Source organism: Mya arenaria, chromosome 13 (genome assembly GCF_026914265.1).
Source record: "Mya arenaria isolate MELC-2E11 chromosome 13, ASM2691426v1".
Classification (NCBI taxonomy): Eukaryota; Metazoa; Mollusca; class Bivalvia; order Myida; family Myidae; genus Mya; species Mya arenaria.
In genome coordinates, this window is record NC_069134.1 from 36,971,875 (window position 1) to 37,043,963 (window position 72,089).

Here is a 72,089-nt window from a genome sequence, read left to right on the forward strand (position 1 = left end):
ATTTTGAGACAATTTTGTGTCTTAACTGACAATCTGTAAGAGTGCAGCTTTAAGTGTTGATCTAAAGCTTCATATACACATTGTTATATTGTCAATAACTGTTTAAAAGGTCTCATGTACTAAATAAGATAATAATTTTCATACAATATCTAAAATTGATCAAAATAAATAAAGTACCATTATACCTATTTCTTAAAAGTGCCTTTTCTCATCTGACAATACCATTCAAAGCCATCATTTCAACTATGAATTTATTTTTAACTTTCAACTTTTCTATAGCATATGCAACAAAATATACCAAAAATACAAGCCATGAACAATATGATTGTTCAACTTGCATTATCTTTGGCCTTTTGAAACGACCATTTTCCAGTTTTGTCTATTTGTAAGTTATGCCCTGAGGAATAAAGTATGACTGTATGAATCATAAAAAGCAATAAAAACACTAAAAATATGCCCCAACCCCTGTAATTTCTAATACAGTAGTAAAATCAAGAAATTAAACATTTAGAGCTGCACTCCCACAGATATACCGTTTTCACAACTTTTTTTTTTTTGAATGAGCAATTTTTGCGTAATTATCTGCAAACCAATGATAAAAGATTGCTGACAAAAGATCAGATCACAGATTTCATATTTCCGTTCAAAAATTAATGTTACTAACGGTTTAAGAAAAGTGCATAAAACATCAATGTTTTAACTTAAATAGAAAAATCTGCCATTTAATTTTTCGCAAAAATTGGATGGTTCCAATCCAAGACATAAAATGAGAAAAGTTGTCAAAACGTCCAAAATGTGAGAGTGCAGCTTTAACGTTTGAAAGTAACTCTGTTTGCCTCGTGCCCCTGAACAGGGTTTAATTATATTATATGCCCAGTGGGTTTGTCCCTGTATATTTGATTGTATGATTGCAGTAATGGATAATGGTCTAATTATCTTCTGACAATTTTTCACCAATTTTAAAGAAACAGAAAACACATATTAAGCTCATATAACGCTGTACAATTTAATCTCATTCATTAGGATGAGAAAAATTCCCTAAAAATATTAATTGTGGAAACATATCTCATTTAAATACATACAGGAAATGGCGACATCATTTACCCTTTAGTATGAAAAATGCAGTTTCCTGATATTTGAATAGCGGTTCTTTATTTAAGCATCTCAATTCATTCAACATACACATAGTATGTATCAATTTTCAAAGGAAACCAAATCATCGTAACGATGGTTTTCAAAGCAAATATTCACACTCTTGACAAACTTCTTTTCCTAGTTTCAACTTTTGAGACTTTTTGATGAGCCTGCACCTCCCCCTCTTATGCTGTGGCTTCAAGCAATAAAGCTACCAGCTCAAGTTGCACAACTGGTGAACAAGACTGCTGATAGTCGACAAACTGCACACCTGATGCCATGATAAATCATGTCCATCGACTTCCAGAATGAAGAAATGACGCAGCACAGAATTGATTTCAATTGGACCTCTCTGTACTTTCATCCCCTTGTTGTAGTCAAAGACTATATCTAAGTGTGCAGTGCGGGATCTTGAGAAGCTTTCTGCTCCTCTGATGAAGTAAGTTTGGCAGAGTGTGAAACTCCTGTCTACTCATATGCCTGGACACATGTGATCTATGTCTTCTTGTGTGTGCCCAACCATCACCTGAAATTGTTTTAGAGGAAGTTAGTGCTTGATTACAAGTCAATGTGACAAAACAAGGTCTTTCATTTATGCCACCAAGAACTAGTATTCCAAGTTTCATAACTCGTATGTTAACTCAAAGCAATTGAGCAGAAACTGTTTGGTAATTAATTTTAAGTCACTGCTTCCACTTATACTATCAGTAATATTGAACGTGAACCGACTGACCCAAATGCTATTCTAAATAATTTTTATGTGCAGAAACCTTAATCCTATTGACACAAAAGTAATCCAATAGTATGTCTTCACAAACCATTCTACAACAATATTTTGTCAATTTAACTCAAAGATTGATTATTTTTTTTTGTCAGACAAACACAGAGATGGCCCTATATCGCTCACCTGATTTGAGAAAGGATTCTAACTTAGTTATTGTTTGGACACTAACTGGACACTTTTGGTCTGACTTTATAATGCTGCTGGTGAAAATATTAAAAGTCCCTAAATAATGGGCTTACAAAAACATGAAATAAAATGTATTTGTTTAAAAATTACAAAGGGCCATAACTCTTACAATATTTAAGTTTGTATTGAGCAGAATAAAAGGCTTTGCCTAAAATACAAACTTAAAACTATATTTACAAGTAAAACAAAACAAGAGCACCGCGAAACGGAGCATTATACGCCCGAAGAAGATTCGGCTCGAGGTCCTTTTAATGTAGTGATGATTTGTATAAAGTTATTTGAAAATCGCTTTATTAGTTACCAAGTTATGGCCCGGACACGGAATTGCTAACGGACGAGTAACAAAGATGTGGCCCGGACACAGAATTGCTAACGCCCCCCCATGGTGATTCTAGTCTTTCAGGTATGGACCTGGAAATTGCGCGCGACACATCCTTTTAATGTAGTGATGATTTGTATAAAGTTATTTGAAAATTGCTTTATTAGTTACCAAGTTATGGCCCGGACACGGAATTGCTAACGGACGGACAGACGGACGGACAGACAGACAGACGGACAGACGATGGAGGCCATAACATAATACGACCCTTCGGGCGTATAAAAATCTACTAATATGTTTTTTGTATCTGGTTTTTGAGAGAGAATGATCGGAAGAAAACATCACACATTTACAATCATATTAAAAAATAATTTAGTTTTTTTTTTAAATTATATTCTATTTCAAAAACACTGCAAAAGACAAGACACTTACGTTTCAATTTCTTGATTTCAATTTCTTGATTTAATACATTGATGATTATCAATTCTTATGAAGCGAGATGGATCTTACACTCTGACCAGTGCAACGTGCATGTTCTTAGTTGCTCAGTTATTACCTTTCTTAAAATTCTCCTCTTGATCTGAGCCACGCCAAAATGATGGGAGATGCTTTTGTTGTATTTTCCATCGGAATGTATAGCACCTCTGTGTTTCTGTTTGTCTCCTGAAATAGTAAAAGTTTATTAATAATAATCACAATAATAATAATCAGTGACTTTTACTGAAATTATTTTCACCGATTGTGCCTTGCACATTGGGGAACAAAGTTGACTTCTGAGGAGAAGATTTTTCCATATAGACATATAACAAAAAGTAACTCCGCACCCTGGAGCAATGATTTTTATGAATCAATATCCGGTGAAGAAAATTCATACAGGGTATTGAAACATTTTTTTGCTTCAAATGAAGACTTTTAAAAAAGATAACTTAACTAGCTCTTCATCATATTAAATAAAAATTAGCAGTCTATGCCGCACACGGAGCCCCGCATTTGATCTTTTACCATAGTTTGATTGAGAGTTAAGTTTCACATCGACAAGTCTTTACAGGTCTATTAAAGCTGCACTCTCACAGATTGAACGTTTTGAAAAAGGTTATAATTTTTATCTTGGAATGAACCAATGTATGCAAAATGCATGGAAACCTGTGATATAAGACGGCTGACAAAAAATGTCTTTGAATTCCCGTCAAACATGTCCGAACCAAATTCAAACTTTGGATAATCACTGTGATTCACGATGAAATTCAGCACTTCTTGCCCAGTATATATACGTTTACTTTAAGCGGAAGGCAAATTAAAACAAACACATTTGTCCGAAAATTAATCAAGCTTTAAATGGTAGTAGAATTGTCATTTGTTCATGTAATTTTCAAAAATCAGGAAAGGAAATAAATGTTCTCATGTTGCCAATTTAGTCTCGATCATCTAGACGCTTGTATCCAGATCTATATCGTTCATTGACTCTAATTAGAGCGGCTTCATGATTGAGACTAGCCGGTTCTTTGATAATTGTTACGATCGAACAGTGGTTGAAAATGTAAAGTGAGACCAGTTTTTTACCTGTTATTGAACAAACTGTTATGTTGGCAGGACTGTCCTCCTCAGCAATGCAAAGAACAGCAATGACTGGCTGGCACTCTGTAAAATGGCGATTAAAACATTATGTCCAATTAAAACTGTCCCATTCTAAACAATCCATCAGCAATATATATAAATGAGCTGCGCCATGTGGAAATGTGTCTTGGGAAGTTGACATCATTCCATGTAATGATGTCATAAAGATGAGCAGAAGACATTACTTACTATGCAGTAAAAGTTCTTACTTTAACAGTAAAGATATCTTTTTTTGAGGAAATTAATCAAAGTGAGCTCTTTTATGTCATGTTTCTACAGTACCGTAGGTCTTGTACACATCTATGTTACATATATAAATAATAAACAGGAATAAAATGAGGAGTTGTGTACACACTAATTCCTCCTTATGTACTGTGTAACTCAAGAAAAACAATTCATAATTCTAGTAAAAACAATCCATAATTCTAGTAAATCTCTAGAATTCCCTTACTTTTCTCGCTGTACAAAAATGAATGAGGAGTTGCAAACAAGCAGGGCCATAAAACTTTTGCCATTTAAACTGTACCACAACAGCAATTTAAAGACAGTGATACTCATTGATGGAATAGGCACTTAGACAGCTACATTTTCTGAGAAATGGAGATCAGACTAAATTCTCCAGAGATAATTTATAGCTTTATTTGAAATAAAGAACATGTTACAGTGTTTATGTTAAACTTGTTACTTATCCCTGATAACACAATCATTACCTTCAAAATGGTGATAAAATAAAAACAAATATACCTTATTAAACACTGTTTACTATCACATCTGTACCCCCCCCCCTCCCCCCTTCTTACATACCTAAGCGGCTCTTACCAAAGTAAAGAATGAAAGGTCCACAAGGCCAATTAAAACCATGAACCATGAGAATCCTGTTTACTAATTTGATTTTAAATCACCCAAAAGGCTTTCTACACATAATGGTTCCTTAATTTAAATCTAGCCTCCAAAGTTGTGATTTCATTGAAAGACTTGAGATACCTTATTTAAAAAAATGACGAAAGGAAAGCTTAAACACAGAAGTCTGGACGGGTATACGAGCCTGGAAATAAATACACAAAAGCTCACCATGCTGCTAAGGATTCTTATATAATTCCCGGCCCAAGTTCAGCTGGAGATGTTGATTCCACACGGCTGGATAACCGGCCCAGTGCACCCAAGCTTGGCAGTATCTGCAAGAGGAGGGTGTATATCTGGGAAAACGCATTTATAATCAATTTGCGAAAGTTCTTATCCGCCATAAGTAGTGAACATGTATGTGGCTTATAGATTATCTGAAATGAAGTTTAATAAAGGAGACAAGGTTCGGTCTGGGATCTAAACCTGGATTTTAATGCTGAAATTGTAAGTTTTGTTCAAATGAAGTATAAACTTAAAGTGAGTACAAAGATATCTTGAAGCCCAGATTTATCACTTACCTGAAGTTTGTAGGGCTACAATTTGCTGTAAACTGCAGGAACTGTCCCCATGAGCCTTTTGTCTGTTAGGGGAATGGTGGCTTAGGTAATTGGTGGTACCACTCTGCATTTCTTATCCACACACAACACAGTGTATCTGAAAATGACAGAGAATGGCCATGCACTTATGAAAGCTATGCTAGAAATACGCCGTTATGAGTGTATCAGATGACATTTCCACACAGAAATTGTGAGGCCACCAATACAGCAGTACTGACATCAATGACGAAAACATATATATCTGTCATGGAGCTGTGCTGGTTCTGTGGCGTCAAAACCACTGCAACTTGGCAATTCACTAGAAACATCTTTTCAGAAAAAAGAAACAACCAATACTGGGTAGCCTTTGTCACCCAGTGAACACCCAGAGCATCTTGTTACTTTGAGCATCTATTTACTTAGAAGTACAATGTAGCGTCATTAAGATCTCAAATTAACAAAAAAGTGTATCCGAAAGCTTTAAATACTGAACGAAGTGTAACTTTGAGGCGGGCTGCGAGCAAATACTTTCAAGGGCAGAAATCTCCCAGAAGTTTGAAAAAGATTATGCAAAGCTCTAGCTTGATGATTTTGGCCCAATTTCAAATTGTTACTCAGTAACACGACGGCGTAAATTTAATCAAACATCAATATAGTTACACAGGAAAATAAGAAATAGCTTTAAACTCTCTCACATTCATGGCAGAGTGTCTGGTGACGGTTAAACATTCAGCCTGGTGGCTGGGGTAACATATCTAAATCCCTAAATGGATGATCTGATCCCAGCCAACAGATCAGCGAAACACGAATTGTATTGCGTGTCCAGGGGGGGGGGGGGGGGTCCCAAGGATATCTTGACGCAACTTACCATAGCCGCCTTGCGTTTTTGTTCACAAAGCCGGCACACACAGTTCATTCTCAGTTTGCATGTTGTGTACTGAAAAGTTCCAGCTTTCCATGACACTCGCAATAAACCTATCCATGAATTAAAACAAATTAACAAATAACTACCAGGTAATTATGGAAATATAAATGTCATTTTTTACTTAAATTATTGATAAATACAACTTATATTGCAGTCAAACTGGATAAAATATCAGGAAAATGTGTCCTGTTCCAAAAAGTGTGTTTTGAAGTTGCAGACAATAGACCAAAGACCAAGAATTTAAGTGTTCAGACAGGGGCAGGCAAATCTTAAAAAAAATATCAAAATTTTAAAACTTAAATAAAACTAAAATTATACAAACCTTATATAAATCATGTGTTAACTTGAAAATACGTACAAGAATACAATGTACACATAATCAAATGCTACCTCAGAGAATCATTTTTTTCAAGAACTACTTAAAGGGGTACTGCAACCCGCAAGCCTTTCGTTGTGGGCCGACACCTTTAAACCTCTTTCCCGCACATTAATTAAACACGTCTTATGTTTTGTCAGTGCCGGTTTTGATGACCAGTATAAATCCAAAAGCAGTTTTTCTGCCAAAATTTACCCAAATGATTTGGATGAATGCTTAACAAGAAAGTGCAGTGTACACAATCAAATAAAGTATTTAGTGTTCCAGCAATAATGAGCAATCTGAAATCTGACCCCTTACATTCCTTAAATATTCACAAAGTGTTAAGTTCATGTGTTTGTTATCTTTTTATGATTCAAATGGTAAAAAAATGGTGCAAATGTGAGAAGCCCTGAAGAGGAAAACTGATATTTTAATAGAAATAGTGATGAAATCACTGACATTATGTTTACTTAGCAACTAAAGCAACAGACCAACCAGACCTACCAGTATGCTAATCTATAAATTTAAATCTGTGGCGCAGTTGTTTACATTGTGTGATTTAAATGCATATATTTTTGTTGGTGATTAGTTTAAATCCAACTGAAGCAATCTCTTATCAATATAAACCTTAGTTCATCCAACAAATTAAATATTTGAATGTTAGAGGATTTGTTTTCAGAAGATCAGCAATAATGTTTTTTCTTTAATTGTCTCAATGAAAATGTAATGTTCAAGTTTATAGGCGCTGTTTTATCTGAGAATTTCCCTGGGTGTGAACCGCTTACTGTGTCCAAGTTATCCAAGCTGGATCTAAGACATTACTACAATATGGGCAATTTGCTCTGCCATTTTTATAGATAATACCCGGTAGTGTATTCCAAAGGTATTCTTTTGGTACATTGAACTCACAACAATATTTGAACTCCTGACGTCCAGCACCGCTGTCAGATTATCTAATCCAACCACTATGCCATTGCATGCTCTTTACTGAACGAAAGATAAATGAATACTCACAATTTTGAACAGTATTTTTTTGGTCACAGATAGCAACCTTTTAATCCCACTTAATCCTGTCTTCCCTATTTGGCAAACGGAGAATTTTTAGAAAATTTGTTATCTGATGATCCTGTAAATTTTGTGTGGATTGACTAAATACTGTTCGAATTTAGCAAATCAAAACTAACATTTTGGGTTTATTCAGTGTAGACCCTAAAATATCAATTTTGATTTATAAGTATGTAGGTTTGTTTAAAAGCTCAGTACAGTTTACTTTACTTGTTAAGTTATCCAATTTCTGTAAAAAAATATTACTAAACTTGACTATAAAATACTGTAGGGGGGCGTGTCGTAAAGTTAAGAAAAAATCCAAATAATGCAACAGTCAATTGCAGCATGGGCCCCCAAGGTCCTGCTAATAGCGGGGACTTTGACTTTCGGTCCAGCCAATCCCAGGTAAAATTCCCGCTCTGCACAGACAAACAGCTGGTAAAAGCCCTGTCAAATGAATTATGATCATTTCGTAACCGCTCATTGTTGGTCATTTCGTAACCATTGTGTTAGTCAATTCGTAACCGTTAAGAAATCGAATGGTCATATCTTAACCGTTGACTCCTATAATTATGAGGAATTAATTTAATACCATTTGAATTTACAAAATAAGTTTACTGTAAGTATAAAACATAAAAATAACAACATAAACAAAGTTAAATCTAGTAGTTGTATTCCTTCTTTATTCCTAATAGTGTAGTGCGATTTGCCAATAAACTCTGAAACTATGACAAATAGAAACATTCACACTAGCTATTTTTATATGTTGCGAAGGAAATATTATAAGCAGGCTGAATATTAAATGTAATAATTTTTTAATTCATAGATGTTCTACCATTGAGAGGAATTGTGACCTTAAGCCAATACTTTTAAATATATAGACCATATTACTTTAGAATTTCTTTTTTATTAAATTGCATAGAAGTATTGTAAAATGTAGTGAGTTTGCCGAATGAGATTATGCGCTTTTTATATGCTTATTGTAAAGAATGTGCCGATATGTTTAATTTTGTATCTTGTTATTGGAAATTAATACCATAAGGCCAAATAAAAAATAGGTGTGTTTCAGGTAACACTGCTAAAAAAAATAGGGTAGGTAGGTCGGAATATTTTTTTTATTTTTTTATTTTTATTTTTTTTTTTTTTTGATATATTGATTTCAGTAACTGTTGACTCAGAAAGTAACAAAAATAAAAGTCATCAATTTTCAGGTTTATCAGTAGTTTTTAAACATGTTACATGCTTCAAAGGAAACATTCTTTATTTGTCTGGTTAAATACTTTTGACAATGATGGTTGGATTTCAACTAAGTTATGGTACACCACTCTGCTATTATTTGAGACTTTCCAGGAACGGTTTTACTTTTCTTTATGCACCCGTTTGCTTTCAATCACCCTCTGTAGAATACTAACCTCCTTGAAACATAATTACATGAAGAGTGGGACGGCAAATTTACCATATAAGCCATTAGCCAAGGAAACCTCAATGCTGTCAAGAGGACCTGGGGGTTCAGGTTTGAAGAACAAGTAACATGCAGGTTTTATTGCCAAAATTGCACACTTAAGTCTGACATATCAATCCGAAAGTCAGTATCTGACACATTTGTATCTGACAAGAAAATATAGTTCAAGAATTGAAACATACCTGCCACACAAGCACAAACGTAATTCACCTTAAGAGTTCGGACATTCTATAAATTCGGACATCCATTATTATTTTCAAAAATAATTTATTTTAGGTACCTAATTTTCGGACACCCAAAGGACATCGACTGAACTTTTACAGTTACTAAGTCTCACAGACAAAAATTATTGATCTTTATCGTTACAATGCCTGGCTAGATTACCTAACCGTATACATCACTGTGATAAGTTAGTTGGTTACTACCCATCCTAAACGATTTATTGCCTGGTGAAAAGGATGTGTGATATATTCAATGGAGGATTAAAGAAACAACAAGGGCAATGCAGAGATTAAGAAAACACAGACATGACATGTTTGTAAAACGATCCGCCAATTAACTTTGAAACTTGTATCACACTTTTAATATAGACTTTATGAAGCAATAATCGTACAGTAATACTCATTGAAACATCAATCATGCCAAGAAATACCAGCCAATTTTTCCACTTTTCATTTCTACACAAGAGCCAATTTCAGCTACACATTAACCCCTAATTGACCGAGAATCTGACCATGTGTTTAATCATGTTTTCATATCTAGGGAGTTGCTGGTTTGGGTCAAGATTTGGAAGAATGTATTTAATTTTGCCCAGAAAGACGTGAAGAAGTATCAAGTGTTCACTACAATTAATTAAAATTACAGAGTACTTAATTTAGTAAAACTATTATTTTCTTATTCTTAAACAAAAATATGATGTTTTAATGAGTAACATTATCGTTTTAGACATACATGTGTATGACAGATGTTAATGAAATGGTATGCTTAACCAACCGTTTTATTTGGAATGAAAATGTAACCTATATTACATTATATATGAATCTGGCCGTCTCGTAGGTCGAATTATATTTAAGGGTATGCTTTACTAAGCGTATGGATATTGATTTTAAAATGTCAGATTTATTGGGTTCACATTTTTTAACAAAAACACACACTCTTATTGTTCATTTTTAAAGCTTTGTTGTTTTTATTTCACTGTAAAAAATATTGAGTTCGTAAGTATACGTATACACCATGGAAAATGGGAAATATAAACGAAACTTGAAAAATATATCACATTGGCGAAACTGAATCTCCGAATGTTAAATTTACTTCAATTTTGTTCATATTATCATGAACACATGAGGCGGTTAAAATGCATTTTCGTATAACTGATTGGGATTTGTTTTTGCAATATTTCAATCTAAAAAAATTGCTTAGTTTTGTGTTCATCTGGCATTGTCTTCATACCGTGACCTGTGAAAGAACATGTTTTGACCGACATAAACTCACAACAATGGTCGCTGTCCTTGAGTGACTCCTTTTCTGTAAAATATTGACCCACCCCCACCCCAAATAATAACATGACTCAGAACGTTACTGTAAATAGGTATTTAACCCCACCGAACAGAACCGACTATGTTGGTCATTTAATATGTGTGCTCTTAAGTCTTAGTAATACAGGTGGTAATGCTGCAGCTATTGTTGTTGATACTGCCACTACTGCTTCTGCTATTGCCAATGTCAACACCACCGCCACAACACCACCGTCAGCACCACCACAACCACCACCACCACCACCACCGATGATGATGATGATGATGATGATGATGATAATGATGATGATAATGATGATGATGATACCCCTAAACTACTGCCGCTCCTGCTGAATTGTTGTTGTTGTTGTTGCCACTTCTACAACAACAGCTACTACTATTCCTTCTACTAACTATCATATAACTTCTACTGATGCTGCTAATCTTGCGTTAATCAATTATATGTTGCTGTGAATGAAGGAACTAAGCTTTTTGTATCAATGCGAAGACCCTTATTTATCTATTTATAATGAGCGCAAAGTACAATGAACCCTTAAAGGGACTGTACACCAGATTCGCACCAAAAAAGTTTTCTTCTGTAACGAATCTCAGGACAATTATCTAATGGACTGTGTTACGCTTTATCATAATTGTAAAAAAAAGTACCAAAATGTAAAAAAAAAACTGTGTCGGAGACCGGGTTCTTCAGTTAGTAAGTTTCAATGCATTGTACTCATCGATGCCAAGTTTATGTCAGTTTTCGAAAATTTTCTCCTTTTTTCCGCTATTTTATCATACGGAGTATAGCCCCTTTAAGCAGATTTTCGACATCCACAGATAAACAACTCCCCGGTATCATTTTATTAAATATACATGAGTCATAACATTTTGAGCCGGAAGTTGATAAGTTTGACTGAAAGTGAAAGTTTGTGATTCTATTTGTTTCAAAAAAACTTCCTCACGCCGGCCAAATCCTAAGAGCCTCTTATAGAACAATACCGTACTCAAGTTGTTAAATTAAACGACTTGATTACGGTATTGTTCTATAAGAGGCTATTAGGATTTGGCCAGCGTGAGGATAATATTTAGCTGTCGGGGAACTAAGAAATATAGTTAGTACATTTGTACTTGATGTTTTCAATCTTTAAACATAATTAAACATAATAACAAGAGTGTGGTTTAGATAGTTAAATATTGTTATCAAGGAGATTGTTCATAAACAATATCAAAGATGTAATGCTTAGCTTAGTTAATTAATAATTATACTTTTTATAGTTAAGAAAATCATGTCAATACTTAATAATAAACTATTATTGAATTTTTATTTTTATTTTTGACAAGTGTCGTAATCAACAAAATGAGATGAAGCGTTAAATCTAAGAACCATGCACTATAGAAAGATTTTTCCGAAAAATGACCAAAATTATTGCTCCCCTGAATTTCATGCTGGTCGTAATGGCCATTAAATGAAATGAATTAGCTGTACAGCAGATAACTGATAAAAAATTCATGGAGAACCAAGTCAGTCCTTTAACCCTTAGCACAAAACCACTGAATGGAACATAATGCATATGCTGCTAAAATCCAGGTATATGCTGGCATACAGGGGTTTCCTTCTTAATTGAAAATTGGATAGGATTTCTTGGCATGAAAACAATAAAGTCAACACATTCAATGATACAGGTAACTATTAAATGTGATGAATTAAAGTTATAAATGCAATACTCAAGTTACAATAAAAAAACACCAGACACATTAATCCTGCATAACAATATCCATGCTCTCCATGAGATCCTCGTGGGTATAACTGAGTTATGTGACGTCACACAATGGGACTGTTTGATCTGAAGCCGATAAAAGGTGTTTATTCATTTCAATGCATGTATAAAATGGTGTTGAATGGGATTTTAACCATCTTGATGAAGGAGCTACAGTGACTTATAGGCGTAATAACCATTGATAACTACGGATAAATTAATAAGTGGTAAAATGCAGACATGAAGAAAAAAGGCAGGTTTACCATACATGTAAATAAAATGTAAAAATGGTTATTTTCTATGAATTCGTAGAGCGAAAAATTAATTATTTTAAGGTGTCCGAACTCTAAGGTGAAGTACGGTAAATACATTAAAAAAATCCAACTCTAATATTGTCAACTTTACGTACATACATTTCGTAACAAATGCTTTTCGTACCCAAATCACATTTTTTTCAGGGAAAAATAGGTTAGGGTCGGCGGGAAAAAATAGGGTCGGTCGGGTAACCTGAAAGAGACCTATTTTTTTATTTGGCCTAACAAATAATTTAAGGTTGTTTTTTGTCGGTTTCGGATATAAAGTATGCAGAATATGAATCAATTGTTTGTTTGTTCAAAATTTTGTTCGTTTTAAACAATTCAAACAAATATAGTCAATGAAATAGGTCAAGAATGATTATTTATGTAAACGTAATTTTACTCAAAAATACATCGCGATCAGTCTTTAATTATTGTTTATAAGTAAGCAAAATGTAAGAAAATAATTAACATATTTTGGTAGTATAACAAATCATTTCTACTTTAGCATGATATATATATATCTAATAACTATTGAGTAACATAAATTATTGGCTTGTTACTAGTGAGAATTCGAGTAATGTCTCCCAATTGGTGTCTTGGTTGCTGTGCCATATACATCCAGGTTCGAACAATACACTTAACGAGGTGCTAAGTGTACTATTTATCACCTTGTTAAATGGTGGTTATTATATGAGCAATTGATTACTTGACGGTTACGAATTGACTAACAGAATGGTTACGAAATAACCAAGATCAGCAGTTACGAAATGGTAAGGTTACGAAATGACCAGATCCTCGTCAAATGCCCCTGGGGACATCCTAGGTTAGGCCCAATCCCTGTTATCAGCGCAAAAACAATAACACCGCATTCACTCAGCACTGCCGGTCCACCTGGAAGGTAAAAACATGGCCCATTTCCCCTGCTATCCCCGGTATAAACAAGACCTGGGTGCCATTGTTACAATTGACTGGTGCATAACTGTGGCAGAATAAGGGAAATATTTTATTGTTGCATTTATTATCAAATATGAGAATTTAAGACACATGCAAAAAGCCACAATACGAATTGGTGATAGTGTTCGTTCTGTTCTGCTATTCAAAGGTGATGAGAATGACTAATGACATGACATTGACAAACAAAATGTAAGGCATTTGTATCCTTTCGTCTTTTATTTATTAAAATCTGAGATGTTATGGGAGCAAATCACTTTTTAGATTGGAACATACCAAATAATAATAAGCGACGATGTACAGTAGTGGTAAACCAAGTTTGCTAGAAATCAATCGAGTTTCTCCAAAATACAAGCAAAAATTACACCGGATGTTGATACTAGTGATTTAGGGCACCCGTGATTTAGTTTCGGATGAACAAAATCCGGATAAATCATTTGCTTTTCATCCAAAGGGTGGACGATTTATACAACTGTACAAAAGTCATAAAAATAAACGAAAAAACGTTGAATATGTATTTTAAACACTTACCAAGTTACCATTCTCTTTCTGTAAGAGATGAACGCCATACTGCATAATTGCCAAACTCCGCGCAGTGTTACTTCCCTTGCAGTACAGTAATCACTGCCTTCACAAATATCACGTGATGATAGAAACGGCACGTGATTGCAATTTACAAAATGGACGGAACACCTTTAAAAGAAATTCCAGCAACATGTTTCATTTGTTAAGAAAATAAACGATTTTATTCCATAAAAGGAAAAAATGCAAAACGTTCGATACATGTCTGAATAGCTAACAACACATCCATGTTGATATTGTAATTTGTAAATCCTACTTTCAATTTGAAAAAAGACCGAACATTTCCGAATGTTTTTTTTAATTGTTATTTTTTTATAAAACATATTATGCCTATCAACTGGCGTAAAGTAATTATTTAAGAAAGGATATAAGAATAAATATATATGATTAAAAAAAATGCCATTAAAAGTTTTCATCCAATTTTGGATGAAAATCTTGTGGTGGCACAAACTCCGCGCAGTGTTACTTCCCTTGCAGTACATTACTTTACTGCAAGGGAAGTAACACTGCGCGGAGTTTGCATAATTGCACGGAGATGGTACCACGGAGATACCCGAACATTTCCGTTATATTCCGGAAAGTTAAATTTCTGTACTGAAAATTTGGATGCTGATGGTACACGAAATATCGAATTTCCTCATTTCTGTTTTTTATGGAATGAAACTTCGGGATAATATACAATAAGCTTTAAATAAAGTAAAACAAATAAAAAATGCTTAGTATATAGCTATTTTTGACCAAAATTATGATTTTTTCCCTGGTCGCCTTAATAGCTATTTTTATGGATACACAAATATACTAACACAAAAGTTTAAGAATATTTTTTTTTAATATTAAAAGAGAATAATATTTAAAACAATGAAATGATCTCGTAAATAAACATTCAAGCTTATCAACTTACTGTCAATGGACATTTTTATTGACATGTCATTTGATACATCAAATCTGGACTGAAAATATTAAGGAGACCAATTTTTGTCGCCTTAATCCAGCGGTCCCCATAATGCCTAGATTAATATATATATGGTCACCTTAATATCTGTAGTATATATATATAATATATATATATATATATATATTATATATATATATATAATATATATATATACACTTATACACACAATATACACTTTTATTTTTTAATGGAAAAACAGGCAGAACTCTCGAGTTACTCGGACAATTGATTCACTCCATGATGGAACTTGCCTGGAACTTGCACACAAATGCTGTGACTGAGTTGCATCATAATTGAATAATAATTATAACTTAAGTAGCTGCGTACATGATATGTACACCTACTATTTTTAATGTAAAAGGGGCATAACTCTGGATAAACTGGGGCGAATAGCCCCAAGATCAAACTTCACCGAAACCTGAAACCCACAAACAAGCACTGTGACCGAGTGGCTCATAACTGGATAATAATTATATAGGTTTTGAAAATATGCAGTTGAACTTAGTTGATATATGACTTGTAAATAGCTCATTGAAATTGAAACAGTCAAAAAGGTTTATCACCGCATGTTAAATACATACATGCAAATAATAGAAAGCTGGTTGGGTTTTGTTGCAGATTATAATCAAATTTCAAAAATTAATAATTTAGATACATAAACCCATAAGAAGATGGCTAAAATTAAATTCATTTATTAGTTAAAGGTTAATACAGAAATCAAGTCGCACAATACTACAAAATTGTTGTGAAAGTAATTACAGCCAAGAATCCCTTGTAAGGAATATACGGTTATTTTCATTATAAGTCTAAATTAAGACAGGTTACATACATTGTCAATAACAATACAATAACATTCAGTAGGCAAACGTCCAAAGAAGATAAACTGAGATCTAAAGACATGTTTGTCATTTTTAAGAGATTTTTCATTTGTACTATTCCTATGGAATATTCACGCGGAAATTTCCATTTAAAATATTCTTCATAGTAACTTTGCAATGGTTTGCATAAACGTAAAATGTAGTCCTATTTTATGCATGTCAGGTTTAACACATTTAAAATTATTCTAATATATGATTTGAATAAGAACATTCATCCAAAATCCTGTAACTTAGTTCATTATTGTACTGATCGTTTTATAATTAAGTAATTGTCTCTGCAAGTAATTATGCTATTCTATATTTCACTATAAAAAGGGCATGACTATCAGCTACTGAGGCGATTCACCCAATAACAGAACCTGACAGAGACAGCAAGCCCATAACCAATGAGAGTTACTGGTGTGATTCTCCCCAAGACAGTATGCCCATAACCAATGAGAGTTACTGGAGCGATTTACGCCGAGACATAATGCCCACAAACACAGTCACCAAGTTCCATCATGATCGGACAATACAAGTTAGTAATTTCCTGTCGGATGCTTAAAATACCAATTTCCTATTGATATAGAGGAATAACTCCGGATCTATTGACATGTTTAACTCCACGATGGAACTTGACGGAGACTTGCCCACAAATGCTGTAACCGAGTTTCATCATTATTGGATAGTAAAAAAACTTAACTTACTGCCTTCATAATATATAAACATATTATTGTTTAATGTTAAAGGGGCATAACTCTGAAATTACTGACATGATTCACTTCACAATTGAACTTGACTGAGACTTGCCCACCGTTGAAATGCTGACTGAGTTTCATTAACATATGATAATGAAAACCTACTAAATTTCTCTTTACTGAAAGTCAAACACCTTATTTTAACTTCAAAACCATAAAAAGTATACATCTGTTTAAATAATTATTTTTATATAAGTTAATGATCATTTTGTAAAATCAAAGATCTATATAAAGAACATAAAAAAACAAAAGTAGTAAACACCAAAATATAATTGAATGAGTGTTTAATAGTAATACAATATTTACACAAATTCGTTATCCTAGTGTTTTGCAAAATAAAACTGCAAAATAAGCTTAATATTTATTAGATACATGACTGTCATAAAGCATCAATGGCTTTTCATACTAATTACAAAACTTCTGAGACTGATACAACATTATTTTAGTATTTCCATTCTTGATTTATATAATTAGCAATGTTCATTCAGTTTGATAGAACTCGGTTACAACGAATAAATAAGCGTATGTTGAACATTAAATATGATTGCTATTACTATTCACTTGCTCAAAAAGCATTGAATACATGGTAATTTCCGCCAAAGAGAGCAAAATCACGACTGATAAAGAAAAGGTGTCACTTTGCATTAAAGACCTTCAGTGAGTCATTTCTTCTCATTCCGACAACTATGGCACGTGTGTGAGGACAGAAGGACACGGAGTTGGGTTTGGTCAGTCCGTTCTTCTTTCCCAGTATTTCCGCCATCTTGCCGTCCCTCTCCGTTAGCAGCATCACGTTGTGGCTGGTATATCCACACACGAGCAGCTGGCCGGGCCCTACCTTCACCACGGCCCTGGGTCTGATGAGCCGAATATCTTGGTACTTCCGCAGGACCTTCCCGTCAAGGGTCAGCTGGAGGACGGTGTGGGCATCGTTGTCAGACACGTGAAGGGTCGGCGGTGTTGAAGCTGACACAGTCAGGTAATATGGTTCTTTGAAAAGTTGTCTTCTATCATCTGTTTGGAATGTACTTATGATATGCCCATCCAATGTCATCACTTCAACACGCGGGGTTTGTGTATACGAAACGTATAATCTATTGTTGTAAAACGCAATACCATAACACCAAGATGATACTTTAATTTCCTTTCCACACGATAACTGTCCTCCCTTTATAGACAGCAGCTGAATAATATTCTGTAAAGTGACGGCGGCCTGGTCATCATGGAGCACACATACGTCCCATGGCTTGCCTGGTAGCTGGAGGCGGGACGTGACGGTGCAGGTGCTGATGTCTACCAGTTTGACACAGTTGTTACCATTGTCAGCCAGGAGGAAGAGACCAGGCGAGATCAGGGCTGAGCCCGTGATCCAGCAGGTTTCCTTGTCCTGAGATGTTCTGACCAGAATATCCGCCTCCTTCTTCCACGTCATAGTAGCGAGGTCAGGAACTGGAACTAAAATAATAAGGACTACATGTATATCTTTAGTCACTTTGATCTTATAAATGTAAGTGTAAATACTTGTATAAAGTCACAACTTCAATAGCCAGTTTGTTTAAGGTAAACTTACACGACAGCCACCACGGAATAAACAGTAATTATAAATACATGTTATGATGAGGGTTTCGACTTAGAAACATGTTTGCTTCAACAATTTTCGTGTGTAGACTCAGAATTAAAATATGAAGCGTTAATAAAAATATTTCTGATCAAAAGTACATGAAATGAGTACTTTTTTCATTGAAAAGGACAAAGAAGTTGTTAAAATCAAATAAATATGTTAAAAAACATGTCAATGTTCCCATCACTATAAATGTCGTTATGTCAGCGAAACACACCATTTATCGAGTACAGTTGTCCTTGTATACATATTCATCAGGCTAATTAAAACACTGTTTTTACATAATTGGACTTCACTTCATAAAGGCATTGACGAAAGCACTCGCACGCTCGCACCTGAACAAACTGGCACCTGCACACACTCCAGCCCGCACCCGCACCTGCACATACTCTCAGGCGCACCTTCGCAAACTCAACCGCACCAGCACACACTTGGACACATTCTCTACCGCACCCGCACACCCCCGCACAATCACACCTGCACACATACACACCCGTAACCGACCACACTCTCATTTGCACCCGCACACACTCTCATTCGCAGCCGCACGCACTATCACTTGCACCGCACACACTCTCACCAGGGCACACTCTCACTCGCACCTACACACTATCTCAACCGCACCCGCACACACCCTAACCTTCACTCACTCGAACATGCGCAAATTCTCAACCGAACCCGCAAAACCCTTATCAGCACCTACACATATTTTCACCCGCACACACTCTCACTCGCCCACACACACCCTCACTCGCACTCAACCCAACACGCACCCGCACAGATTCTCGCTCGCACCCGCACACACTCTCACTCGTACACTAACGCACCTGTACACACTCTCTACCCCAACACACTCGACCTCACTCGCACACACCCTCACCCTCAATCGCACCCGCACACATTCTCACTCGCACACGCACACACTCTCACACAATCTCACTTGCATCCGTATACACTCGCAGCCGCACACCGATGCTACCGCACCTGCACACACTCTCACCCGCACTCGCACACACTCTAACCTGCACCCGCACAAACTCTCACCTGCACCCGCACACACTCTAACCCTTACCTTCACACGTTCTAGCCCTCAGTTGCACTCATTCTCACTCGCACCTGCACACACTCTCACTCGCACACACTCTCACTCGCATCCGCACACTCTCAATCGCACCCGCACACACTCGCTACTGCACACCGGTGCACCTGCACACACTCTCACCCGCATCTGCATAAACTCTCAGCCGCATCGAACACACTTTCACCCGTATCCGCATACACTCTCACTTGCACCTGCACACACTCTCATCCGCAACCGCACAGAATCTCACCCGTACCTGCACACACTCACACCTGCACCCGCACTCACTCAACTCAAACCTGCAAACACTCTTACTCAAACCTGCACACACTATCACTTGCACCTGAACACACTCTCACTCGCACACACTCACATCCGTCCCGACAAACACTCAAACCCGCATCCGCATACACTCGCACCTGCACACACGCTAACCCTCACCCGCACGCTCTCATCCGCGCACACTCTCACCCGCACCCGCACAAACTCTCACCGGCACCCGCTCACATTCCCAATCGCACCTGCACATACTTTTACCCGCACCCACACACACTCTCATCCTCGCCCGCACAAAATCCCACTTGCATCTGCACAAACTCTCACTCGCACCTGCACACATTCTCACCCGCAACCGCACACACTCTCATCCTCACCTGCACAAAATCTCACTCGCATCTGCACAAACTCTCACTCGCACCTGCACACATTCTCACTCGCAACCGCACACAATCTCACCCGCACTCGCACCCAATCTAAACCGCACCCGCACACACTCTAAATTAAACATGCATACACTCTCACTTGCACCTGCACACACTCTTGCTCGCACGCATACACACTATCACCCGCAAACACTTGCACCGCACACTCTTTCACTCGAACTCGCACTTGCAAACAGTCTTACCCGCATCCGAACACACTCTCAACCTCACCCACACATACTCTCAACCTCACCCACACACACTCTCACTCGCACCTGCATACATTCTCACCCGCTGCCACACACACTCTCATCCGCAACCGCACTCACTCTCATCCGCACCTGCACTAACTCTCACTTGAACCCGCCCATCCCCTTACTCGCACCCGCTCACACTCGCACCCACTCTACTCTCACTCGCGCACTCTTTCACGCGCAACCGCTCACACTCTCACTCGCACCCGCACACACTCTCATCTGCATATACTCATACCAGGGCAAATTCTCACCCGCACCCGCACACACTCTCACCCGCAACCGCACACACTCTCCCCCGTGGCCGCACACACTCTCACCCGCACCCGCACACATTCTCAACCCCACACACACTAACTCAAACCTGCACACACTCTCAGGTGCACCTGCATACACTCTCATTCGCATACACTCACACCCGCACCTACACACATTCTCATCCGCAACCGGACAAACTCTCACCCACACCCGCAAACATTCTTATCCGCCCTCGCTCACACTCTCACCCGCACCCACTCTCACCGTCATCCGCAATCACTCTCACGCACCTGCACTCACTGTTACCTACACAAAATCACTCGCACACACACACACACGCACCTTCACAATCTCACTCGCACTCGCTACTGCACACCGTCGCACCTGCATACACTCTCACCTGAACCCACTCTCACCCGCACCCCCAAAACCTCTCACCAGCAACCACACACTCTTCCCCGTGACCGCACACACTCTCGTCTTCACCCGCACACACTCTCACCCAAAAACACTCTTAACTCAAGTGCACCTCTACACACTATCACTCGCTAAACTCTCACTCGCACCTACACACATTCCTACCCGCAACCGCACACACTCGCACCAACACACTCTCACCTGCACCCGCACACACTCTCACCCGCACACACTCTCATCCGCACCACACACACTCTCACCCGCACACACTCTCACTTGCACCCGCACACACTCTCACCCGCACCCGGACAAACTCTCACCTGCATACACTCACCCGCTCACACGCTCACCCGCACACACTCTCACCCGCACACACTCTCATCTTCACCCGCACGCACTCTCATACGCACCTGCTCACACTCTCACATGCACCTGCACACACACACATACACACGCACTCTCGCACACGCGCGCGCGCACACACACGTATCCGCTCACGCAAACACTCATCCCCCACACATGCACCCACACACGTGCGTCCGTGCACACACACACACAGGCACGCACGCACGCACGCACGCACACACACACACACACGCACACACACACGCACACACACACACGCGCGCGCGCACCGACGCAGGCACGCACACACATACACTAATTGGATATAGTGTGAACAATAGGTTAGTTTTTATCAACAAAATTACACTTTTAATGATGTCAAATGCATCTATGGTAATAACGTTATAGTCGTATGATATTCAACTTAAAATCTTCTCTGTTAAATCAATCAAATGTTTAAGCATGTCAAGGTGCTTGTTTATTGAGTTAAATGAGTGCTGATCTTTAAAAGTATTAACAAGTATTATTTTTAATACGATCCTAAGGCACTATTTGCTATTTTAAACCACGTTTTGTGACGAGATTTACCTCGGGGACAACTTGGCCACCGTGGCCAGATTTATCCCAGGTGCAAATATGTGCATATAAACGCTAAATCCAATGTCTGGAGGTTGAACAATTTTGTCCCCTGTCATATAATGCAAATACTGATTTGTCCCCCAGTCGTATCTCTATTTTGGTAGGGACGGTAAAGATTCAACATTACAAAAGATATTGATTTTCTCAATAGCCATAAAAACGCGTCCAAAACATACCCCAGTACTCAATGGTGCTACAGACAGTAGGCACGTTTTAAGCAAGGTCAATTACTGTTATAATTAACGAGTTATAGCGAATGGGGAAAAACAGACGAGCGTTGTTGTTCGTTCAAAGGCCCTCTTTTGTTTATTCACAGTGTACTTGAAACTAGACTAGTTTACCCAATAGACCAGTAGATACTTAATGAAGATCAATAAGCTTGTAATAAAACATTAAACCAAAGTATGAAACTGTATTTCATAATTTTAGCAATTACCTTTTATGACCATTCTTAACAAGATACTACACTAAGTCTAACTTATTGGGAGATAGTAATAATTAAGCATACTATTTCTACCAAGCTCTCCTGCCATGTTCAGTGTTCCAAGGCCCATTTTCAATCCCAGCAGCCGTTTCGTGTCCGCGTCTTCAACAAATCGATACTTCCGGGCCTTCATCCTACCAGCCATCTTTTCCATCTTGTTATGAATCTCCCGTAGTTCCTTCTGAGCTCTCCTTGCCGTCACGTACCGCTGGTTCACCGAGTCGGTACCGGAAGTCAGTTCTGTCCTAGTGGCCACAAGTCCGCATTTTGCCAACTCACAATCAGTCTTCAGTTCAGTCAGCGCGCTTTCTTCATTGGTCTTCATTTCCTGGATATTGCCGAGCAACTCCTTCTCGCGTCGGTCCAGGTAGGTATTGATTTCTGCACGGAACTTTCTCAGTCTGTCGATCTCATCCTTAGACTGGTGTTCGACCTCGTCAAAAAGCTCCTTTACTTTACTTATGCACCCAGATAGAAGATCTTCCGCTCGTTTAATAGATGGTTCCAGCTCCCTGAATTCCCTTTCATTGGTGAAATCCTTAGACACATCAGCAATGTAGTCGACTTTGCACGTGCGATGACCGATGACTACACAGTCACCACAACCAAGGTCGCTGTGAGTCGGGCAGTAAAACTTGATCATCTCATTCGGATGTGTTTTACAATATTCAGTAACACCGATGTCAGACGGCTTAGTGGACGGGTAGAAGGACGGCATCTTATCTTTGGACAACATAATGTGGTTCCTGGACACCTTGAATTTCTTATGGGCCTTGATACAGGGATCACACATGTACTCTTGGCAGGTCTGACAGAATCCATGGGCTACAGAGCGTTTGCCTTCCTCTTCACACGGCTGACAGAAGACAGTTGTGTCATCGGAGCCCTTGTTAAGGTCAGGGTCACGCCTTTTTCCTGATACTTCCATCTATAATTACGAATTAGAAAGTTCACGAGATATTAATAAATCAGTAAACCAGCTAAGAGCAGCCAAAACGAATATAACATTTTGTTTGTCTAAAACGAAAGTACATGTAATGACCGAAATCCACATTCAGAAGTCCTTTAATGACGTTTTAAACATGTTTTCTTTTTAAGAAAACCCCATAGAAGCTAGCAATGGTGTGCCGTTAACTGAATAAAACACACAATTAAAGAAATACAGATTTTAGTTACCTTGATGTTTGTTGATCATAGAAACCAATAAGGAAGTAAATTGATGTCCTCCTAAGCGCATGCCCATATACGCTGTAATGCGTAAAAATTAAATACAGTATGGATTTTGATAAACGACAGTGCGGATTTAGGCAGGTGCGTGTTTACACAATTACGTCATTGATATCTGTGTAGAACACATGAGTACACCACAGCCAACAAAATTGCTGGTTTGTAAAACCTTGCAAGAGGCTTTAAGGAAAATCCAGGAGCTGGAAATGCAAGATAATTTGTGCCTGACTCTAGTACGAAGAATTTTGGGAAGACGGTATTAAATATTTCTATAATTTTATGCATTATTTAACTATTGATGCTTGCAAATCATTTTTTTTCAGCAAAGCACATCCATTTCACGGCAAGTGTTATATGGGAAACGAAATCGAGTATTTAGGGGAGTCTATTTTGGAAAACCGTAAACCGTTCTAATTACCGTAAATTGTTCTCGTGTTGTGTATGGCGGGTGTTTTGAATGGTGAAATTGAAAACAAACATGAACTTCTTGTAAATTCTCATGATTTTGATTATTGTTTAAAAGAAAACACATTAGAAAAAAATAATATGAGATGAATTCAGGTACATTTTTCAACAAAACACGTATTCACGTTTACATGCTTTACGTTATGATTGATAAAAAAATCGCCCCCGCCCCCCATAAAAAACAAAAGCAACAACGACAAAATTCAGGGTATTGTGCATTTCTTTTTTTAACAATTTTATGTTCCTGGTAGAATGGAAGCAAGTTTTGAGCATTCTTAACTCAATATAGACATATTTATGAATTCGTTTGTTATTTGGGATCCAGTTTTTATAAGCAATCATTCTAAATATATATGTAGGTTATATGGGATTCAGTTTTCATAAGTTACCCAAATAATAGCCATATACATTAAAATACGTTGGTAATATGGGATTCAGTTTTCATAAGTATTCAAATAATAGGCATATACATTAAAATACGTTGGTTATATGGGATTCAGTTTTCATAAGTAATCAAATAATAGGCATATACATTAAAATACGTTGGTTATATGGGATTCAGTTTTCATAAGTATTCAAATAATAGGCATATACATTAAACTACGTTGGTTATATGGGATTCAGTTTTCATAAGTAATCAAATAATAGGCATATACATTAAACTACGTTGGTTATATGGGATTCAGTTTTCATAAGTATTCAAATAATAGGCATATACATTAAAATACGTTGGGTATATGGGATCCAGTTTTCATATAAGCAATCATCTAACATTTATATTTTGGTCAAATATATGTTTCTGATTAGTACTAAACAGTATGAGATTCAGTTTTGAGCAATCTGAACGCGTCAACCATAATTGCTGGAGAAGTTTGTAATATGGGATCCACTTTTGTTTAGAAATCTTAAAACATTGAAAACAGGAGGCAATTTACGTTGTGGTCAAATACATGCTCTTGTTGAAGTTCCAATCAATTGTACCCCCCCCCCCCCCCGCCGCATCCCCGGGCGGTATTCCGTGATGGGTCGTGTTTTCAATCTCTAGGTGGCCCGACAATGACCGGGCTTTCGCATTTTCATCATTGAACTGTCGCCTTATCATTAATCAACTCTCGCGTGATTGCCATCGACCTGCCGCGTGTTGCTAATCGAGCTGTTGTGTTATCAATATCATACTTTCGGGTGTGCATCATCGTTCCGTCGTGTCACATCATCGTACTGCCGTGTTATGCACCAGTCAATTGTAACCACGCCACCCCCAGGTCCGGGATATACCGGGTAGCCGGGGAAATGGACCATGTTTTTACCATTCAGGTGGCCCTGCAGTGCCGGGTGAATGCGATGGTTTTGTCTTTGCGCAAACTATTGCGGGGATTGAGCCTAACCTAAGGCCCCTCGGGTGCGGGGGAATTTGGCGGGGATTTTATTATCAGTTCTGATGGTTTTGTCTTTGCGCAAAATATTGCGGGGATTGAGCCTAACCTAAGGCCCCTCAGGTGCGGGGGCATTTGGCGGGTATTTTACCATCAGTTCTGTTCATCCCCGCAGGGCTGGGATTTTAGCCGGGGTTGGCTGGACCGAAAGTCAAAGTCGCCGCTATTCCCCGGACCCGGGGGACCGTGGTTACAATTGACTGCTGCATTATCACTATCATACTGTGGTATTACCATCATCGTACTGTTGTGTTACCATCGTCGTAATGACGTGTTATCAACATCTAATTGTAGCATTATTATCATTTTACTGTCATGATATCATCCTCATACTGTCGCGAGTTCATCATCGCGCTGTCGTGTTATTACCATTTTACTGTCGTAATATCATCTTTATACTGTTGCGTGTTCATCATCTTATTGAATTGTTATCATCATCGTACTGTCATGTTATCATCATCGTACTGTCATATTATCATCATCTTACTGTATTTTTATCATCATCTCGATGTCGTGTTATCATCATCGTACTGGCATGTCATCATCATCATCTTACTGCATTGTTGTTATCATCGTACTGTCGTGTTTTTATCATCGTACTGTCGCGTTATTATCATCGTACTGTCGTGCTATCATCACCGTACTGTCGTGTTATTATCATCGTACTGTCGTGTTATCATAACGTACTGTCGTGTTATTATCATCGGACGTACTGTCGTGTTATCATCATCGTACTGTCTCGTTATTATCAACGCACTGTCGTGCTATCATCACCGTACTGTCGTGCTATAATCACCGTACTGTCGTGTTATCATCATCGTACTGTTGTGTTAATATCATCGTACTGTCGTGTTATTATCATCGTACGTACTGTCGTGTTATCATCATCGTACTGTCTCGTTATTTTCAAAATACCAAAACTGAATCCCATATAGTCATGTTCAACCCATACAACGTAATATACCAAAACCGACTCCCATACAGTCATGTTCAAACCATAAAACCCAATATACCAAAACTGACTCCCGTACAGTCATGTTCAAACCATAAAACCCAATATACCAAAACTGACTCCCATATAGTCATGATCAAACCATAAAACCCAATATACCAAAACTGACTCCCATATAGTCATGTTCAAACCATAAAACGCAAAATACCAAAACTGAATCCCATATAGTCATGTTCAACCCATACAACGTAATATACCAAAACTGACTCCCATATAGTCATGTTCAACCAATAAAACCCAATATACCAAAACTGACTCCCACATAGTCATGATCAAACCATAAAACGTAATATACCAAAACTGACTCCCATATAGTCATGTTCAACCAATAAAACCCAATATACCAAAACTGACTCCCATATAGTCATGTTCAACCAATAAAACCCAATATACCAAAACTGACTCCCATATAGTCATGTTCAACCAATAAAACCCAATATACCAAAACTGACTCCCATATAGTCATGTTCAACCCATACAACGTAATATACCAAAACTGACTCCCATATAGTCATGTTCGACCCATACAACGTAATATACCAAAACTGACTCCCATATAGTCATGTTCAACCAATAAAACCCAATATACCAAAACTGACTCCCATATAGTCATGTTCAACCAATAAAACCCAATATACCAAAACTGACTCCCATATAGTCATGTTCAAACCATAAAACCCAATATACCAAAACTGACTCCCATATAGTCATGTTCAACCAATAAAACCCAATATACCAAAACTGACTCCCATATAGTCATGTTCAAACCATAAAACCCAATATACCAAAACTGACTCCCATATAGTCATGTTCAAACCATAAAACCCAATATACCAAAACTGACTCCCATATAGTCATGTTCAAACCATAAAACCCAATATACCAAAACTGACTCCCATATAGTCATGTTCAAACCATAAAACCCAATATACCAAAACTGACTCCCATATAGTAATTGTATACCCATAAATTGCAGTTAACCAAAACTGACTCCCATATAGTCAGCTGATTCAGCTGTTCATTGTAACGTGTTTTCAATGCCTAGCCTACAGTTAAGATGCCAAAACTTGATCCCATATAGTAATTGTATACCCATAAATTGCATTTAACAAACACTGAATCCTTTTAATCAACTGTCTTATGTTATATGATTATATATTCGTTGAGTTACCAAAACTGGATCCCATATAGTAAGGATTTTCTTTTTTACCAAAACTGACTCCCATATAGTCAACACTTCGTTTCAATATAGTAATCATATTGGTATTCACGGCCAAGATATATCAAAACTGCTTCCCATATAGTTATCTTATACCCATATACAGCTTTAAACCATTATGTAGCAAATAAGTCATTTTACGACATTATCCATTTTTGAATCCCCTCTATCATTGAATAATGAGAAAACGTCTCCCATATAACCTCCACCCCATTTCACAGTGATTTGGTGGGAATGAGCTGAATTTTGACCTTTACAAAATTTATTGACATTTAACCTAAACTAACCTAAACAAGTTAAACAAATGACAATTTGCTTTATAATGGTAGTCCTAGTTGGGCCTCATGTTCTACAGCACTGTAGTTTATCAAATGACCATATATATCTTTATACTGGCAGTCATAGCTGGGGGACACGTTCTAAAGCACTGTAGTTTATCAAATCACCATATATCTTTATACATGTGGTAATAGCTTTGGGACACGTTCTAAAGCACTGTAGTTTATCAAATGACCATATATCTTTTAACAGGTAGTCATAGCTCGGGGACACGTTCTAAAGCACTGTAGTTTATCAAATGACCATATATCTTTATACAGGTAGTCATAGCTCGGGGACACGTTCTAAAGCACTGTAGTTTATCAAATGACCATATATCTTTATACTGGTAGTAATAGTATTGGGACACATTCTAAAGCACTGTAGTTTATCAAATGACCATATATCTTTATATAGGTAGTCATAGCTCGGGGACACGTTCTAAAGCACTGTAGTTTATCAAATGACCATATATCGTTATACTGGTAGTAATGGCTTTGGGACACGTTCTAAAGCACTGTAGTTTATCAAATGACAATATATCTTTATACTGGTGATCATAGGTGGGGGACACATTCTAAAGCACTGTAGATTATCAAATGACCATATATCTTTATACTGGTAGTAATAGCTTTGGGATACGTTCTAAAGCACTGTAGTTTATCAAATGACCATATATCTTTATACTGGTAGTCATAGCTGGGGGACACGTTCTAAAGCACTGTAGTTTATCAAATGACCATATATCTTTATACAGGTATTCATAGCTGGGGGACACGTTCTAAAGCACTGTAGTTTATCAAATGACCATATATCTCTATACTGGTGGTCATAGCTGGGGGACACGTTCTAAAGCACTGTAGTTTATCAAATGACCATATATCTCTATACTGGTGATCATAGCTTTGGGACACGTTCTAAAGCACTGTAGTTTATCAAATGACCATATATCTCTATACTGGTGATCATAGCTGGGGGACACGTTCTAAAGCACTGTAGTTTATCAAATGACCATATATCTCTATACTGGTGATCATAGCTTTGGGACACGTTCTAAAGCACTGTAGTTTAACAGATGACTGTATATATATATCTATACCTAACACTGGTTTATATGACAGGAAGTATATTGTCTTCAGCTGTGTTCTTATTCCACTGACCATACACATTTATATTAGAGATTTTGACTGGACTTTACCTTAAAAGCTCTGTTTTTTTATTAAATTCTCTTACCATATAACTCTATAAAGGTGACTTTCTCATGCACTGTAGGTCAATTGACAGATGTTCATTTTTTTTAGATTTGGCCTAAAAAGACCTGTAGCAGTTAACAAGCTATTAGATGCACAATAGCACAAAATGACCACCACCACTATCACCCTAAAGTGTGTGCTTGGTGTCTGTCTACACGTGCTTGCTTCTGGAATGTTGAAGAACAAACCGTGTTGAAACGCCAACTAGTAAGACTGTGCTTTGTGTTTGTAATTTTGTATGATAAGACATTTATTGTTTCCGCCAGGCCTAAAGGAAATGTCTATGAACAAGTACAGGTCTATACACAAGTACAGGATTGAAATATAAACAACGATTTAAAGAGTATTGAGTTGATGAGTGAGAACAAAAATGATATACCCATGTACATTTACATGTTCAATAAATAGTGCATCTCATACTCTGAATAATAATTCTTTTTTGCTATTAGGAGTTGGTCATGGACCTTTGCCGCCCTTCATCCAGAGCCTTCCACAGAGATGGCAGATATATCGCTGCATGGACCAACAGTTGACCATGCCGTTGAGTCCATGATATCAGTAGCAGCCATGAAAACATCTACAGAATTACATCTGCGGCCGTGCCTATTAATGGATACATTCTGCACCACTTCCATGTGTAAGAATAGAACTTTCCAAGTCCTCAGCATAAGCATTTCTGTATTTAAAACGAAAAATAATTTAAAAATAAATAAATATAGTTTTAAATAATATATACAGGCAAAGTAAATTATATAATTTGTTTCATGAATGTGTTGTTTTTTTAATTGCTGTTAAAGCAACAGTGTGCACCAGATGATCAAATTGCAAGTTTATTAAGTTTAGCAGTTATTTCATATTTTTCCATTCAAAAAGATTACTGGGTATGTCTACCTAGTAGAATTAATTTCTTATGCGTGATTGGCTAGTCGATGTTATCACATGATATAACCAAGTTAGGTGTATAGCTTTAATATACCACTTGATTGAAGTAAGCCTTCGTAGCACAGTTGATACAACACTGGACTTCAATTTCGGTGACACATTTTTTTTACATGTTTGTACTTTTTTTACAATTATAACATAAAAGCGTAACACATTCTATTAAATAATTGTCCTGAGATATGTTACAGAAAAAAAACTTCTTTAGTTCCAATCTGGTGTACAGTCCCTTTAAGGCCTTATACCGTACTTGTAGACTTATTGTTTATGATAGTCTGTTTAATCATTTTATTGTATATGGGCAACATTTTATGTAACATCACTTTATGTAAAAAGTAAGCCTTCGTAGTACAGTTGATACAACACTGGACTTCAATTTCGGTGACACATTTTTTTTTACATGTTTGTACTTTTTTTACAATTATAACATGAAAGCGTAACACATTCTATTAAATAATTGTCCTGAGATATGTTACAGAAAAAAAACTTTTTTAGTTCCAATCTGGTGTACAGTCCCTTTAAGGCCTTATACCGTACTTGTAGACTTATTGTTTATGATAGTCTGTTTAATCATTTTATTGTATATGGGCAACATTTTATGTAACATCACTTTATGTAAATTTTTTTATAAAAAGTCACTGTGAATATAAACAGTTTTCAAATATGTACATTAAAATTGCAGGCTGTCATTTTGAAACGTCTCTACTCTGACAGAAGGAAGGGAATGAATACCCAGGATTGTTCCTCAGGAAAATCTCTTCAACAGGCTGTTGTCAGTTTGCATGCTCTTTGGATGGAATTACCCTACCTTGGCTTGCAGAGAATCTGTGATATAAAAGACCTCTTTTGTGCTGCATTGTGTCATTGATTTATTGTATTTTATATGTATTATGCCACTATTGTAAAAACAAATGGGCATATGTTTTAGCATAAGTTTTCAAACAGACACATTTATATTTCAAACAGACACATTTATATTTTTGAATAATTTGAAAATACATTTTGTAGGTTGACTTCACACCATGAAACATTAATGGTAGGTTATATTTGACCAGAACATGACAAGTATTGTTTTCGGAGTTTTTTGGTCGAAGGTGAAGGTAATGGCTAACAGTGGTTATTCTGCACAATGACCCTTGAATTCTTTGACCTAGGACCATTAATATTTAATGATTGATATATCAGTCCAACTCATATGTGAAAGGGACATGATGAAATTGAGCAAGAGCTTATTAGCATTGCAAATTATTATTTGTTCATTTTTAGCTCGACTATTCGAAGAATAGGTGGGCTATACTATCATTAACAATTCTGCGTTAAAGTTTTCATTTTATGTAATAAAATCAAGAGTTTTTATCCAATGGTAATCAAACTTGGTCAGACTATTTGTCGGCATGTTATCTTGAAGATGTATGAATATGGGTCATCCCTGGTCAAATTCTAGGTCACTAGGTCACATCTTAGAGAAAATATTTCCATGTCATAAATTCAACATTTTTTTCATATCTTTATGAAACTTGGTCAGAATATTTGTCTGCATACTATCTTGAAAGTTTTTTAATATGGGTCATCCCGGGTCAAATTCTAGGTCACTAGGTCAAATCTTAGGAAAATCATTCCACATCATAAATTGAACAATTTTTGTCAAATCTTTATGAAACTTGGTCAGAATATTTGTCTGCATAATATCTTAAAAGTTCTATAATATGGGTCATCCCCGGTCAAAACCTAGGTCACAAGGTCAAATTTTAGAAGAAAGAATCCCACAGTCATAAAAATTAATTAATTTTAGTCAAATCTTTTTTAAACTTGGTCAGAATATTTGTCTACATGTTGTCTTAATCATTTGTGAATATAGGTCACCTCAGATCAAAAACTAGGTCACTAGGTCAAATCTTAGGAAATACTTTCCTGATGTCATAAAAAAAATCTATGCTTACCAAAGCTATCCATATTAGTTAATAACTAAATTCAATTGTTATTTTATAAACACACATCCCAATCATGAATTTCAGATCTAACCATATTTTTCAAAAATTTAAATTTTAATTAACTTTAAAAATATTTGTGTACATGAAATCTTAGATGATAAAGTGTGTCATCTAGGGTCAAAAACTAGGTCTCTGGGACAGATCTTATTGGAAAAGCTGATGTATTTATAAAATGTTCGTTTTTCCTCACACAAATGGAATAGTTTCTGTTGATCAGGTTATTTGTATGAATGATATCTCCGATAAATATAAATATGGGTCTTTTTGGTTAAAAATACTAGGTCATTAGCTCAAATCCTAGGTTTGCAAAATTGCATTGTCAAATAAAAAATCAAGCTTTATGCGGCAACGCCGCGTTGGCGTCTTGTTATTTTTTTATTTTGACAGGCACATTTTTATAATCTTAACCAAATCAAACCTTGTTTTGTCACATTGTGATTCTTATTCACTTTTTTTATTTGATTGTTTTATTGCTTTTTACAGGCACATATCACACTATTATTGTATTTACGTCCAATTCCAAGAGGCGTAGTAGAGCGCACTGTTTTACGACAGCTCTTGTTAACCTGTAAAGTGAAACCTGGTTATAAAAATGACATGACTGTGTCATTGCGTTGGCAGGCCAGGAGGAGGGCAGCATCAAATACATCTACAAACTTAGTATACAAAGTATTATAGAATTGCTTTCGGGGCCCATAGGATCAAGGTCACTAAAACAAAAAAATATTGAAACTTAATCGCACAACAAAGGCTTAATTAATTAGGTTTGTCTGTCAATCATTGAAAACTTGTTGTTTTTTTTGCATTGCAGCATTTCATGCTTAATTTTTATTTTGTCTCTTTATTGCATATTACCTTTATCATTATTGTATTCATTTCTAAGACAAAGCAGCATATAGTTGAGGGCACTGCCCCATGACAGCTCTTGTATATCCTAAAAAGAATACAATAGTGATATACCCTGATATAGGTAGTTTTGGTACATTATCACGGTTTTAATTTTAGCTTTACTGGCCAAAGATCAGAATATCTGATGTGATGGTAATGTGTACGTAGTATGTGCTTCCTAGCGCCTGTAAACAATTGCTTGTGAACACCATACAGTCTTTAGTTATGATTGTATCTCAATAAAACAGTATTTAGATATCCAATAGAGCTCGGTTCCTTTCGAAAACCAGTCAGATCTGCCCATGCATGCCTAGATTATGGGCCTTGAACGTCTGTGCGACTGTAAACAATTGCTTGTGAACATGGTACAGTCTTCAGTTTTATTTGTATATAGATGAAACTTGTACAGTATTAAGATATCAATTAGAGCTTGGTTCCTTTCGAAAACCAGATCTGCCCATGCATACCTAGATTATGGGTCTCAAAAGTAAAAAAAAATGCTATTTTTAGCCAAGTCTACATGAGCGAAGTCTATTTTTAGACAAGTTTACATGTAAAGTCACAAATTCATGTGAAAAATTGTTCAAATTAGGCCCCTGGGGTCATTATTGGCCACGCCACTGGGTTCACCGGTTTGGTATACTAAATTGGGAAATGTTTGAAAATCTTTATGTCTGAAACAACTATGCAGACCCTTGTTATTTTGAATAAGGATTATTTTATTGGTCTGCTACCATGGTTGTTCAAATTATGCCCCTAGGGTCAAAACTGGCACTGCCCCCAGGGGTCACAAGTTTTTTAAGAAATATTTTCAAAATCTTCTTGTTTCAAACCACAAGGCTCATATCTTTGATATTTGTTGTGGAGCATTATATGTAGACCGTCTAGCAAAACAGTTGAAATTATGTGCCCTGGGCCGGGGCCACCATCCATTTTGTCCTTTTAAAGCTACAAAAATGAAAATTTGACCAATAGTACAGTTTTGTAGCAAATTTTATTCTCCTCAGATGACCTTTACTTGGCACATATTAGAATACTAGTAGTTCATGCAACTAATCTGCTTACAACACTTTCTGTTCTCATATGTTAAATGTGCAACGTTTTAAGCTAACTCAAACACAAAACGTGAACAATATGTTTGTTGGCTATTACTCATACATACATGCTCTGGATCAAAAATAACCACATGAGCCATGCCACTAGAGCATAGGCACTCATGGGCCTCTTGTTTTTTTTAGAAAAAAAAGCATACTGACCAACCCTATTTATTTTAGAAGTTAGCTGAAACTAAGAACTTTTTTACCTTACTTTTATATTAGATTGTGTATTGCTAAGATTTTTGCTTAAAGCTCCATTTAAGGTAACTGTTCATCTCAAATGTAACAGCTTTTGCCTTCAAACTTTTAAAATTTCATTGAACCAGTGGGTTCATCATGATGCACATCTGTAAATGTTTCTCCCTAATATGGGCTTTTATGTATGCAAACAGAACATTGAACAATTGGCTTTCTGTGTAAAGTAAACCATGTCCAGAACATTTGTCAAATTGCTGTGTCAGCACTTGTTTGAATGGATTTATTTTATTTTCATATTATGATTTCAAATAAAGTATTTAAAAATGTTGATTTCTTGTATGAAGTGATTACTACAATCCTTATAAGGTCAACAGGAAGCTTGAAAAAGTATCTGTTACATGTATTAAGGCATGATTAAAATCATTTTTCCATTTTGCAAAAAGCAGATGGTTAATTTATACCACCTTCAGGTAGTCATGATGAACTCTTCAAAGATATCCCAGGTAAAGGTAGTCACGATAAACTCTTTCAAGTTATCCCAGGTATGCATGGTCACCTCTTAAAAGATATCCCAGGTATTCATGATCACCTCTTCAAAGATATCCCAGTTATTCATGATCACCTCTTCAAAGATATCCCAGTTATTCATGATCACCTCTTCAAAGATATCTATCCCAGGTAGTCATGATCACCTCTTCAAAGATATCTATCCCAGATAGTCATGATCACCTCTTCACAAAGATATCCCAGGCAGTCATGATCAACTCTTCAAAGATATCTCAGGTATTCATGATCACCTCTTTAAAGATATCCTAGGTAGTCATGATCAACTCTTTAAAAATATCCCAGATATTCATGATCATCACCTCTTCAAAAATATCTCAGGTATTCATGATCACCTCTTCAAAGATATCCCAGTTATTCATGATCACCTCTTCAAAGATATCCCAGTTATTCATGATCACCTCTTCAAAGATATCTATCCCAGGTAGTCATGATCACCTCTTCAAAGATATCTATCCCAGATAGTCATGATCACCTCTTCACAAAGATATCCCAGGCAGTCATGATCAACTCTTCAAAGATATCTCAGGTATTCATGATCACCTCTTTAAAGATATCCTAGGTAGTCATGATCAACTCTTTAAAAATATCCCAGATATTCATGATCATCACCTCTTCAAAAATATCTCAGGTATTCATGATCACCTCTTCAAAGATATCCTAGGTAGTCATGATCAACTCTTTAAAAATATCCCAGATATTCATGATCACCTCTTCAAAGATATCCCAGGTAGTCATGATCACCTCTTCAAAGATATCCCAGGTAGTCATGATCAACTATTAAAAGATATCCCAGATATTCATGATCACCTCTAAAAGATAACCCAGGTAGTCATGATCCCCTCTTCACAGATATCCCAGGTAGTCATGATCAACTCTTAAAACATATCCCAGATATTCATGATCCCCTCTTCAAAGATATCCCAGGTAGTAATGATCAACTCTTAAAAGATAACCCAGGTAGTCATGATCAACTCTTTAAAGATTTCCCTTTGTAACCATGCAGTTGTTGCAAGCATACTTTAAAGCCCTGGTGAAGGGGAGATCAATGCAAACTGAACATGGATGGTTTGTGTGGAAATGAGCCCACTTTTTTGGTAGAAAGTTCTATGTGATTAGTTAAACAACAGGTCAAATTGCAGATGATGTTAGCAAAATGATGCATGAAGTTAAATGACAGGCCATAGCTGTCAGACTTGAAAGGAAATTCACTTGGTGGTTTAAGCGTGAACAAAAGCCAAGATCAATCAATGCTTCAGACCCTTGATCTATGTATTCTAGGGTATTTGCAAACAAAAGTGTATAATAGTTACTGTGTACTTTCAGGAGAATTAATTTGTGGCACAGTTCACATAAGTTCCGCTTATGTTGATTTTTCCATGCAGATAAGTAACCATACTTGTATGAAAAATTATTTCTCAATTTCACCAAGCATAGAAAACTACCAACAATGGAAGTGTTTTTTGTCACAGACTCAATCATGTCATCTAAAATCCACACAATTCTTTCATATTTTTTCAATCTTCTCTTCAACTTTGGCCCATTTCAGATGAACTTTTTTCAAAGCACAGTAAAAAAGACCTTTATCATATAGTTTCTTGTAATTCCTCAGGTGAATCCAATTCCGTTTAACTAGTAGTTGCTTCACATAATCCAACCTATTTTTGTATATCTTCTTAATCCAATGTTCTTGTAACTCCTCAGGTGAATCCAATTGTTGAGCTAGTAGTTTTCTTCACATAAACATATTCTTGTAGATCACTTTCTTAATCCAATGTGACCTTTTTTCTCTAATTCCATGTCTTCATTAAACCAAAAGTTACCTATTTCTTAACACATCCAGTGAAGACTTTCTTTTAAGTCTTTACTGATTCTAACCACATTTCTTACACTTGTATAGATCCTGAGTTTTATCTGTAGACTTCAAATCAAACAACTTTTTTTTTCATAGTTTTCCAAACATAACATGACCTCTTTGCTCCTCAAGTGTATCCAGGTGAACATCCAATTTCAAGTCATGATTCCAGGTGATCAGTTGATAAACTGCATTGCTTAAGATTTAGAACTTCACATCAGCTGTCACCGCCATAACTACTCATATGAAGCATTGAAGGCTGGGGCGTAGCCAGCATTATGCACTTACGCATGTGTGTAACATCAATTTGAAAAATGAAAAAATAAATATGGCAAAAAATGGCATCAAATTCAAGGGCTAAGCTAAATATTGATATCAGAATAAAGGGAAGATCAGCTATAGTAAGCATTTTTTCTCTGTGTTGGATAGCTTACTGAGCCTAAATCAATCACTTAGTTACTACAAGATCGGCAGCCCCGAACCTATAAATCCCTCCAAATACACATTAGTGCCCAACATGTTAGTTCTATATTTCATTTTTTTTCCTTGGGGAGCCCCCCTACAGCTACAGGGATATTCCTCCTTCAACACCATCCCCCTTTCTTGCGTAACATTCAGTAAAGCCTGACTACGCATCTGGAAGGCATATACCAAGTAAACTGAATGCAGTACTTAAAAGTGACTCACTTTTGTTTTTGGACCAAATATTAGTTTTCCCGGTAATGCATCTGAAAAAAACTATTTTTATCATTTTTTTATGTTATGAATAATGCAGAAAAAAATCCAGTGCATAAAAATTTATTTTGGTTTTTGTGGGGTTCAAACCCACGCCAGGAAAAACCAAGTAAACAGTAAAAAAAACAGCCGGCTAGTCAACACAGCCACCGGGACTTTAACAAAAATGGTGGATATGTTGGCCCCTTAAGGAAACATTCATTATATCACATGATACATTGTCAATCAACCAATCAAACAACACATCAGCCGTAATTAATTTTGAATACACGTTTAAAATTGTGGTCTTCAACATTATTTTGCTAAAGGGTTCCAGCTTTTGCTATTTTTGTTTTAACACTCCTTTCCTTATGATTTAACACTTAACAAATTACATGTCCCCAAGCTATTACTACCAGTATAGAGATATATGGTCATTTGATAAACTACAGTGCTTTAGAACGTGTCCCCCAGCTATGACCACCTGTATAAAGATATATGGTCATTTGATAAACTACAGTGCTTTAGAACGTGTCCCCCAGCTATGACCACCTGTATAAAGATATATGGTCATTTGATAAACTACAGTGCTTTAGAACGTGTCCCCGAGCTATGACTACCTGTATAAAGATATATGGTCATTTGATAAACTACAGTGCTTTAGAACGTGTCCCCCCGCTATGATCACCAGTATAGAGATATATGGTCATTTGATAAACTACAGTGCTTTAGAACGTGTAACCCAGCTATGATCACCAGCATAAAGATATATGGTCATTTGATAAACTACAGTGCTTTAGAACGTGTCCCCCAGCTATGACCACCAGTATAAAGATATATGGTCATTTGATAAACTACAGTGCTTTAGAACGTGTCCCCCAGCTATGATCACCAGTATAGAGATATATGGTCATTTGATAAACTACAGTGCTTTAGAACGTGTTCCCCAGCTATGATCACCAGTATAGAGATATATGGTCATTTGATAAACTACAGTGCTTTAGAACCTGTCCCCCAGCTATGACCACCAGTATAGAGATATATGGTCATTTGATAAACTACAGTGCTTTAGAACGTGTCCCCCAGCTATGACCACCAGCATAGAGATATATGGTCATTTGATAAACTACAGTGCTTTAGAACGTGTACCCAGCTATGACCACCAGTATAGAGATATATGGTCATTTGATAAACTACAGTGCTTTAGAACGTGTCCCCCAGCTATGACCACCAGCATAGAGATATATGGTCATTTGATAAACTACAGTGCTTTAGAACGTGTACCCAGCTATGATCACCAGTATAGAGATATATGGTCATTTGATAAACTACAGTGCTTTAGAACGTGTTCCCCAGCTATGACCACCAGTATAGAGATATATGGTCATTTGATAAACTACAGTGCTTTAGAACCTGTCCCCCAGCTATGATCACCAGTATAAAGATATATGGTCATTTGATAAACTACAGTGCTTTAGAACGTGTCCCCCAGCTATGATCACCAGTATAGAGATATATGGTCATTTGATAAACTACAGTGCTTTAGAACGTGTTCCCCAGCTATGATCACCAGTATAGAGATATATGGTCATTTGATAAACTACAGTGCTTTAGAACGTGTCCCCGAGCTATGACTACCAGTATAAAGATATATGGTCATTTGATAAACTACAGTGCTTTAGAACGTGTCCCCCAGCTATGATCACCTGTATAAAGATATATGGTCATTTGATAAACTACAGTGCTTTAGAACGTGTCTCCCAGCTATGACCACCAGTATAAAGATATATGGTCATTTGATAAACTACAGTGCTTTAGAACGTGTCCCCCAGCTATGACCACCAGTATAAAGACATATGGTCATTTGATAAACTACAGTGCTTTAGAACGTGTCCCCCAGCTATGACCACCAGTATAAAGATATATGGTCAACTGTTAAACTACAGTGCTTTAGAACGTGACCCCCAGCTATGACCACCAGCATAGAGATATATGGTCATTTGATAAACTACAGTGCTTTTGAACGTATTCCAAAGCAATGATTGCTACAGTCATATGATTTACAGTCAAAATACTTCAAAACGTAATGGATGTCTTAAATTTCAGTGTCGAAGTTGGATGCTTATGAACATAAATAAAGGATTGATAGGTATTAAAATTAAAGCAATGGACCTTTGTTTACACCTTCTTAAATACTAGGCACAATAATGCGATTATAGGGAACTTTCGCCTATTCAAAAACCGTTAAAGACTCAGAAGCAGCTGTTTATATGGAGTACTAAAATACTAAATTATACTGTATTAGCTAAATCTAAATCAAAGATAAAGTACAGTGTAGATCTTCCTTTATTTCTTAATTGTTTGATTTACCCTAATTATTTCATAAAATAATCATGGGAAAATGTGGCAACTACTTACATTATTATTTTATATAAATACAATCAAAATTGAGTTCATTTTGACAAGAGAAATTTATGATAAACATTGTCAACCTTAAAACATTGTCAACCTTAATACTTTGCTGCAAAGGCAAATTTTTCTATTTACACAAATATCTATGACGTAAATAGACCATCCAAGCACCTGCTGAAATCCGTACTGTCGTTTATCTGGCAATACTACAATCCGTACTGTACCTTAGGCTAACCGCTGTAATGTGGGTCGTGCTAAACTGCTGACCGATTAGCTGACCATATAGGAATAGAAGAGATTTGCTGACGAATTGCTGACCATATAAACAAAGAAGGATTTTTATTTTTTAAGTTTTTCTGTTTGTTTTCAGTGTTTTAAATGTTATAATGTCATATGAAATAATTAATTGAATTGACGAATATTCTTTTTGTTATTCCAAGAGCGTTTCGTTGCAGATACAGTAGATGTCTTTTTATCAGTAAAAGATAGAAATAAAACTGTCTACATCCAGGCCACACCACGTGGAGGCGCTCTTACCATGGCCTATTTTTTTTTGAGTGAATGAGCTAGTGAGTAGTGATTGATTGAGTGATTGAGTGATTGTGTGAGTGAAAGAGTTATTGATAGTGAGTGATTGATAGTGAGTGATTGATTGAATGAGTGTGCTAGTGAATAAGTGCAAGCGCAATTGCCTGAATAAAAGTCACCTAATATGTGTATAATACATGATAAATGTATCATAGTCCATTTTCAGTAACTTTTCAATATCGAGTTTTCCTATACGTTGGGTCAGCTAAGAATTTGGTCAGTAACTTTCCAATATCGAGTTTTCCTATACGTTACATTGGTCGGCTAAGAAATGGGTCAGTAACTTTCCAATATCGAGTTTTCCTATACGTTACATTGGTCAGCTAAGAAATTGGTCAGTAACTTTTCAATATCGAGTTTTCCTATACGTTACATTGGTCAGCTAAGAATTTGGTCAGTAACTTTCCAATATCGAGTTTTCCTATACGTTACATTGGTCAGCTAAGAATTTGGTCGGTAACTTTCCAATATCGAGTTTTCCTATACGTTACATTGGTCAGCTAAGAATTTGGTCAGTAACTTTCCAATATCGGGTTTCCTTATACGTTACATTGGTCAGCTAAGAAATGGGTCAGTAACTTTCCAATATCGAGTTTTCCTTATACGTTACATTGGTCAGCTAAGAAATTGGTCAGTAACTTTCCAATATCGAGTTTTCCTTATACGTTACATTGGTCAGCTAAGAAATTGGTCAGTAACTTTTCAATATCGAGTTTTCCTATACGTTACATTGGTCAGCTAAGAATTTGGTCGGTAACTTTCCAATATCGAGTTTTCCTATACGTTACATTGGTCAGCTAAGAATTTGGTCGGTAACTTTCCAATATCGAGTTTCCATATACGTTGCATTGGTCAGCTAAGAAATGGGTCAGTAACTTTTCAATATCGAGTTTCCCTATACGTTGCATTGGTCAGCTAAGAATTTGGTCGGTAACTTTCCAATATCGAGTTTCCTTATACGCTACATTGGTCAGCTAAGAATTTGGTCGGTAACTTTCCAATATCGAGTTTCCCTATACGTTGCATTGGTCAGCTAAGAAATGAGTCAGTAACTTTTCAATATCGAGTTTCCCTATACGTTGCATTGGTCAGCTAAGAATTTGGTCGGTAACTTTCCAATATCGAGTTTCCTTATACGTTGCATTGGTCAGCTAAGAATTTGGTCGGTAACTTTCCAATATCGAGTTTCCTTATACGCTACATTGGTCAGCTAAGAATTTGGTCAGTAACTTTCCAATATCGGGTTTCCTTATACGTTACATTGGTCAGCTAAGAAATGGGTCAGTAACTTTTCAATATCGAGTTTTCCTATACGTTACATTGGTCAGCTAAGAAATTGGTCAGTAACTTTTCAATATCGGGTTTCCTTATACGCTACATTGGTCAGCTAAGAATTTGGTAAGTAACTTTCCAATATCGGGTTTCCTTATACGTTACATTGGTCAGCTAAGAATTTGATCAGTAACTTTTCAATATCGAGTTTTCCTATACGTTACATTGGTCAGCTAATATTTAAGAACTCCTCTCTATCATTGAGTCATAGTTAGCGGCATATAAAATAAGTTAAAAAGACAACTATAAGTTTCAATGTTATTATATAACAAATTTATTAAATATTTAGTCAAAAACTTAACAATGTATCATAGTCCATTTTCCTTATACGTTAACTGGTCAGCTAAGAATTTGGTCAGTAACTTTTCAATATCGAGTTTCCCTATACGTTACATTGGTCAGCTAAGAATTTGGTCAGTAACTTTTCAATATCGGGTTTCCCTATACGTTACATTGGTCAGCTAAGAAATTGGTCAGTAACTTTTCAATATCGAGTTTCCCTATGACGTTACATTGGTCAGCTAAGAAATTGGTCAGTAACTTTTCAATATCGAGTTTTCCTATACGTTACATTGGCCAGCTAAGATTTAAGAGCTCCTCTATATCATTGAGTAATAGTTAACGGCATATAAAATAATTTAAAAAGACAGCTATAAGTTTCAATGTTATAATAACAAAATCAATTTGATAATACTTAGTCTGATACAAGTCCGTAACTCGTATTACTTTTTCATTTATCAACAAATATCAGGCCATAAATCGGGTTAAAGGTAAAAGTACTTGTCAATGACATATCGCTTTCATAACAATTGGATATTTAGTCAAAAATTAACAATGTATCATAGTCCATTTCCAATATCGGGTTTCCTTATACGCTACATTGGTCAGCTAAGAATTTGGTCAGTAACTTTTTAATATCGGGTTTCCATATATGTTACATTGGTCAGCTAAGAAATTGGTCAGTAACTTTTCAATACCAAGTTTTCCTATACGTTACATTGGTCAGCACTATGCAGTGAACCGTGAAGTTGACTGACCATATAGTCATTTTGGTCAGCTAAGAAATTGGTCAGTATCTTATGAATGATGCATTACTTTGTCATCAATATGCACTTGAACCATGAAATAGAGTGACAAAACAACAATTGACCCCGAGGCTCTTGGTGCAAATCGTGACAACTCGATAGTCGCACAGTGTTAGCGTTCTTATCTTTACAAGATTTTAAGGGGCTTCATGGAACATAAGAGTTAATGAATAAATATAAATTAAAAGCGTACACTAGTTTCACCATTAATGCTTTATTTGTTTATATTGTGTGAACATTTCATTATGCTGTATGCACAACGAATCACAATTATTTCCTAAAAAATTAAAGGACTTGTAATTACACATAATATGAGTAAGTCTACTATAATGCCTACATAACAAAATTATTATGTATTTAGTCAAAAACATAACAATATATCATAGTCCATTGTCCTTAAAAGTTACATTGGTCAGCTAGGAATTAAAAGGACTTGTAATTAAACATAATATGAATAAATATAATATAATGCCTACATAACAATATTAAAGGTAAAATATTTGTCAATGACATATTGCTTACATAACTAATTTATTAAGTATTTAGTCAGGAATTGTATCATAGTCCAATTTCCTCATATGTTCCATTGCTCAGCTAAGAATTTGGTCAGTAAATTTTCAATACCAAGTTTTCCAATACATAACATTGGTCAGCACTATGTAGTGAACCGTGAAGTTGACTGACAATATAGAACCAGTACAACTTTCCAATATCGGGTTTCCTTATAATACGTTACATTGGTCAGCTAAGAAATTGTCCAGTAACTTTTCAATACCAAGTTTTCCTATACGTTACATTGGTCAGCACTATGCAATGAACCGTGAAGTTGACTGACCATATAGAAACAACTTTGCATTATCGAGTTTCCCTATACGTTACATTGGTCAGCTAAGAAATTGGTCAGTAACTTTTCAATATCGATTTATCCTATACGCATAATATGAGTAAAATAATATAATCTTCTTTCTCACTTACCGACTAATTTGGCACCAACGGATAAAATTCCAAACTTTTATCAAGTAAATCACGAGCTTTAAATCCAGAGTATGAAAACACTGGACACTTGGTTAAATTGCCTAAGTATTTCGCCTGCGAATGTCCAACAATTAAAGCCATAATGAAACTAATAGGAAACACAAAGTCCAGCTAAAAACAATATTTCACTTTATAAAACTATATGAGAACGCAAAACTGCACTAGACAAAATCATTTAGATTTACAAATGGAATCACACTAATTACAGAAAAATAATGAAAAATACGGCAATCTTTCGGAGTATATTTTGCAATGACTATGAAAGTGATGTTCTTGACCAAGAAAATAAAATATATACTTATCAAACTTTACTCATTAGCAACAGTTTGCCTATGATTGACTTATTATTCACAAAATGACTTAGAACATACAACTGATTAAAGAGAAATAATTTCTTAATTAAAATGACCGATGGCGATTTGGCAAACACCATTCTTTTGATCGTTCTTTGATGTAGTGCAGATAGTTTTTCACAGGTAATGAAGCTAACATTTAAAGCTACATTAACAATTAAAAATATTGCTTTCAAATAATTGTACTGTACATCGTAATTAAAACCGTGATATATTTCACATATTTTCAACAAACCAGTAAAAAACAACTCAATTCATTTCATTGAAATGCAATTCCCCCCCCCCCCAAAAAAAAAAAAACACACCAAAAATCCGTCTATTCTTACACTATAAGGATTATATAAAATAAATTTAACATAATATGTCTTGAAAAATCTTAAATATCAAAACTTTTTTTTTCATGTGTTTTCCTTCTTTGTCTATATGGTCAGCAATTGGTCAGCAACTCTCTTTTATTTCTATATGGTCAGCTAATCGATCAGCAATTTAGTATTGACCATGTAATGTTAATAAAATCAAATATCAAATATAACTGAACGGATGATATTGTCAGATAAGAGCACATTGGCAAGTTGCAGACGTTGACTTTCTGAATTACAGAAAATAGTTTCAGTCAGGTATTGTACATCATGATTGGCATATATATTAAAAATTTAGTTTTGAACAAAAATTAGGAAAAATGTTTTTTGATAGAGAAATTACAGTGCTTTTCAAGAACATTTTCATTAACAAATTACCGTAGACATAAATCTCATTGAGATTTTATTTTACATGTCGCAATGCAAAAACAACCAAAATGGACAGTATATACTTAAGTATACATGAATGGACCAAAACTGCCAAACTAATGGAAATTTGTAGTATTTTTCTTTATATCTTCTTTTGTTTGTGTTTCATGATACCAGAAAGCATCAGGACTTCCAGGGCATGGCTATAGCTCCTCCTGAAAGAACATTAGAAACACTTGATTATTTGTGTGAAATACTTTGAAATAAAAAAAGACTCTTTCTGCATGATTTAATTCCTAAAGAAAATCAATAAACCTGAAGAATGATTTATATATATATGCATATATATGTAAAAATATGTTCCAATAAAAGTATCAATTATTACATTTATCTTTTTAATTTGAATTGCTATGTCAGTATGGATTAAAACCTCTGAAAAATAAAGACAATGGAAATATTAACAGAATCTGGATTTAAACTAGAGATTTTTTTATAGTCAAGTTAAATGTCCATCCGGGTCACCTTATTTCCATACTTATGTAGCAGATACTTCATTTGCTATGTTTGTATCAGAAACATGAATTTCTGATGCTTCTGAAATTTTAACTTTATTAAACAAAAAAATAACAATTCAAGAGAAATATGTATCATGTATGTGAAATGAAATGATGGCTGCTATTTCTCAGTAGTTAAACATTTATCTGAAAATACAATATTGTGTATGTATGTTGGTTTTAAAACAAATCATTATAAAACAGAATATTTCTGAAAAGTATCAAATGATATGAAGCATAATCAAGCATACCAATGTATCATTATCAATTACAAATGAAAAGAAGATCATAGAAAAAACTGTTACCCAAAATTGTTTTCTATAAAATTCAAAATTTGTTTTTTCTTATTCTAAATGTGGGGAACAGTATACAATCACAAACAGTTGAAGCAATAATTTGAAACATGAATAGAAGGTGTACAAAGAAATGTTGTTGAGCCTGCTCCTCATATGAGTGAAGTTGGGAAAATATCCGGCTAATAATACATTTTACCTCTTACAATATGTGATTACGATACCATACATGTAAGGTAGCAAGGACATCTGAACAACGAAGCTAGTGTGAATACTTCTATTTGAATTATATTCTTTAATTCCATTCCTTTGTTGTTATTTTCCTCTTCATCCACTTCATCGAGCTTCACAGTTTCTTGTCTGGTGAATCATCAATGCAGATAGTACATTACATAATTGGTAGGAAAACTAATTTTCACTGCCAACATGAATACTACCGACATCAACATAAAATTCCTGTCAAAGCTGTAACCTTTTATTTATACCTTCCATTCTATCATTTTCTTTGTAAATTTGTTATTATTGATATATTGTCCTTTGTTTGACAAATTTCATTTCCAGTTTCTTTCTAGCATATGTTTCTACATTCTCCAGATCATTAGGCGACTGGTCCATGTTCTTTCTAGCCCTTAGAAGGTGGTTTCGAATGTTTCTGCTGTTCAGAAAAAAACTTTTGTTGGCCACACTTATGCCCGGCAGACAAAGTGTCCTGACATTCTCCTTTAGGTGTTTCTTCACACTCCCAGTGTATGTTATGCATCAGTCAATTGTAACCACGCCGCCCCCAGGTCCGGGGAATAGCGGGGACTGACTTTCGGTCCAGCCAACCCTGGGTGCAAATTCCCGCCCTGTGGGGATGAACTGATGTAAAATCCCCGCCAAATGCCATGAACCCTTGGGACACTAGGTTAAAGGCCCCTTCGACACTATGTTTAGCGCGAAGACAAAACCACAGCATTCACCCTGGCACTGCATTTACCATTTGCCGATATTTGAGGACTAATAATAAAATTAAAATCAATCAGCATGTTTGCACTTGACCCCATCTGTAACATTTACATTTGTTTATTTAAAACTTTTAACCAACAAAATCCTTTACTTTTATATTATTACGGGAGTAAGTTTTTTCGATGTATATACATATTTTGTATAAACATGTTGATTATATAGTGTTGCTTTCAATATAAACTATCTTTATCATTAACTTCAGTGAAATCCCCGCCAAATGCCCACGCCCCGCACCCCTGGGACCCTAGGATAGGCCAAATTCCACCTTTTATGGCGCAGACAAAACCACTGCATTCCTCCGGCACTGCGGGGCCACATAGAAGTAAAAACACGACCCATTTCCAGTATACCACCTGACCTGGTGGGGCTGTGGATACAACTGACTGATGCATAACACATTCACTTGGCACTGCGGAGCTACCTTAAAAGTTAAAACACGGCCAATTTCCCGACTATCCCCAGACCTGGGGGGACCGTGGTTACAAATGACTGATCAAATAATGCATAGATCCTTCCCTAGTCATTCTAAAATGCCGTCCAGGCTTTTTTTTTAATGATGGTTAGCCTGGTTCCAGGCTAACCATCATTCAAAAAAAAAAGCCTGGACGGCATTTTAGAATGACTAGATCCTTCCCATAGTACTTTAAAACACTTTCCATGCAGACAAGCAAACAAACCCACTCTCATCACAATTAAGTGATAATAATTTTCTTCCGAGTGGCAGTTATCATAAATTTGGGCTTTTAAATGCTGTTAAAACGTATATGGTTATCTAAAGCATTAGTCTTTTTTAACATCACTCAATGACAGTCTGTCGCAACAAAATAATTATAAATGGTGAGCTCAAACATTGAGCTTGACATTCTTCAACCACTGTAGAGGCTATTTTTCATCGCCCAGAACTAATCTTTCAGTGAAATCACCATATGGTTGGCTAAAACATTGGCAAAAGCAAGCATGCTTGAATCAAAGTATTGAAATCTTCATATGCCTGAATGTTGGAGTTGATTTTCCGCAACATTGTCACTGTAAGCAGCCATGAACGTCGTTTTTAACCTCCTTTCTAAGAGTTCAAGCTGCAGACAACAGTTTTTGAGCGAATAATGTTATGATCATTAGTGTTTACGTTCATTTCATTTGCGGACATGAAGTACATGTGAATACCTCATGGTTTTACAGAGAATAGTTAACGTAGTACTTGGAACCAGATTCTTAAAGCTGCACTCTCACAGATATACCATTTTTACAACTTTTTTTTATTTTTTGTCTTGGAAAGAGCAAGATTTTGCGAAAATATTTGCAAACCAATGATGTAAGACTGCTGACAAAAACTCAGATCGTAGATTTTCATATTTCCGTTCGAAAAGTTATGTTTTATGGCTTAAACCTAACGGTTTAAGAAAAATGCATAAAACATCAATTTTTGAACGGAAATATGAAAGTCTACGATCTGAGTTTTTGTCAGTAGTCTTATATAACTGGTTTCCATGGATTTTCGCAAAAATTGTCTTGTTTCAAGACAAAAAAAAGTTGTCAAAACTTTCAATCTGTGAGACTGCAGCTTAAATACTCAACCCAATAAGTTGGCATATTCGTAATTATACTATTTACCAGGGTTTTTTACACATTTTCTTTCTGCGTGATACATTATTCGGCGGATCAAAAGAAAATGATTTGGTATAAAATATGAATGTGTGAAGATACACAGAGAAAAAGAAGCAAATATCACGAGATTTTAGTTCATTGTAGCAACATTAATTCTGTATTCATAAGTAAAATGGCTACTCCCACCTCCCTGTTTCCTCAAAACTATACTTCTACCTGATACTTGAATTTATTTGTATTTTAGGGCACGCGCGTAGTATACAAATTACATACACATACAATCACATCGTTACATAAACATATTCAAGCCACAATTACAATTGAAATACAGACATATCTTATGATTACGTAAATGACTTGTTTGCAACTGCTTTATGAATTGTGCTAGCAAAACCGACCAATTATTTTGTGTTTAAGGGCGATAATAAAAAAAAACACCGTGTCCATCCACTCCCCTATTGATTCGCTAGTGTGTTGTGCCTAATATCGCTTCTCTCGCCTGAGACTCATGTCATTTGGGCCACATGGGGCACGCACTGAGTACGTCCAGCCTGAGTTTGCTAGTATGTAATCATCCAAAATCTACTCCAACCTGGGATTCACGCTACTGCGGCAATAGTGGGAACGCGCCTGGAACGTCCCGCCTAAATTCGCCAGAATGTTATCTCCCCAAACTCTACTCCCACCTTGGACTCACGTTACTCGGGCCATAGGAGGTGCGCGCCGTGTGCATCCCGCCTCAATTCCCTAGTATGTCATCCCACAAACTCTACTCTCACCTTGGACTCACGTTACTCGGGCCATAGAGGGTGCGCGCCGTGTGTGTCCCGCCTCAATTCCCTAGTATGTCATCCCCCAAACTCTACTCCCACCTTGGACTCACGTTACTCGGGCCATAGGAGGTGCGCGCCGTGTGCATCCCGCCTCAATTCCCTAGTATGTCATCCCCCAAACTCTACTCTCACCTTGGACTCACGTTACTCGGGCCATAGAGGGTGCGCGCCGTGTGCATCCCGCCTCAATTCCCTAGTATATCATCCCCCAAACTCTACTCCCACCTTGGACTCGCGTTACTCGGGCCATAGGGCGTGCGCGAGGTGTGTGTCCCGCCTCAATTCGCTAGTGTGTAATTTCCTAAAACTCTACTCCCAGCTGGGACACGTGTTACTCGGGCCATAGGGGGTGCTCGCCGTGTGCGTCCCGCCTGAATTCGCTAGAATGTCTCCCAAACTCTACTCCAACCTTTGACGTAAGTTACATAGTCTATAGGGGGTGCGCGCCATGTGCGTCCCGCATGAATTTGCTAGTGTGTTATTTCCTAAAACGCTACCCCCCACCTGGGACTCAAGTTACATGGGCAATAGGGGGTGCGCACCGTGTGCGGCCCGCCTGATTTCGCTTGTGTGCAATATCTTAAAACTCTAGTCCAACATTGAACTCACGTAACTTGGGCCATAGGGGGTTCACGACGTGTGCGTACCATCTGAATTCGCTAGAATATAATCTTATAAACTCTACCCCAACCTTGGTTTCACGTTACTTGGATAATAGTCGGCGCGCGCCGCGAGCTTGACGCCTGAATCCGCCAGAATATTATCTACCAAGCTCGACTCCCACTTTGACCCTTGATAATTTACCCCAGGGGCAATTTTTCAACGGGTGACTCATACATTTTTAAATTTGAAAACTGACTAAGACTGTTCATTAATGAACCTTCGTCGCATGAAAAGTTGTTCCTCGTTGAAGACAAAAAACTTACAGTGTTCAATCTTTTACATAAATCCTATGGTCATGCTTCATTGAATGTAGTAATTGTATATGTTTGGTTATTTATATCACACAATTCCACTAGTTTTATCAATCTTAGATACGATTAAGACCAGTTTTTAAAACCACCCTAAATTTTACGTTGGGTCATTATTTAACGTTGAAAACTGACCACTTCAGTCACATGCAATTTAATAATATTTTGATAGGCAGTATTAAAGTTTCAAGGACATGTATGCCACAGGCTGAAAATACTCTCGTGTGTGCTTATTTCGAGTTCGTATAAAGTGCCGGAATAAAATGATTACTTAGGGGATACCATTGACTTTATTGTAGATAATTGTGAAAATCAAGAACATTGTCCTTTTATTGCTTTGTTTGCTCAACATACATACTATGTAGCAACATTTTCTCTTCCATTGTTGGTTAAGTGATTATTTCCTGAAGCTGTCATTGTTGTTTCAGAACCTCCATGGTGAAACAATATTGATTTAACCATCTTCATGTTCACCTGATGCTGGTTCATGCACATTTTGAGAACTGATTGTTGCAAAAGTGGCAAAATATAAGTACCATATAATGCTTTATATGCACAGTCCTACAAAGAGAATACTAGGTTAGTGCCGTGGATTGAAGAAGTTTATTTCGCAAGGCAGAGGAATTTATCGGGTGAGCTGAAGGCGATAGGTGTCAGTGATATTAACTATAAATATTGATGCTCTGAACAGCGACATGGCAACATTCCGTTAACCTTATGGCTGAGCGTTCACTTTGATGCTGGAACGGTAGGAAATTGGTTCCAGTAGATCCCTTGCTTTGCGGTCGGCATTATATGGTAGTTATGATAGTTTTCAATCAATTTGTGAGTATTCAGCACTAGTTTAAACCAAAAAATCGGTGCTTTACACAGGGCAAATTCCGGATCCAAGAGGTATCTTCTTTAAAAGCTTGGGATTTGCATTGCATCTCCATGTACGTAACACTTTTTCATCAACTCTGATAATACCTTTGTGTGACTGGGAATTGCAGTTACCTCTATGTAATCTCACTTATCGCACTAGAAACTCTTTGGTATTATGGCGCCCTGGTACAGTCAGGCTGTACTGCATTTAATGAGCGCAGGCAAACATTAACTTCAGGTTTGTGAACAATAACAACAACTTATGTCTACAAACACTGTCCCTTAGTTCATAATTGTACTGACTGTATACTAATTAAGGAAGTAATTGTCTCCACAAGTAATAATGCTATATATATACTATATTTGACTGTAAACAGGCATGACTATCGAGCAACTGGGCGATGACCAAACCTGACAGAGACAGTATACCAATTACCAATGAGAGTCACTGGTGCGATTTACCCCGAGACATAATGCCCACAAACACCGTCACCAAGTTGCATCATGATCGGATAATACAACTTGAGATATTTTCTGCCGCATACTAAAAGACCTATTTCCTAATGTAAAAGGGGCATAACTGGTGAGTTACTGACATGATTCACTCCACGTTGGAATTTGACTGAGACTTGCCACCAAATGCTGTAACAGAGTTTCATCATCATAGGATACTAAAAACTTAAGATATTTTCTGGCGAATACTTAAAAGAACTATTTCCTAATGTTAAAGGGGCATAACTCTGACATGATTAACTCCACAGTAAATAATATGTACACATGTTTTGTACTTGTCGCCATTTTTGTATGATATTCGGCCACATGGGTCTATAATCTTCTGGTAAATAAATGTTCTGTTCTGTTCTGTATTTGTTTTTCATCTTTGCAACAAGTATTTAAAATTGAAGTTTATAATGAAAAAAAGATAACAGTTTATTTGTATTAATTGCTTTTGAAATTGACTGAACGTGGCTATCGCATAACTATTTTAATGTATAAGGAAAACCCCAATTAAACATTTGTACACTATAAAAATGTTCCAAAAACGCTTTTAGTATGTCTAGCAAAATTATCATTTTCTAGGGCTCTCTTTCGTGTGAAAATAATTTTCAGTATTTAGTCTTGATAGCAATATTGAATTACACATATTATTTAGTCCCTAACAATACCAAAGCTTTCAGTTTAATCCTGGTAGTAGCGGTGTACACATGTTCTCATGACTTGGTAAAAAACGGCCTAGTACGTAATTGTAAATCATAATTGAATTATAACAGCGATTATTCGGTATTGTGTGGTGTTTCATAAATTGCATGACTTTATTTAAACTTATATCTAATACAATATTATAGAAGTAAGATATTTGATTTGAGAGAAGGAAAATCAGAACTTCTCAATTTTCATTTGATATCTCCCACTCACTTTTTGTGCTGTCCTCCCAGGCCTTGTATATTATTCTTTAATTGTTATATCGTGTTCAGCGGGTACAATTGCTTTTGTATTTTATTTAACAGTTTTCATATATCGTCTCCATTTTAAGATTTCCTTCAGTTCTGCAGTGTTGTGTCATTTCCTCAGCCATATCGCGTGCAACTTCAAACAAACTGATAAATCTTCATAGTTTGTCATTTAGTTCAGACATTTGGCGGTCCACCCAAGTGTTCGGTATATTTAATCATCTATTTATCGTGTGCAGCGCCAAACATAAATGGTATATGATAAACGTCTATAGTCGTCATCTATAGGAGACTCTTTGTGATCAGCCTGACTGTAGTCTTTTAGTTTGTGTCCTCCAAAAACAACTGATGTATAATAAGTTATTATATGCATAACGACTCTTAGCTTTATTCTGCATTCATGCGATCAGCTCAAGTATTCTGTTTTATTTTTCTGATATATCGAGTGCAGCGCTGGTGTATTGTAAATTCACATATGTCGTCTTATATTTCAGCTTGTTTCGATCAGGTTAATTTTTGTGTCATTTCTTTTTCGGCTTTGTAGTAATGACATTTGAATTTAGCCTCCAGGTTGAAGATGTAATGCTGATTGAATAAGATGGCAATAAATACGATTGTAGTTTAGGAGTTAGATAGTTGTCATACGTTATCTGTTAGTTGCTGTAAATTGAGGAAACAGTAAACCTTTGTGTAGAAAGGCAATGCATTTTGGCAATATATGTGGGTAGAAATTCTGTCAAGCAATCACAGTTGCTGACAATGTCCTTCGAAATATTACCAATCTTTTAAACCAATAGTCCATTACAACAGATATCATAAATTCCATTCGCGTCATAATCATCCATTTTTATTGTTCAATTTCATCCAATCTTTGAACTTCCTTTTATTGATTCACACTCGTCAATATTCATTTTCTTATTATTTTCATTTATATGTATACAACAGCAATATCAATATAAAACACGGTACATCATATACTGAAGAAAAAAACACACACGATATCTTCAATTATCATATGACTCAATGTCCCATCTATGTTAAACATGCAAAACAAGATGTTAACTGTTGGTTTGAACAACGGGTAGGCTATGATCTTAAACCATAGCAAGGCAAGGGCAACGATTGACGAATTACCTTCTTGTCTGTACTGAAATCAAATCTTTATACTTCAGGTTTCCTCAGAAAAGAAGTATCTCAAACCAATCGCTTCATGTCATTAAACTTTCCGAACTAGAATTGTTCATTTGAGTCTGATTTCAAATCCCCATACAGATATTCATTAACCAGACATTCGCTATTCATTTGTATTTGCTTAATAAAATCTAAGGCATTTACAATGACATTTGAATTTAGCCTCCAGGTTGAAGATGTGATGCTGATTGAATATGATGGCAAGAAATATTATTATAGTGAAGGGATAAGATAGGTTTCATGCGTTATCTATTAGTTGCTGTAAGAAAAAGTTTAAACCGCTCTACAGAAAGGCAATACATTTTATCTAAGGCAAGTTATTCTGTCATGTCATCACAGTTGCTGACACTGCCCTCAGAAATATTGCCAACCTCTCAAATCAATGGTCCATTACAACAGATATCATAAATTTCATTCACGTCTTAAATATCTGTATCTATTGTTCGGCTTCATCCAATCGTTGAACTTCCTTTCATTGATTCACACTCGTCAATATTGAAAGAAAGTGTTAATGTTATTTCACGACGAGAAATGGTAATAAACTGAATCAAGGAAACACATTACTCCCATGGCTTTTGAGTCACAAAAATAACGTGACAACACGCAACAGCAGACCTGGGCAATAAAGTATTTTTCTTTAAATGTTGACAACGTTACAATAAGATATGAAATACTGAAAGTGATGTAATATTCGAAATAATGGAAGGATATTTTGAATTTCTCATAAGTTTGGCCAAGTCCGTACATGCATGTATATATGAAGTAATAAAAATGGAAATAAGAAAGAAGCAACTAGTTAAATGTATACGTATATAGATATGCTTTCTTATACTACAATTTATGTACTGTGTATATCTTAACCGTGTATGGATAGAGCAGTGTCAGCGTTGCAAAATATTTTGTTAAATTCTTGACACTTAGACGATGAGTGAAAACATAGCATATCAGTAAAATTCATTTAAAGTTAATCAAAAATATATTCAAAAACTTAATGAACTTTATTAAACGATATTTTTAACATGGTATTATTGCAAACTTTCATCAGATGATTAAAATTGCTTATTGCTATTTACAATAGATGGTAAAAAGCACAATGGAGCTATTGACATAGCACAATATAAAATGGAAGATGTTCTGCATATGTAAACACGCAACCTATGCTCTTTTATTCTAATGTGAAGAAAGTTGCTGAAGAAAACAATATAAAATTTATAAATTATAACTTTCTTGAACAAGTTTAGAGGGTGTTCCCCCACAGCAATTCTTTTATGGGAAAAGATGAAACGAGTAACAAAGGCACGGCGGTTATTGGCAACATTTTCTTCAAACGCTTTCCTTCTTTTGGAGGCAGAGCGGTCCACTGGAAAATAATGATTAAATCATTAACAATGATATAAATTATTTTAACGATATTGATATCACATTGCTAATTTAGGACAAGTAACATAACCGCCAGTACCGATTTTCCTAGCGTTGATTGATAAGCAAGGAATTAAAAGAATACCGTTTTTCCTGCCATATTAGTTCGCGATGCCCCGGGGCATTATGCTGCCAATCTTCTATTGACTTAACTGCATCTGTTTTGAGGGAAATGTTGAAAAATATCTTTGCGCCATATGGTTTTTTGCAGAGCTAAACAGTAAATTAACGACTCGAAATTTATAAAAGTCTAACCCTTTTTGCATATGTTTTTTCTTTGTATGGTGCCATAAAAAACATAGCTTTCGAAGGTTTGTCTGTCAAATAATTGTATACGTTAAAACATATAAATTAACATATACCATGATTATTTGATAAATTGCATTTTCATCTTTGACATTTCCAAAGATTCATTTAAACGTTTGATATAAAGTAAAATCACATAGCTTGCATGAACATAAAACCTTCCTAAATTATTGACATTTAAATAATTTACGAGCGTTTAACAACAAATATTTCGATAACAGTATGGCAGGAACACATAAATAACTTAAATTTTGATGGCTTCTTCGAAAAATACCAGCTTCCCTAATGGACCTAATTGGGGAAGACGAGATCTAGCGATAATTTTACTAAATGAATTAAATTGACCATAATTATATCCCACTGATGTTTAAGACAGATTCATCTTGCAAACACGCGACCAGTACAAAGCTTAACAGGACGTCAAATCTGTAAAATGACACCCAACTCGCCATAAAATGATTAAGACGAACACTCAGAGCACTTCAGATCTGTGTTTAGTTAGATTTTCTCCTTTGGCGAGACCGTATGACTCAGCTAGCCGTCTATTGATGAGCCGATGTTCTTAGTTCTGGCTGTTGGAGGAAAATAGTCAAATATACACTACAAACAACATCAACGCGTAGTGATTTTACTGCAAAAAAACTCGTCTTAAAATAGACGACTCCAAAATACTGAAATTATATTTTTTTAATTTCCAATAAGTAACCATATATCTATTATGTCTTCTTTGCCCTAGTTTGTCTAAATTTGAATATAGTTTTCATGGTTACATACACATTAGCAATTTTAACAAGAAACCTACTCATGGGTTAAAACCAACCACGTGTGCGTGTGACCGAGTTTTCAAAATATAATCATATAAATAAGGTAACATATACTCAATTCCAATATATTGTAGTTTTCTTTATGGCCGTTATATTTGTTTCAACTCCTATTCTTTGATAATGCAGCGATTCAGAATACAATTTCTAATGCCTAAACAGAACGATCTATCAACTGAAATTGCCCTCATCCTTCTTAGAAAAAAGTCATGAGCATATCCAACTGAAATAATCAAATTGGACTTCGTTTACACGGTGTGTTTGTCAATTTGCTTACTATAATTTGCTTAATGTCCTATTTGCATTGATGAAAACAACTAGACTCAACCCGATATCGAGGCCGTAATAGCATGTGAAATAGACATAGTGGTCATTTTAAGATACTATTTCTTAAAATAAAAAAGATTAAATGTGTCTGTTGCAGCATGTATGACAGCTTTAGCAATCAATGTTATTGTGATTGATTGGGTCGGGAGTACATACTGGCAATGAAATAGGATCAAGAAAAGATATACAGGTGACGAAACTGCAGAACGTGACAACGAAAACGACCATAGCATGTAAGTATTATATTTAACTTTTTGTTTGTACATAATTAGATCAGGAAAGGGAGAAAAATCAACAGAAGGCTTACTCTGCATTGGATAGTTTTAGACAAGTCAGGTAGTTGATTCAGCGTGGTAATCTAACTATTGTGAAAATAATATTTTATACTGATACTCTGACAGAATCCATTGTTACTAAATTAGTAATGTATTTTATAGTAACCCATATATACATAAGGCTATATTTTTCATAAAAATGTTACTAACATTATTAATGTATTTTATAGTAACCCATATATACTTAAGGCTATATTTTTCATAAAATTGTTCAAAATATATACACAATATTGTTTTCTATATTACAGGTATTTTCTAAACGGGGTTAAGATTAACTAGTATTACCACTCGGCTCGGCCTTAATCCTAGCAATTGTCGCCTCTCTGGTGAACAACATCAGGTTTGCATTCTTTTTTTGCAGGAGTACTAAGCCATGATTGATGAACCAGCGAAATGTGGTCCTGGAATATATTGAAATGTTGAGGAGAAATACATGGATAGGAATAATGCAAATTAATTTTAAGATTGTTGCCATAAATATTACATATATACGTGGTCAGTTCATGTTGTCACAGTGATATAGTGTATTTTGACAAGTCATATAGTATTATCAAATACGAGTAATGTAAAAGAAAATGGATGTGAATTACTTTAAAAGGAAGAGACAATAGATGCAAGATAAAAGAAAATTGAATCTTACTTACCGATGTATCACATCGCTTACATAGGTATCTTGAGCAGTTTTTGCATATTTTTCCAATGCGAAATTTACTTGGTTTGTCTACCACGTAAATCTCAGTGAATTTAAGAATACATCGGAAATTTATCTGTACTACTCACATGACCTTCACATGCTAAATATACACATAATAATAAATGTACTCAATATTTATTATTAGAATATTACGGTTGACAAATAATGGAAATCTGCTTAATTCCCCATATATTGCGACATTGCTTGCTGACAGTTTAACACTCAGTAACGTTTACGAAATCGTAAGTGAATCAGTTCGATGTCGTTCTATTTTGTAAACCCCCACACCTCTGATGAATATTTCAGAAAAGACGTTACATGCAAATAAAAAAACACAAATGCGTTAGTTTATTCAATTGGTTTCATCTGATAAAGAGGTTACTAAAACTTGTTTCTTTATAACGCAGTTTTGGTTAGATCAGTTGATATGTATGCATCTTTATGATTGTATGTGTAGTGTGTGTCTGTTCGTTTTATTCATGTACCGTTGATGATATTGTAAATGTAGTTACTTACCAATATTTTGATTTGCATACATGTATGAGTGATCAATTCATGACATGACATATTTAGATTAACTTTAATAATGTAGTTGCTGCTTATTCGATATTTGGTCTTTTTTATGTTAGTTTTTTAATTTTGTAATATATATGCATTAAATTACCTTAAAACAATATACTGTATATGTTGACATGGGCCATGGCCATCTTGACACCTTTTACTTGTGTTTTCTTTAAATTGATTTTTTGTTTGCGAATTGGAAATATTCATGTTATAAAGATTACAAAAACATTGAAGACACTACGTTGCAATAACATGCGTACACTATACAACTACATTTAACCTCATTTTAGGCATGCCCTGAGGTATGGTAAATTAACCCCGTTGGTAAATCATGTCATATACAATTGATTTGTCCAAGGGGGTATTTTGATTTTGCAGGGTTTTACAGTAAAATAATGGTAACAAAAACGTTTGTTTTATATTTCATTTATTCTGTCAAACCTTTTTGAATTTTCTCGGCAGCAGAGCGTTTCTACAATGAACTGGAATGTTTTATACATCATGTTTATTTCCGATTTAACTTAAAAAAGAGACTCATGTGCTATCACAATGAAATGCTAAACGTACAAAACACATTTTAAAAAAAAACGCTATCGCACTCCCATTTCTGCCGATGGGTTTGAATTTGGAAGTTATTCATTTTAGACCTCTTCTCCTTCCTCTTCTTCTTCTTCTTCTTCTTTTCTTCATTATTATATTATACCTTGTTGTCTGTACTGAAATCAATTGCTTATTCTTCAGGTTTCCTCAGAAAAGAAGTATCGTCAAACCAATCGCTTCATGTCATTAAACTTTCTGATCTAGAATGGTTCATTTGAGTCTGATTTCAAATCCCCATACAGATATTCATTAACCAGACATTCGCTATTCATTTGTATTTGCTTAATAAAATCTAAGGCACTTACAATGACATTTGAATTTAGCCTCCAGGTTGAAGATGTGATGCTGATTGAAAAAGATGGCAAGAAATATTATTATAGTGTAGGGATAAGATAGTTGTCATCCGTTATCTATTAGTTGTTGTAAGAAAAAGATTAAACCTCTCTACAGAAAGGCAATACATTTTATCTAAGGCAAGTTATTCTGTCATGTCATCACTGTTGCTGACACTGTCCTCAGAAATATTGCCAACCTCTCAAATCAATGGTCCATTACAACAGATATCATAAATTGCATTCACGTCTTAATTATCTGTATCTATTGTTCGGCTTCATCCAATCGTTGAACTTCCTTTCATTGATTCACACTCGTCAATGTTGAAAGAAAGTGTTAATGTTATTTCACGGCTAGAAAGGGTAATAAACTGAATCAAGGAAACACATTAATCCCCATAGCTTTTGAGTCACGAAAATAGCGCGTAACAACACGCAACAACAGACCTGGGCAATAAAGTATTTTCTTTAAATGTTGACAACGTTACAAACGATATATAATATTGAAAGTGATGTAATATTCGAAACGTTGGAAGGATATTTTGATCTTCTAATAGGTTTGGCCAAGTCAGTACATGCATGGATATATGAAGTAATAAAAATGGAAATAAGAAAGAGGCAACAAATTAAATGTAAACGTATATAGATGTGCTTTCTTATAATAAAATTTATGTATGGGATAATCGTGTATGGATAGAGTAGTGTCAGCGCTGCAAAATATTTTGTTAAATTCTTGACACTCAGATGATATGTGAACACATAGCATATCAGTATGATTCATTTAAAGTTAATCCAAAATATATTCAAAAACTTAATGAACTTTATTGAATAATATTTTTAACACAGTATTATTGCAAATTTTCATCAGCTTAAGATTAAATGGCTTATTACAATTTACAATAGATCGTAAAAAGCACAATGGAGTTATTGACATAGCAAAATATAAAATGGAATATGTTCTGCATATGTTAAAATGCAACATATACTCTTTTTTCTAATGTGAAAAAAATGCTGAAGAAAACAATATACAATTATTAATTATAACTTTCTTGAACAAGTTCAGAGGGTGTTCTCACACAGCAATTCTTTTATGGGAAAAGATGAAACGAGTAACAAAGGCACGGCGATTATAGGCAATATTTTCTTCAAACAATCCTTCTTTTGGAGGCAAAGCGGTCCACTTGAAAATAATAATTAAATCATTAACAATGAAATAAATTATTTTAACGATATTGATATCACATTGTTTATCTATGACAAGTAACATAACCGCCAGTACCGATTTTCCTAGCGTTGATTGATAAGCAAGGAATTAAAAGAATACCGTTTTTCCTGCCATATAGTTCGCGATGCCCGGGCATTATGCTGCCAATCTTCTATTGACTTAACTGCATCTGTTTTGAGGGAAATGTTGAAAAAATATCTTTGCGCCGTAGTGGGTTCTTTGCAGAGCAAAACAGTAAATTAACGACTCGAAATACTATAAAAGTCTAACCCTTTTGCATATGTTTGTTTCTTTGTATGGTGTGATTAGAAAACATAGTTTTTGAAAGTTTGTTTGTCAAATAATTGTATGCGTTTAAAATTATATATTAACATACCTTGAAAAATTAATAAATTGCATTTTCATCTTTGACATTTCCAAGGATTCATTTTAACGTTTAATATCAATTAAAATCACATAGCTTGCATGGACATAAAACTTACCTAAATTGTTGACATTTAAATAATTTACAAGCGTTTAACAGCAAATATTTCGAAAACAGTATGGCAGGAACACATAATTAACTTAAATTTCGATGGCTACTTCGAAAAATACCAGCTTCCCTAATGGACCAAATTGGGGAAGACGAGATCTAGCGATAATTTTACTAAATGAATTAAATTGACCATAATGATATCCAACTGATGTTTAAGACAGATTCATCTTGCAAACACGCGACCAGTACAAAGCTTAACAGGACGTCAAATCTGTAAAATGACACCCAACTCGCCATAAAATGATTAAGACGAACACTCAAAGTACTTCAGATCTGCGTTACAATTTTCTCATTCGACGAGAACGTATGACTCAGGATTCTATTATGGAGCTAATGTTCAGTAAACATGTTCTGGTTTTTCAAGGATAATAGGCAAATGATACAATACAAAAAGCATCAAAGCGTATTTGATTTTACCACAGGCAAACTCGTCTAAAACTAATGTTGCAGAGAGGCGACATCCGCAACACTTTATTTATAATGTTGCCACAACTAAGAAGTTTGTTGCCATAACTTAGAAGCTTTTTGCCATAACAAAGTAACCATTGACCTCAAGATAAAGGTAGGTGAATGGAAAAAATATACATTTTAGTAAAGGAAGTCGTTTTACCTGGACCTCAACATCTGCAAAAGCACTTGGAATAATATTTTCCAATAATAGAGATTCTTTTTTGACCAACAATTTTATCAAAATAACAGGAATTTAACAAATGTCTTAAACATGGCAACATAGAAAATTAACCCTTTTTGGAAAAGTTAATTTAGTCAAAACATTCGCCCTACCTAAGCTATTTTTTCCTTTTACTGTGTTACCAAATCCTCCTTATCAACTGATAAACGAGATAACAAAATATATATTTGCTTTTATATGGGATAATAAACCTGACAAAATTAAAAGAGAACAGCTATACCTCTCCCGTGAAAATGGGGGATTAGGTCTCCCGAATTTAAAAATATTTATACAAGCTATTAAATCAAGCTGGATTAAAAGATTAATTGATGATAGTAATTATGGGAAATGGAAAATATTTTTTAATAAAATACTTTATAAAAAGGGTGGAAATATCATATTTGATTGTAATCTGTATGAAAACGATATCAAATTTTTATGTGGTCAAAACATTTTTTTTCAAAACATCCTTACATCTTGGAACATGTTTAAAAAGAAACAAGCCAACACACATAAGAAAAGTCATAATTTGGAACAACTCTGAATTAAAATGTAATAATGAAACAATATATTATACAGAATGGCACGACAAGGGGATGCTCAATCTCGAACATATCTTCGCATTTAGATTTAAGAAGTTTTATTCATTTGATAACATGCAACTTCTTTACGAAATCCCCAATGTTGACTATTTAAAGTATCTACAATTTTACAATAATATACCGCAACATTTGAAAAATGAACTAAAAATATCAGATATTACTGTTTTGGATGAAAAAAATTCGATGTTGGAAAAAATTAAGACCCAAAAAAAGATCACACAGTTTCTGTATAATAAACATATTCAAAATAACACTATTGAAATAAAACATAAACATATATGGGAAAAGTCTTTAAACGAAACACTTAATTGGAAGGAAGTATATTCACTGCCATATATAGCAACAATCGACACATGTATACGAGCCTTTCAGTTTAAGATAATCAACAGAAATTATACCAACAAATAAATATCTTTTGAAATGCAAATTATCCAATTCTAGTTGATGCAACTTGTGTTCCAGCTTTGAGGAAACAATAAACCACATGTTCTGGGAGTGTTATATCATACAAGACCTGTGGAATGAATTGAAACGCTTTCTCCACTAAAAAAATATTAGAATCTAACTAAATTTAGAAAATGTTTTATTAGGAATAAACGTTGAAAGAAACTATAGCTGCATTAACTTCATAGTTATACTTCTAAAATACTACATTTTCTGTTCAAAAAACAGAGAAACAATTCCTTACTTCCGAAATTTTCGAATCAATATCGAACGTGAAATAGCTATTATGAAAGATAAGCTAAATGTCCATTTCCAAAAATGGGCTTTTCTTTTATAATCATCTTATATAATACATTTTAGAAAGCCAGTTTGTCTCTTTCTTTTTATTTAAATCCTTTTATGGGCTTTTCCTTTCTTTTTATTTTTTATTTTTTAGCCCAATCCCCCCCCTTTTTTGCGATATCAGAAAATCGCAAAACAACAGGTTTCTTCATATGAAAGATACATTGTTTTCGATCTCATTTCATATGAGTTAATTAAAATATATGCTGATCTACAAACGGTTTTCATTGCAATGACCATTAGAGTGTCATATCTGCTGAACGTTTAGCCTTCAAAATAAAAGAGCATCGGTGGTAATAATTATATTTAGCAGCCAAGCCTCTACACTCTTCATGTAAACACAATCGGATTTTAGGATTGTCACAGCCATAATTCATTCAATCTATTTATGCTTTGTGCATGAGGTTTGGTCATTTAGTATACAAATACAATTCGTCACGACAAACGCATGTACCCTTGCAACATGTAATGAAATAAAGCACCATCCTATTATTATCTAAGTCTACAACTTATACAAATTATTGAAAGCATAACCATCAGTATTAGTTTTACCACTGAGCCAAATTACCATCCGAATGACAACTTTTTTCAAGTGTAATTAACTGTTTATTTCATCGCTCATGAAAATACTAATTTAAAATAACAAAGTTATTAAAGACGCAAATTATGCTCGTTTGGTCCTTATGTTCTGGCAAATACTATAATAACAGATACAAGTATCAAAGCGCGTTATCGAAGTATTACTTACCCATAACAGCAAATGGGAAACAACTCTGAATTTCGTCGTTCAATGGTAAATAGATGAAAGAAAAGAAGGAAAAGTTGCGTTTAGTATTTTATAAACCAATACTCGGTAGGCGCCTCTGAGACTCCGAGTATTTATAGAAAAACCAACATGGCAGATTGTGGTATACAAATGCAAAATACAAATATTTATAATTTACAATGGCAAACAGAAAGCTTAACAGTTTACTGTTTTTTTTGGAGCTAAAACGTAGAGATTCGCTAAATGTCAATAAGTGTCAATTTATTAATACGAGGGATTCACTGCATCGAAATCCAGTTGTCGCGCCCCGACACTGGTCGGCCTTCATTTGACTGCGGCTTATCCCTCTTTCTTCTCTTCTCTCGGCTGCGCAACTGCCATTCATCATTGTTAAACAACCACACATTTTGGCTATATAATTCCTTTTGGCTGTAAACCTCATTCAAGGTTGAGTGTTTATATCAAAATGAAACATATGGACAACGCTAATGGCTAATAGCTCACAATGCTTTAATGTTTTGAAGTGTTCATATTAGTAATACAATGCTTATATGGAAACTATAGAGACACGCTCTGCAGTCAAATATTCAACAAATACCGTGATAAGAGACACATGATTTGGGCTAACATACACTAAACAAGAGACACACGACGTAATAAAACTACAAACGTGTTATTTCGAATGTTTGAAAAATAGAAATAACATGCATGACAAGCAGATACGTGTTCTCGTATATTATCCCTAAAGGGATTGCTTTCTTGGTCATTGTTAAATATCTTCTGGAAGCACGTTCACAATAAGACTTAGGTTCTAGGCGAATGAACTTTAAATACCACTCCAAAACACAAATATATAGTGCTTTTTGTTTGAGGTTTCTTCGTCAAGATTTTTATTTCCATGAAATAAAACAATTGAAACAAGAGGGGCAATCCGAGCAGCTAACACATGAAAAAAGTTTCTGTTTAATTGCACAAGGTTAAGGCTTAACATACACTAGGCAAGATAATCAAAACGTCAAAATCAGCGCGAACAGATTTAACATGCCTTAAAATACATTTATTTCAGAAACATAATTCGGAGTGCAGACCGTGCGCATGTTATATAATTGCTCAATAAACCTGGACTACAGATTAATGACTATGTTTTGATGCGGAATAAATATTGCATGGCTGGATTTAGCTCCCATGTTTAATTGACTCATGGTGCTTATTGGCACTGGGTGCTGTTTTCACACTTTGTAATTTTGCTTCGCTCGATCCTGCTATGTGCTACGATCAATTCTGTTACTAATACTGCAATATGTAACGCATTTAGCAATTGCAATAGTCATTCAATACAGTGTCAGCCCTTTATCCGTACGTCTTTCCACAAGTCAATCTCTAATACTTGTTAGAACCAGATCACTACAAGAGCGCCAGTGATAATTAACTCACAAGATCCATATGTACCTGTTCTTGCACAGGCAATAGTACATGCAAAACGAATGTAATTCATCAGAAGCAGCATCAGTCGCCATGGAGACAGTAAAATCAAATTACATGAGGTTGCCTTCCATTGGTAAATGACGTAAATAGGGTTTGGCAAATCTGATTCAACTTGAACTTTATGTCAAAGCAATTACTATTTAAACAGGGTAAATGATGAAGGAGTCTACATTGAAAGTAGTTAAACCTAACATTGACATGACACAGAGACATGCTGAAGTCTTAAAACCTATACTAATGTTAAATGTGATACAATTCAAGAAACGATCAGAGTCAATGTGTCTTCATGTACTTGTAAATAAACAATATTGGGAAATGTTTTCTTACATTTTCAAACAAATGCTACTATTCCATAAAACCCTCTAAATAAAGCCAACTATGCTCAAATTTATTTCATTGATATACGTTGAGTTAACAATGTCTGTCTTAAAATCTTTCAACTTAAATAACAAACGTAAATAATAATTTAAATTGATACCTTCAGTAAATTATAAAACAGCTTCTTTACATTTCTCGTAATGAATCGATTTCGGAGAGATAATGTCAGTTTATTCTTCACTGAACCTGATCATTTTGGCGTAGCATTACATCGCACATAATCAATACAGTAAGCATAATTTATTTTCAATTCAGATCTATCAAGTTGGCGGATTTTAGGCTTTTTATAGGTTATAATATGTTGCCTAATACAATATGCAAAATATGAAATTACTCGAATATTCAGATTATGAAGAAAGTTCAGTCATATTGGCCATTAATGTTGTCGTCTGGGAATTAACATGTACACATGCGAGAGTCAGATGAAAATGTCTTAATCAGTCGTTTATTTGTACCTTACGTAATCTTACTTTGTAAGAAAATACAATTTTACATTAGACGGCATTAGATACATCACCAATGGGAATTGCTTAGAACTCCTAAATGCATGCTTTTGAACGAAAATGCCTATCAAATCAAACGTTAAACATTCCAAACATCATAATTTCAAAATACAGTTTCAAAAAATTATAGTAATTAAACTAACTGGATAACATCCATGAAAGAATTTTCGATAAACGAACATTTACTATAAAGAAGTTAATCGATACGGATTGATAGCACGTATTTTGTATGTTTTGTGCCTAGTTCCAATATCCATGTCAGAGAAAGTAATTTCCAATGAGGACGGTACTAACTTCCGGTTGTATCATGCAGCGCTTTCAAGAGCTGTACTTGTGAAATGACATTTATTCAATGGATGGATCACGGGGTCATGTAGCAAAACACAGCTAGACTCTAAATAAATGGAGGCCAGAGTATAGCAAAGAAATGAGGTTCAATTATTTCAATGATGAAGAAATACTATTATGATGAAAGTTGATTGAAAACAAAACGTGTCTAAGCATACAAAACAATGTATGAAAATATATATAGAACAGCATCCCAACAAACCAAATTGGTGTTCACTCACAAAAGATCTTCTTTGTAGTTTAGGTTTATATGATTCCTGGTTTTATCAAGAAATTGGAAATGTTAAGATATTTTTGTGTCTTGTTAAACAAAGGTTGAAAGATAATTGTATTCAAGATTGGCAAAGTAGATTAGACATGTCCAGTAGGGCTTGATTTTACAAAAATGTGTGGATTTAGATTTCAACCATATTTCAACATACTAAATATTACTAAATTTTGAATGTCGGTGTCCAAACTGCGGCTATCGTCACATAGATTAAGCATTGAAACGGGTCGATGGAATAGACCGCATTCGAAGCCCCTAAATGATCGTAAATGCACTGTTTGTTCTTTATTAGAAGATGAATACTACTTTCTTCTAGAGTGCACATTGTTTTATGAACTAAGAATGAGATTTATACCTAGGTATTATAGACAATATCCTAATATGTATAAATTAATTGCGTTGATCAATACAGAAATTGAAACTATCTTTAAAAAATCTGAGTATGTTTATACAAGGCTTTCGAACTTATTGAGAAATATTGCATTATATCCAACATAAGTATGTGTGTTATATGTGGATATGTCTGTGTTTATATTTGTGTATATGTATATGAATATAAAAATATAATCATATATACCTAGTATATACCATTCATTGTATTGTTATAATTTTGATTATTGTAAGGTTTCGAATGTTATATATTTTTTGTAGTGCACGAAACTGCATATATATATACACACTTACACACTTTAATTTTTTAATGGAAAAACAGGCAGAACTCTAGAGTTACTCGGACAATTGATTCACTCCACGATGGAACTTGTCTGGAACTTGCACACAAATGCTGTGACTGAGTTGCATCATAATTGAATAATGATTATAACTTAAGTAGCTGCGTGCATGATATATACACCTACTATTTTTAATGTAAAAGGGGCATAACTCTGGATAAACTGGGGCGAATAACCCCAAGATCAAACTTCACCGAAACCTGAAACCCACAAACAAGCACTGTGACCGAGTGGCTCATAACTGGATAATAATTATATAGGTTTTGAAAATAATGCAGTTGAACTTAGTTGATATATGACTTGTAAATAGCTCATTGAAATTGAAACAGTCAAAAAGGTTTATCACCGCATGTTAAATACATACATGCAAATAATAGAAAGCTGGTTGGGTTTTGTTGCAGATTATAATCAAATTTCAAAAATTAATAATTTAGATACATAAACCCATAAGAAGATGGCTAAAAATTAAATTCATTTATTAGTTAAAGGTTAATACAGAAATCAAGTCGCACAATACTACAAATTGTTGTGAAAGTAATTACAGCCAAGAATCCCTTGTAAGGAATATACGGTTATTTTCATTATAAGTCTAAATTAAGACAGGTTACATACATTGTCAATAACAATACAATAACATTCAGTAGGCAAACGTCCAAAGAAGATAAACTGAGATCTAAAGACATGTTTGTCATTTTTAAGAGTTTTCATTTGTACTATTCCTATGGAATATTCACGCGGAAATTTCCATTTAAAATATTCTTCATAGTACTTTGCAATGGTTTGCATAAACGTAAAATGTAGTCCTATTTTATGCATGTCAGGTTTTAACACATTTAAAATTATTCTAATATATGATTTGAATAAGAACATTCATCCAAAATCCTGTAACTTAGTTCATATTGTACTGATCGTTTTATAATTAAGTAATTGTCTCTGCAAGTAATTATGCTATTCTATATTTCACTATAAAAAGGGCATGACTATCAGCTACTGAGGCGATTCACCCAATAACAGAACCTGACAGAGACAGCAAGCCCATAACCAATGAGTGTTACTGGTGTGATTCTCCCCAAGACAGTATGCCCATAACCAATGAGAGTTACTGGTGTGATTCTCCCCAAGACAGTATGCCCATAACCAATGAGAGTTACTGGTGTGATTCTGTCCAAGACAGTATGCCCATAACCAATGAGAGTTACTGGAGCGATTTACGCCGAGACATAATGCCCACAAACACAGTCACCAAGTTCCATCATGATCGGACAATACAAGTTAGTAATTTCCTGTCGGATGCTTAAAATACCAATTTCCTATTGATATAGAGGAATAACTCCGGATCTATTGACATGTTTAACTCCACGATGGAACTTGACGGAGACTTGCCCACAAATGCTGTAACCGAGTTTCATCATTATTGGATAGTAAAAAAACTTAACTTACTGCCTTCATAATATATAACATATTATTGTTTAATGTTAAAGGGGCATAACTCTGAAATTACTGACATGATTCACTTCACAATTGAACTTGACTGAGACTTGCCCACCGTTGAAATGCTGACTGAGTTTCATTAACATATGATAATGAAAACCTACTAAATTTCTCTTTACTGAAAGTCAAACACCTTATTTTAACTTCAAAACCATAAAAAGTATACATCTGTTTAAATTATTATTTTTATATAAGTTAATGATCATTTTGTAAAATCAAAGATCTATATAAGAACAAAAAAAACAAAAGTAGTAAACACCAAATATAATTGAATGAGTGTTTAATAGTAATACAATATTTACACAAATTCGTTATCCTAGTGTTTTGCAAATAAAACTGCAAAATAAGCTTAATATTTATTAGATACATGACTGTCATAAAGCATCAATGGCTTTTCATACTAATTACAAAACTTCTGAGACTGATACAACATTATTTTAGTATTTCCATTCTTGATTTATATAATTAGCAATGTTCATTCAGTTTGATAGAACTCGGTTACAACGAATAAATAAGCGTATGTTGAACATTAAATATGATTGCTATTACTATTCACTTGCTCAAAAAGCATTGAATACATGGTAATTTCCGCCAAAGAGAGCAAAATCACGACTGATAAAGAAAAGGTGTCACTTTGCATTAAAGACCTTCAGTGAGTCATTTCTTCTCATTCCGACAACTATGGCACGTGTGTGAGGACAGAAGGACACGGAGTTGGGTTTGGTCAGTCCGTTCTTCTTTCCCAGTATTTCCGCCATCTTGCCGTCCCTCTCCGTTAGCAGCATCACGTTGTGGCTGGTATATCCACACACGAGCAGCTGGCCGGGCCCTACCTTCACCACGGACGTGGGACCGACGAGCTGCTTGTCTCGGTACTCCCGCAGAACCTTCCCGTCAAGGGTCAGCTGGAGGACGGTGTTGGCATTGTTGTCAGACACGTGAAGGGTCGGCGGTGTTGAAGCTGACACAGTCAGGTAAAATGGTTCTTTGAAAAGTTGTCTTCTATCATCTGTTTGGAATGTACTTATGATATGCCCATCCAATGTCATCACTTCAACACGCGGGTTTGTGTATACGAAACGTATAATCTATTGTTGTTAAACGCAATACCAAAACAACTAGATGATACTTTAATTTCCTTTCCGCACGACAGCTGTCCTCCCTTCGTAGACAGCAGCTGAATCATGGACTTGTTCTTGACTGTAACGGCGGCCTGGTCACCGGGGAGCACACACACGTCCCATGGCTGGCCTGGTAGCTGGAGGCGGGACGTGACGGTGCAGGTGCTGATGTCTACCAGTTTGACACAGTTGTTACCGCAGTCAGCCAGGAGGAGAAGAAACCAGGCGAGAGCAGGGATGAGCCCGTGATCCAGCAGGTTTCCTTGTCCTGAGACGTTCTGACCAGGATATCCGCTTCCTTCTTCCACGTCATAGTAGCGAGGTCAATAACTGGAACTAAAATAATAAGGACTACATGTATATCTTTAGTCACTTTGATCTTATAAATGTAAGTGTAAATACTTGTATAAAGTCACAACTTCAATCGCCAGTTTGTTTAAGGTAAACCTACACGACAGACACCACGGAATAAACAGTAATTATAAATACATGTTATGATGAGGGTTTCGACTTAGAAACATGTTTCGCTTCAACAATTTTCGTGTGCAGACTCAGAATTTAAATATAAAGCGTTAATAAAAATATTAAATAATATGAAATGAGTACTTTTTTCATTGAAAAGGACAAAGAAGTTGTTAAAATCAAAGAAATATGTCAATGTTCCCATCACTATAAATGTCGTTATGTCAGCGAAACACACTATTTATCGAGTACAGTTGTCCTTGTATACATATTCATCAGGCTAATTAAAACGCTGTTTTTAACATAATTGGACTTCACTTCATAAAGGCATGGACGCAAGCACTCGCACGCTCGCACCTGAACAAACTGGCACCTGCACACACACTCCCACCCGCACATACTCGCACCTGCACATACTCTCAGGCGCACCTTCGCAAACTCAACCGCACCAGCACACACTTGCACATATTCTGTACCGCACCCGCACACACCCGCACAATCACACCTGCACACACACACACACACACACACACCCGTAACTGACCATACTCTCATTTGCACCGCACACACTCTCATTCGCAACCGCACGCACTATCACCTGCACCGCACACACTCTCACCAGGGCACACTCTCACTCGCACCTACACACTATCTCAACCGCACCCGAACACACTAACCTTTACTCACTCGAACATGCGCAAAGTCTCAACCGAACCCGCAAAACCCTTATCAGCACCTACACATATTTTCACCCGCACACACTCTCACTCGCCCACACACACCCTCACTCGCACTCAACCCAACACGCACCCGCACAGATTCTCGCTCGCACCCGCACACACTCTCACTCGTACACTAACGCACCTGTACACACTCTCTACCCCAACACACTCGACTCACTCGCACACACCTCACCCTCAATCGCACCCGCACACATTCTCACTCGCACACGCACACACTCTCACTCGCACACAATCTCACTTGCATCCGTATACACTCGCAGCCGCACACCGATGCTACCGCACCTGCACACACTCTCACCCGCACTCGCACACACTCTAACCTGCACCCGCACAAACTCTCACCTGCACCCGCACACACTC

General features: G+C 35.7%; 2 protein-coding genes and 2 long non-coding RNA genes across 10 annotated transcripts in view; 1 reads left to right on the plus strand and 3 right to left on the minus strand.

Moving 5' to 3' along the window:
• Positions 1–1,317: 1,317 nt before the first annotated feature.
• Positions 1,318–14,487, minus strand: LOC128214934 (uncharacterized). Of its 6 annotated transcripts, none has more exons than XR_008258000.1 (7): positions 14,321–14,358; positions 6,345–6,439; positions 5,459–5,594; positions 5,109–5,212; positions 3,984–4,061; positions 2,980–3,086; positions 1,318–1,660 (listed from the first exon to the last, which is right to left on the minus strand). It is a non-coding gene; the product is annotated as an uncharacterized LOC128214934 (long non-coding RNA). The 6 variants fall into 6 exon arrangements; XR_008258001.1 differs by lacking the exon at positions 14,321–14,358 and adding an exon at positions 14,066–14,165; XR_008258002.1 differs by lacking the exon at positions 14,321–14,358 and adding an exon at positions 14,066–14,146 and having other exon boundaries at positions 6,345–6,451.
• Positions 14,488–17,208: 2,721 nt separating this feature from the next.
• Positions 17,209–24,037, minus strand: LOC128214515 (uncharacterized). Of its 2 annotated transcripts, none has more exons than XM_052921019.1 (3): positions 23,918–24,037; positions 22,775–23,669; positions 17,209–18,396 (listed from the first exon to the last, which is right to left on the minus strand). In XM_052921019.1, exons 2-3 carry the CDS (start codon positions 23,667–23,669, stop codon positions 17,576–17,578), a joined length of 1,716 nt encoding a protein of 571 aa, XP_052776979.1. In that variant the 5' UTR covers positions 23,918–24,037; the 3' UTR covers positions 17,209–17,575. The 2 variants fall into 2 exon arrangements, with proteins under 2 accessions (XP_052776979.1, XP_052776978.1); XM_052921018.1 differs by having other exon boundaries at positions 22,766–23,669; positions 23,918–24,034.
• A 53-nt stretch (positions 24,038–24,090) lies between these two features.
• Positions 24,091–35,111, plus strand: LOC128214516 (uncharacterized). Its single transcript, XR_008257931.1, has 4 exons — positions 24,091–24,224; positions 29,717–29,875; positions 30,118–30,305; positions 31,290–35,111. It is a non-coding gene; the product is annotated as an uncharacterized LOC128214516 (long non-coding RNA).
• Positions 35,112–69,737: 34,626 nt separating this feature from the next.
• The window catches only part of LOC128214993 (uncharacterized), a 5,667-nt gene continuing 3,315 nt past the window's right edge, over positions 69,738–72,089 (minus strand). The window contains exon 2 of the mRNA XM_052921728.1: positions 69,738–70,860. Within this exon, the coding sequence (XP_052777688.1) occupies positions 70,033–70,452 (420 nt within the window). The 5' untranslated portion in view covers positions 70,453–70,860 and the 3' untranslated portion in view covers positions 69,738–70,032. The remainder of the gene's footprint in view (positions 70,861–72,089) is intronic.

Coding starts and splice junctions, on each gene's coding strand:
- LOC128214515 (XM_052921018.1), bottom strand. CDS start 23,669: ATGGAAGTATCAGGAAAAAGGCGTGACCCTGACCTTAACAAGGGCTCC. Junction 18,397..22,765: donor AGGAGAGCTTGGTAGAAATA/GTATGCTTAATT, acceptor TTATTATTTTAG/TTCCAGTTCCTGACCTCGCT.